General features: G+C 41.7%; 1 protein-coding gene across 1 annotated transcript; it reads left to right on the top strand.

Annotated features, from left to right (window-relative positions):
• Positions 1-17,844: 17,844 nt before the first annotated feature.
• LOC129248798 (uncharacterized) lies at positions 17,845-39,642 on the top strand. Its single transcript, XM_054888414.1, has 2 exons — positions 17,845-18,408; positions 39,406-39,642. Exons 1-2 carry the CDS (start codon positions 17,845-17,847, stop codon positions 39,640-39,642), a joined length of 801 nt encoding a protein of 266 aa, XP_054744389.1.
• The last annotated feature ends 21,306 nt before the right edge of the window (positions 39,643-60,948 follow it).

The following is a 60,948-nucleotide window of genomic DNA, read 5'->3' as shown; positions in this document are numbered from 1 at the left end:
AAAAATCGAGCTAACTTTTAAAAACACAGCGAGGGTTTTGCTATTGAATAGGTATATTTTCAGAAAAAAAAGGTCCGGTGTGGTTTGATTTTGATGACCCCAAAATTGTCGCACAGTGTTATGGATCTTGTGCTAACATTGTTGAACGCTGCCCCAATGTCGAGAAAAGCGACTAGTGAGTATTGTTTGTATTCTATGCTCTTCTCAATCGTACTTATAACCTCATGAAGAGCTGTGTCTGTGGATTTTTCTTTCAGGTAGGCATGTTGAAATGGTGAAATCGTTGTGTCTGTAATTTTCTCTCTGAGATACACATCCAACAATCGCTCGAGAGTTTTGAGAATAAAGGAGGATAAGCTAATGGGCCTGAAGTCTTTCGCTGACCGTGTCTACCAGCTTTGGGAATAAAAATCACCTTAAGGTGTTTTTAGGAATATGCCCTAGCATAAGGCTTTTTCTGAAAAAGACCTCCAGCCAAGGAATCGTCGTTTCTCGTGTGTTCCACAGCATGGCTGGGAATATCCCATCTGGGCCGGCTGCATTGTATGGTAAACAAGTTTTTAAACGCCCATAGTATTCTATCTTGGGATGCGATGTAATTGATTGTATTGGAAGACAAGTTGGATGTTTAAACACTGTTACTATTGTTCTCAATGTATTCTGTGTTACCTGGGAAATGTAGGATATTCAAGAGTGCCGGCCGAGGATTTTGTCCATTCTCCGTTATCTTTCTTCAAGAAGGAAGGGCTGGCCGTATCTTTGGTCGATTTGATGGAACTACAAAAATCTCTCCAAGCCTCTGTCCGAGCCTCTTTCATTGCTTTCTTGTATTCCCTAAGGCAATCTTTGTAGGGTTTGAAGTACTTGTGTTTGTAGCAGATATTGAACATTTCTCTTGTCATTTTCCTGAGTTGACTTATATCTTCATTCCATCAGGTAGGATAGGTTTTTTTTCCATATGTGACGGGGCATGAAGCTTCAAGCCCTTTCGTCAACGAAGCTTCGAAAGCTACTTTCTCATGTAAGTCTTCATTTGACGTTATGGTTTTATTTATGTGTTGAAGTTTATACTGTGTTACTCTACGGAATATGTGCCAGTTTGTTCTTCTAGGGTTTCTATATGGGGTCGGTTTCTCAAGCTTAAGATTGATATCGAAGATAATCCAACTATGGTCCGAAAAGGATTTCTTGTCGGATACTCTCCAATTTGTGACTTCTTCTTCTCCTTAATTGGCGCTATAACCGCTTACGCGATTTTGGCCGAGTTTAACAAAGCGCGGCAGTCATTTCTTTCTCGTGCTAACCGGCGCCAGTTGGACACACCAAGTGGAGCCAAGTCCTTCTCCACCTGATTTTCCAACGCAGAGGAGGTCTTCCTCTTCCTCTGCTAACACCAGCTGGTACCGCATCAAATACTTTCAGAGCCGGAGCGTTTGTATCCATTCGGACGACATGACCCAGCCAGCGTAGCCGTTGGATCTTTATTCGCTGCGCTATGTCTAGTTCGTCGTAAAGCTCATACAGCTCATCGTTCCATCGTCTGCTATATTCGCCGTTGCCAACGTGCAAAGGTCCAAAAATCTTGCGCAGAATCTTTCTCTCAAACACTCCAAGCGTCGCTTCATTGGATGTTGTCATCGTCCACGCTTCTGCGCCATACGTTAGGACGGACATGATGAGAGTCTTGTAGAGTGTTAGTTTTGTTCGTCGAGAGAGGACTTTACTACGCAGTTGCCTACTTGGTCCAAGGTAGCACTTGTTGACAAGAGAGATTCTATGTTGGATTTCAAGGCTGACATTGTTTTCGGTGTTAATGCTGGTTCCTAAATATACGAAGTCTTTTATAACCTCAAAATTATAACTGTCAACATGGGTGGGTGCCGATACGCGAGTGCGCCGACTGTTTGTTTCATGACAGGAGGTACTTCGTGTTGTCCTCGTTCACACCAGACCTATTCGCTTTGCCTGTTTATCCAGTTTGGAGAAGGCAGAACTAACAGCGCGGTTGTTAATGCCGATGACGTCGATATCATCGGCATACGCCATCAATTGTACGCTCTTATAAAATATTGTGCCTGAGTGATTAAGTTCTGCGGCTCGTACGATGCTCTCCAACATCAAGTTAAAAAAGTCACACGACAGCGAGTCACCCTGTCTGATACCAAATTCAGCCATCACGGCATACAGGAAACTCCTTTTCGTACTGTCGAATGCAGCTTTGAAGTCGACGATTCTACTCTTTGGTCGATGGTAGACTTTCCAGGTTTGAAGCCACACTGATAAGGTCCAGTCAGTTGGTTGACGGTGGGCTTCAGCCTTTCCCACAATACGCTCGCTACAACCTTATAAGCGATATTTAAAAGACTAATCCCGTGGTAATTGGCACAAATTGCAGGATCGCCCTTTTTATGGATTGGGCAGAACACACTTAAATTGCAATCAGCAGGCATGCTTTTATCCGACCATATTTTGCATAGGAGCTGATGCATGCACCTTACCAGTACCTCGTCGCCATGTTTGAATAGCTCAGCCGGCAGTCCGTCGGTGCCCGCAGCTTTGTTGTTCTCTAGCCGCGTTATCGCTATTCTCACCTAGTCATGATCGGGTAGCGAAACGACAATTTCGTCGTCAACGATTGGGGTATCTGGATCTTCACATTCTCGGTGGCATGCGCAGCTGTCACTGCTTAATAGGTTCGAGAAGTGTTCCCTCCATAATTTAAGATTGCTCTGTACGTCAGTCACCAGATCGCCGTCTTTGTTCTTACAGGAAAACGCCCCGGTCTTAAAACCTTCTGTAAGCCGCCGAACTTTCTGGTAGAATTTTCGGGCGTTGTTCCTGCTGGCCAGCTTCTCAAGCTCCTCGCACTCACGTATTTCGGCCTCTCGTTTCTTCTTTCGGTGTTTCGTTGTGCAGGCTGAATTTTCCGACTGTGCGAGCAAAAATTCCCTCCTTGCCCACCCTGGCGTTGAAATCGCCAAGCACGATTTTTAAGTCGGGGCAGGGGAAGCGCTCATAGGAATGATCCAAGCGCTCTTAGAAGGAATCTTTGGTCACATCGTACTTCTCTTCCGTCGGGGCGTGGGCGCAAATGAGCGAGATGTTAAAAAAGCGGGATTTGATGCAGATTATTGGGAGACGCTCGTCCACCGGAGTGAATGACAGTACTTGGCGACGAAGTCTCTCTCCCACACCAGATGCGACACCGAATTTGCGCTCCTTTACATGGCAGCTGTAGTAGACGTCGCAAGGTCATATATTTTTCTTGCCTTGACCCGTCCATCGCATTTTGTGAAGGGCAGTGATGTCATCCTTTACTCTCACGAGGACATCAACCAGCCGGGCAGAGTCACCTTCCCCATTAAGGGACCGGACATTCCAGGTCTATGCCCTCAAATTGTAATCCTTATTTCGTTTGCAGTGGTCGTTGTGAGTTGCTTGAACCATATGCAGAAGAATCGTTCTGGCCATTCCCAAGTGAATGACGATCAGTAACTTTTCCCACTTGCGTGGACTTCTACACATGGAACCATCCTCCACTATTGACTGTTTGGGAGCTATTTTTTGTGCATAGGGTAACGTCTAAGACCTCTTCCCAGCCTGGAAAATTTGCCGAGCTCGAAAATGTGAAGGTTGGGGTGGTCCCTACGTTGCATATGTCCAGGTTGGTATTTAGTTGGAATTCAAAAAGTGGCTCAACTCTTTCATACGTCTCTGAACTGCCCCAGAGCTCGTTTCTGCCGTTTGCGTCGCAGCCATCAGCAGTTTATCTGTGTTGTTTAATATTGATAAGAATCGAACCACTTCGTCTGGCGGCGCCGTCGGGAGTGCTAAAATTAGAACACAGAAAAGCTTTTAAGTGTTTTTTAGTGATTATGCATGATGCATTAGAATATTTTAATGTTGTTGTTGTCTTGGAACTTTTAACCTCATTGTCTCTGACCCAGGGTTCCTGTATAAATCCGATGTCGATGTCCCCTTCCCTGAGGAAGCCATCCAAGTTCTCTGTAGCAGATTTCGAGTGCTGCAGATTCCTGTATGGCTCTAGGCATAGGGTTTGTTGTCGTCTTCAGCTAGGTAGAGCTTTTCTAGCTGTATATTTCTGTCGATCTCATCTAGGTCATCCTCATTTTCATTGCTGTCTGCTTTGAAAATTTTCAGTTTGGCCTTTCTTAGACCGAACCGCATCATGTTGTCAGATTTTTTGAGTATTGGTAGGCACTCATCGTTGATCTGCAGAACGGATGGCATGCTGCTCTTTTGCGGTTTTTCTGCCTTTACGATTGCCCAGTCGCCCATCGGCACCGCAGGGTTGTGTGACTTTAAGTATTTCAGCACATCTGCACCGCTTAAGTCCATCACAGGTAGCCAAATGCGAGCGCGAGGAGGACAAGGTATGTCCCTGGCCGGAATAAGTTTATGCTAAACCTTCCAGTGAGCTGCTGATCTCAGCAACGCACCTTTCTAGGACAACCCTTGACCAGTCATCGTCGCACTTGATTACCCTACAGCCTCTCAGTACGCCTGCGGAATCGAAGGAAGGGAGAGCTCCGCCCTGTGCTCCAACTACATGCTTGTCTGTTGGACAGTTTGGCCTCCACCTGCTCTCACTTCTACAAGACTACTTTGCCGCTGTTAGTGGTTTCGTCTATCAGTGCATAGAGGAGGTTATCCTTAACCACCTCACTGAATGGTTTTTATTTTGTCGTATCTTCGATGCTGTTGGACCCCTTAGGTCTCTTCAGTGCCTGATCGATCACGTCCTGTGACCTGTTCCTCTTCGACGCATCGCCCTTTCTGTTGGTGTCTATTTTAGGTTTCTTGGATAAGAAGTCCTCAACTCCTTGTTCGTCAGGCGGTCCTGCGAGTTCATTCTTAGCAATCTTGCTGAGAATGAACCTCGCCCTCGTATAGCGAGACTTCAAGAGGGCACCCTCCGATTTAGGTTTTTTTGCGGCCTGACTCTCTCTCTGAGTGCCGGCTGCTGCCTTTTGCGTTGTTGTTGGTAGGTCTGTTTGTTGTTGTTGCTTGCTTGGTAAGGGAGTACTGTGGCTGGCCCCTCCCTTACTCCTTGTTGACTCCGTCGTATCTTGGCTGGAAGTCAGCAGGTTATCCTCCTCGGAGGAGGGTATTGTGTCGCAGCGCGGCACGAATTTTTTGTTTTTATCTTTTGTGTTTGCATTCATTCCGTTTCTTACGGTTGCTTCACTTGACTACGTCGAGCTCCACAACCTACGAGTTTCGAGGGGAAGTAATGGGGTCCCTCACGGCAGCGCCCCTGCCACGGTAAGGCCACAGTTACTCTCGAAGTCGGCCAGCTATTCGAGAGGGAAACTCCGTTCGCGATGCACATGTTTCAACTCCCTGCACCATTCAGCCCTCGGCACGATTCCAAGAACACCTTGGCTTGGGAATGTGTTGGTACGGTACTCCCTGATAATTGGACGAACAGCACACGCGCCGTTTCGCGAATGGGTTGTTCGTCAATCCCAATATTCAATACAATAATTCCAACATTCAATACTACTTACTGGACATCAGACTTTAATAAGACTCCAGATCTGATTGATTTCTTTATAGTAATGCAAATTTCACACTACACAACAATTCTAGAAGACGTCTTAGATCTCAACTCCGACCAGTCGCTAATATTCATGACACTTGATGGTAAATCTAGAATCCTGAAAACAATCCATTAAAAGATCGGGAATTTTTTAAGAGCAAACTGGACACCTACACATCAAACAAAGTCAGCAAGTCGACGAAATTGAAGACAAAACAGCTAAGCTGACTACACAGATTCAACAAGCTGCATGGTTGAATGCTCCGTTAACTGAGCGAACAATTAATAAAAGAAAAATCAGAAAAATATGACAGACAATCCTCCCATCTCTTAAAACTTAATTAAACAGCTTGACCAGAGTGGTGAAATGCAAGATACACCAAAATAAATTATAAAACTAGAAACCTTATGTGCGCAGAAAACTTCGTAGTACTCACTCTATGGATTGAATGAAACGACCACAATCCGTTAATCAAACATCTTAAAGGTAAACATGCATGGGCCGAGTTATTCGCACCACACCTTCAAGACAACTTTGAACCATTTGAGAAAGAAAGGTGTTTCTTGCCTCCTCTCATTGTCCAAGAATATTTTGGGATTGGAAAACTTACCATTTATGTCACCGCCAAAGTAATTTCGAACTTAAAGGTAAAGAAAATTACACCTTATTGTAAATAAGGAATTTGGTTTGTGTTGACAGTTTAGAGTTGCGTGTTGATGTTGTACAATGTTGACAAATGGAGGTCCCTCCGCCGGTACCGCTGCTTCAAACATCGAAATCATACAACGCCAACAAAATAAGGTGCTTAGAGCCATGGTCAATACTCTTTGGTATATAAGGAATACCGATCTGCACAACGATCTGTTAGTGGAAAAGATTTTCAACATTATACCTGTATTTGCTGGAAGAACGCATGGGTGGAAGAACATATAAACCCGGAAGTTTCAGTATTTAGAGAAGCCATGTATGATACACAAGAATACTACGAGGAATCAAGCTTCGAGATTAATTTTAACGAAAAATATTATTTGTTAGCTTGGCTAAGTGTAATACTACAAAATGTTAAGCTATTTTTGTGTTACGTTTCAATAAAAATGACAAAAAACTAGGTTGGCAAAAAAGTCTTGCGGTATTTCCGCAAGCTTGTCTTTGCAAGCGCGTAGTTCTAGTTGTATTCATCGCATCGGTTCACGCTAGAGATTTTTCACGCTAGAGCTCTTTTCACGTGCTAACACGTGTTTGATTAATTGTTGTTTGCTTTTAGTCGTTCGTGAGTTATAGCGTCGCAAGCATGGAGCAAAATAAAGAGAAAATACGGATAATTTTACAGTACTACTACGATAAAGGCAAAAATGCATCTCATGCTGCCAATAAAATTTGTGCAGTTTATGGACCCGATACAGTTTCCATTTCCACCGCACAACGATGGTTTCAACGTTTTCGTTCTGGTGCAGAGGTGATCGAAGATGCGCCACGGTCCGGAAGGCCTGTCGTCGAAAATTGCGATAAAATCGCTGAATTGATCGAAAGAGACCGGCATAGTAGCAGCCGTAGCATCGGCCAAGAGCTGGGCATGAGTCATCAAACCGTTATAAACCATTTGAAGAAGCTTGGATTCAAAAAGAAACTCGATGTATGGGTGCCACACGACTTGACGCAAAAAAACATTTTTGCCCATATGGATGCATGCGAATCGCTTCTGAATCGCAACAAAATCGACCCGTTTTTGAAGCGGATGGTGACTGGCGATGAAAAGTGGGTCACTTACGACAACGTGAAGCGCAAACGGTCGTGGTCGAAAAGCGGTGAAGCTGCCCAGACGGTGGCCAAGCCTGGATTGACGGCTAGGAAGGTTCTTCCGTGTGTTTGGTGGGATTGGCAGGGAATCATCCACTATGAGCTGCTCCCCTATGGCCAAACGCTCAATTCGGACCTGTACTGCCAACAACTGGACCGCTTGAATGCAGCACTCATGCAGAAGAGGTCATCTTTGATCAACAGAGGCCGAATTGTTTTCCATCAGGACAACGCCAGGCCACACACTTCTTTGGTGACGCGCCAGAAGCTCCGGGAGCTCGGATGGGAGGTTCTTTTGCATCCACCGTATAGTCCGGATCTCGCACCAAGTGATTACCACCTATTTCTGCCCATAACGAGCTTGGTAGTCGGAAGTTGTCCTCAAGAGAGTCCTGTGAAAATTGGCTCTCCGAGTTTTTTGACAATAGGGAAGCGAGCTTCTATAAGAGGGGCATTATGAAGTTGGCATCTCGTTGGGAACTCGTCATCGAACAAAACGGCGCATATTTGACTTAAATCGCATTATTATAACCAATTTTATGAACAATTGAAAATTCAATAAAAATACCGCAAGACTTTTTTGCCAACCTATATATGCCGGCGTATTTTTGAACGTATTCAATAACCTCATCAATTGACACCATAAGTGAGTAAGAACCCCTTCAAGCGAACAGAACCTTCAATTCGTTGTTCTCACCAGATCCAACTACACGCAATAGATTTGTCTTACGCTTAATCTTTTTACTCTCCCACAGGCAGAATCCGTGGGAGTCAGCGAAGAGTTTGTATGATGAGAAGTAATTAGCCGCGATGATAAATTATTGTTTACATTGTTATAATTAGGCGAGCGAGTATTAAAACCATTAAAAACAATTGGACGACGAGATAACGTAGATCTATTGCGAACAAAAGGCAAAGCAGACTGAGAGGTGTCTCAGAAGCAGAGGCAGCAGCAGCATATGTAACGACAGCAGAGGTGCCACCGACACAGCATTCGATAGTAGCTGATGACGAAGATCAGCAGTATAACTGCCGGAAGCAGAAGAGTTGGCACAGGTGTTATCGTTGATTGAGCAGTGTTATAAGTGCGCGAGATACCAGCAGCATCAGCATGAATATCCAAATTAACAGCCGTAGGGCTTACTGCAGTAATGCAGTTGTTTAATTTATTCTTCAAAGAGTTCAGCTTGAAGGTTTCTAACCATTCCAAGTAGCATTTGTTTATCGTTGTGAGCAGATTCAACTAGAGAAATCACATGAACATTCTCAGAACTAAGCCCAGCCAATTCGTTCAAAACAGCACTTAGAGTAGACTGAAACTCTTCGCCGCTCTGTCACCAATTGTTTTGTTTTTGTGTAACACCAGCGAGCGCGATAGACGGTTAATGCTTCGGCTTGCTTCGTCTTCTGTCTTCTTCGTCTGATCTGCCTTGCGGATAGACCAACACCTGCGTTCGACTCTCCAATAACTTCAGTCTGTTTACTGGTACTTACCTGATTCGCACCAGGTTTAACCGTTGTCAAAGACTTACTCGGTACCAGAGATCCATCTGAGTCTACTGAGAGATTGTCCGCCATCTCCACATCCTCCACAACTTGTTCAGTTTCTTCAGATCGTTTCGACGACGGTGTATCGCTCACACTCACTCGGCTCTCCATTGGCGTAGCCAATGTGCCATGCTTCACCACTAGTAATGCGCTTCCTCCGGAGCCCTGGGTGTCAGTTCCGGCCATAGGGGGGTGTGGGGTTCGGGCCTACACATCCGATGCCCGAGCCGTCGATTGCTCGACGGGAGGATTTCCCGAAAGTGGGTTACCTCGTGCAGAGAGATCCATAGTTAGCCTCCACATTGTAGGAAATGCATTTTATACCTCCTGCCAGGTTGTCGGTACGGTACTCTCCACATAGTACTTGGGTGGCCACCAATTCCGCCGTTCCGCGGATGAGTGGATACCCAATTCTTATATGGAGTTGCCCTCTTAGTTCGTGGTAAATTAATCTCCAAAACATGGGGTTAACTCACCACTAAAGCCTCATCCCCGCGGCAAGGAGACCGACATGACAAGGGTGCAAAGACATAGTCGAAGTAAACACAAAGGAAGAGGTGGATAACGAAGTTAGCTTTGAAGATGTTTGCCCGGCTTTGAAGATGTAGAGTTGGCAGATATGACTGTATTCCAACGGCCACCATCACCCTGCCAGCGAAAAAAAATGTTACAGATTGGCAAAATAAAAATTGGATACGTCGTCTGTCGTCTGACGAACAGCTTCTTCAAAAAAAAAAAAAAAAAAAAAAAATTGTACTGGAAGCTAGCGGGAAATCGCCTTTAATCATAGCGGGTGATTTTACTGCCTGGGCAACCGAATGGGGCAACCGGCGCTCAAATAAAAGAGAAGAAAAGCTTCTTGAAGCATTCTCTCGACTCCACATTACTGTTTCAAATGGCGGGTCAACTTATACCTACCGTAGGATGGAAATAGGGTCAACCATAGATATTACCCTGGCAAATCATTCAAAAGATGAAATGGAGGGTGAGTGAGGTCAACACTCACAGTGACCATCAAGCTATCAAGGCAGTTTGACATTACTGAAAGGAGGCCTAAAGTTGCACCCAAGCTGACAGGCAAAAAGTGGAGGGACGAGAAAATTGATAGCGAAGTTCTTAAATATATAATTGAGCAATTTCAACCCCATGCTGGTTCTGCCGAGAAAAGAATAAAACTCCTAGTAGAAAGACTAAGAGAAGTTTGGGATGCCTCCACGCCCAGGTGAGTAATGTGTCAACACATGTACCATGCCACTGGTGGAATGAAAATATCAAATCACTAAGATCTTAATGCCTCCCTGCTAGACGCTGGCAGTCGCTAAAAATGCCATTAAAACTAGCAATCAAGAAAATTTCAAGAAACTTTGTGAGGAAGCGAATATCAACCCCTGACGCACTGCGTGCCGGGTGGTATTATCCAAAGCGAAAAGCATACACACGCCCGAAACTACTTGCCCAGTAAGGTTAAGCAAAATTGTTACTACCATTTTGCCATTCTGCATACAGGACGAAGCAAGTGACATCCCTCGTGTCATCGAACAAAAACTCCAAGCGCCGTGTAATAAAATAAAGTCGATAGTAAACCAAATAATACCCTGAAATTAGCGATTTCTAGCAGAATTCCAAACCTGCCTTAACGAAGGCACTTTTCTAAAGAGATATAAGAAGCAAACACTTGTGCTTTCACCTAAGGGCAACAAATAGCGTGCCAAGCCCGAGTCTTACCGACCGATATCTGGAGGGGCTCCTCAAGGATAAGTTTTAGGTCCACTGTTATGGAACTTAATGCATGATGGGGTTCTAAAACTGGATATGCTCCCTAGAACTAAGTCATTGGATTCGCGGATGACATCACTGTGGAATGGTAGAAAAACATATCCACGAAATTGACAGGATCGCAGCGAATCAGTAAGCAGGATAAAGGCTTGGTTAATGCCTATGAAGCTGGAATGAGCTGAGCATAAGACCGATGTAGTCCTAATACGCAGCAGAAAGCTACTAGAAACTATGGATGGGACTGTAACTATTAGTTCAACATGAGCTATTCAATACTTAGGAGTGATGATTGACAGTCGTTTACATTTCAAAATGCACCTGGAATTTGGTGTGAAGAAGGCATCGAGGGTGCAGTCCTGTATGTCGCGAATAATGAAAACAACGGCTGCCCCAGCCACACCAAAAGAATACTATATAGCAACTAGTCAGCTCGGTTCTTTTGTATGCCGCACCGATCTGGGCTGATGCACTGAACATACATAAATAGCTACAAAAAAACGGATAACCGTCTATCGGTTAAGCGCTTTGCGGACTATCTGCGGCTTTGGTACAATTTCGGATGATGCTTCCTTCGTTATTGCAGGTCTAGTCCCTGTAGAAATTTTGACGAAAGAAATGCAGGGAGTGTATATAAGGCTATCCGAACACGACGGTAGAGTAAGACGAAAATATATTGCAGAAGAAGCTCACTAGCAAGACCGATGGAACAAAAGATCACCGAAAGGCAGACGGACGCACAGGCTAATACGCATTCTTACGACGTGGTTAGAAAGGAACCACGGGAAAACGAACTTCCATCTAACCCAATTTCTTTCAGGGCACGGGGAATGTCAAAAATACTTCCATAAATTCGGCCAAGACAGTTCCCCAAATTGCTAATCTGCGCGGAGAGGGAAGAAGACACTATGCTCCCAAAACCTGTAGCATATTACATAGAGAAAAATTATAGATTTTATGCTGAAATCAGGTGATAACTGGAAGCGAATTTGTGCGCATGCAAAATATAGTTCCGCGGGGAGAGTGGTAGATTGTGGAGAGGTGTTTAGTACGTAGGTGAAGCTGGGAGTAATAAGTATGCGCCGTTGTCTGTATACATACATATGTGCGCATATACAAGTATGTATGTAAGTGGTAGCGTGCGTATAGCAAAGCGAAGGAAAGCTATAACGCTACCATCAGGTGATGAGTCAGAGATGTCGTGGGATGCTCAACAGGGGTCACACCTGGTGACATGTCCCAGTTTGAAACAGTAGGTAAAAATATGAAATTTAATGGCCACGTCCAATATACAAGGTGGCGCAAAAGTAACCTTGCGATGTTTTTTGACTGTAATTTAAAAAAAAATTAAAAACTTTGATTCTTCTCGTTGATTATTTTTATTTGGTCTTTTAATTTTTTTACATCAAGTCAAGAATATGATGTCATGTAAATGGCCGCCGCCACAGTTGATTGCCATTTGAGCCCTTTTTATGTCATTTTCCATCACTTTGGCCAAAACTTCCGGCGATAGGTCCTCACATTCTTGACGGATATTGTCTTTAAGAGCTGCAAGAGTCTGAGGCTTGTTGACATAAACCCGCGACTTCAAAAAGCCCCACAAAAAGAAGTCTGGAGCGGTCAAATCAGGCGATCTTGCTGGCCAGTGCAAATCGCCAAAACGGGAGATTAGGCGCCCGGGAAATGCATCCTTCAGCATATCGGTTGTTGCACGTGCAGTGTATTCCGTTGCACCGTCCTGTTGGAACCACATGTTTTCCAATCCCAATTCATCAAGTTGCGGCAAAAAGAACTCGTTGATCATTGCTCTGTAGCGCTCACCATTCACAGTAACCGTTTGGCCCGCGACGTCTTCGAAGAAAAAAGGTCCGATGCCTCCTCCAGCGAAAACAGCACACCATACAGTGACTTTGAGCGGGTGTAATGGCTCTTCGTGGGTTACACGCGGATTTTCAGTGCCCCAGAAGCATAAATTTTGCTTATTTACGTACCCGCTAAGGTGGAAATGGGCCTCATCACTCATGATTATTTTTGATGAAAAATCATCTTCCTCTTGGTGGTGATTAGGGATGGCTTGAGCGTGTGTTAGACGCGATTGGCTGTCAGCAGCTAACAGTTGATGCACCGTCTGGACTTTGTATGGAAACATCTTCAAATCTTGTACCACAATTCGCTGTAAAGACCGTCGACTGATACCCATTTGCGTGGCACGTCGTCTGATCGATGTCGACGGCGCTTCCATGACATCCTCGGCTACAGCATCAATATTCTCTGCAGAACGGCTACTTCGGGGCAGCATCTCGTGTTGTGCCAGTCTCTTCGAGGCGAGCGGCTAAACATCGCAGTGTTTCACCAGTAGGCGTTGGACGGCGAGGAAATCTGCGACGAAATTCACGTTGTGCCAAAGTCACCGACCGATTATTGGTCAAATAAATAGTCAGCAATATTCCGCGCTCTGGAGCAGTGTAGCGTAGCATTGTTTATTAACGTGTATTTCGCATGTGTTTACTACATAAATGTCAAAACAGAACTGACATTAGGGGTCAATCGCAAAATTTATAGCATTTTCTGCTAGGAGGATTACTTTAGCGCTACCTGTTATATGCAGAAAGTTGGAAACAAGTTTGGTTTTCTTACAAGGATACAAAGTAAAATTGACACAATAACTGTAATAAATATTTATAATATTATATTAAGCCACTTCTTGTAACCAAACACAACTCAATAGATTACAAAAATTGCAAAATAAAAAATAAAAAAGGCCTGCCGCACTGTGTGCGCATATTTGAAGTGAAACTTCTTAATTTCTGTATTAAATTTAAATATTTTAATGGGGATTGAAATGATTTTTTATAAAATTACATACAAAAATAGTGGATAATAGGTTAGGTTAGGTAGTGATGGTTGCCCAGAGAGTAGGGCCCACTTGGACGAAAAAAAGTTTGTGATACCATTGAGTGGAAAAGGAGGTGAGGGAAAAAGGGGAGAAAGGGAAGGGATGGGGAATGTTGAGTGTTTGTGGACTACGAACGGTGACTAGTCTGCGGTTGTGTTAACCTCTTTATGCTGCTGATGAGGTACATCGGATTTTTGTTATCAACACCTGCTATATCAGCAGGCGCAGAAAAGAAGTGAGCACCAAGATGCCTGAATCTTAGTCCCGCGAAAGCTGTGCAGCTAAGAGCAGGTGTTGAGATGATTCCATCTCATCCTCCATACAGCTGACGCAAAAAGGACTCAAAGTAATTCCTTGTCTCACGGGATGTACACCTCGCGGACAGTGCCCCATGAGGATGTCCACGAAATTTGAGAGATGAGATTTTGTCATCCCCAGGATATCCCTCGAACGTCTCCTATACAAACGTGGGCAGAAGGACATCGCGACCCTACACGTTCGTGTACTTGCCCAGCGCTCGCTGAGTTGGTGCAAAGCCCATCCTTCCAGGAGTAGAGCGCAGGTTGTCAAGGGGATCCCGATCCTCTCCTTTCGCGGGCACATTACCTCACAGGTCCCTTGTCTGGCCAGCTTGTCGGCTTCGCAGTTTCCTGCAATGTCACTGTGACCAGGTACCCAAATTATCTTTATGTCGAAGAATTCTGATGCAATCGAGAGGGAGACCAGGCATTCCCTGACCAGTTTCGAATGCACCATAATAGAGTCTTGGGCCCTAATAGCCGCTTGACTATCGGAGTAAATATTTACCTTCTTAACAGTTATTACGCAAGTAAGTAGCCAGTCAGCTGCTTCTTTAATTGCGGCCACCTCTGCTTGGAACACAATGCAGTGATCCGGTAGACGGAATTTGAGTTTGCTGGGGAGCTCTTTGCAGAATACTCCTCCTCCAACCCTACCGTCCAGCTTCTAGCCATCCGTGAACAGGTTAGTAAGGCCCTGTCCCCAAGTGTTGCTCCCGGTCCACTCCTCTCTTGGTGCAATATGGGTGGAGAAAGTTCCGCTTGGACTAAGCGAAGGTACACACTGATCCGTCGACGAGGGGATGAACTCAAAGTTTCTGAGGATGCTTGAGTGTCCATATGTTAGATTGAGCTAATAGCTCAAGCCCCTCAGTCTGATTGCGGTACGTGCAGCAGCAATTCTGCCTGCGATGTCTATAGGTACCACATTTAATATTACATTAAGCGCCAGAGTAGGAGTAGTTCGAAGCGCCCCACTGATTCCAATGAGTTCAGACATCTAGACTCTCTCTAGCTTTTTAACTGATGTCGTGTTCTCCAGTGAGTTCCACCAGACAATGACTCCATATAACAAGATTGGCTTTATTTTGGTATTATAGAGCCAAAATACAACTCTAGGCGAGAGGCCCATACAAGGCGATTGTTGCCTTCCTTACTCTCTCCTCAATGTTGGGCTTCCACGTTAGCTGACTGTCAAGGATTAGACCTAGGTACTTCATCTTGTCAGAAAGTACCAGCGGAGCGCCCCCCATCGAGGGGAGTTGAGCTCTGGGTATTTTATATTTGCTCGTGAAAAGGACGCGCTCCGTCTTAAGAGGATTCACCGATAAGCCGCAGTCTGCTGCCCATCGAACAACTACGTTCAGATATCCCTGCATTAAATCCTACAGGGTATCTATAAACTTTCCTCTCACAATTAATGCCACATCATCCGCGTAGGCAATCACTCTGCAGCCACTTTTCACCAGCTCCTCCAGCAAGTCATTGATATTAATGATCCAGAGAAATGGTGAAAGAACCCCGCCTTCCGGCGTGCCCCTGCTCACCTGCTGGCAGAGAGAGACACCGCCCCACTCTGTCACGACCGTTCTGTCGCTGAGTATTCTGTAGATAAACCTGGAAAGGTCGGCCTACCAAGACCTTTAGTGATTGCCTCCGTGAGAACGTTATTGAAAGCCCCCTCAATGTCGGGGAAGGCGCCAACTGCGAGTTCTTTCTGATATAGGGATTCCTCAATATCTTTAACAATTGTGTGCACAGCAGATTCCACTGATCTGCCTTTACAAAAGGGGTATGCGACAAACGCCCCCGAGGAATTTCGCTTCGGTATGTGTAGGTCAATCAGCCTCTCAAGGGTTTTCATCAAGAAATATAAGAGACTGAATGGCCTAAAATCCTTAGGGGAGACATGTGAGCTCTTGCTAGCCTTGGGTATGAACACAACCCTCACAGCCCTCCAAGATCCTGGTATACCTATAGCTCCTGGCTAAGCAGGACCTCTGCAGATTTTTGCAGTTGGGCAGGTATGACTTGAAGGGCCTGAAGGAGCCAATGGCCCAGGCCAAGCGGTGGATAATATTAAATTATTCATTTATTTCTGAAATTTGAAATGAAAATCAAAAATTGTTTGCAGGTGATTCCGGTTACCCTTTGGATCCTCGGCTGATGACTCCTCTAACAAACCATCCAGAAGAAAACCCGAAATTGCTATATAATGAGGCATTGTGCAAAGGTGGCAACTCAGTTGAGAGACTTCTTGGCGTTCTTAAGGGAACTTGGCAGTGCTTATCTCAACAAAGGACCCATTTATATGAACCAGGATTTACTGGACAAGTAGTTAACGCGTTTATATGAACACATTATATGAACACTCGAATATAAAACTAAAAAAATTTCATATTTAGTGTTAAAACCTTTTACAAAATAATATTATATACTTATACAGATAAAATAACAATAATTAAATTTAAGTTCACATTCAGTTTACATACATTTTTAGGTTTCAGGTATGTAATTATGGTATATTTATATAAACATAATAAATTCCAATATAATAATTTTGTGGAAATTAACAATTTCAGGTAAAAAAAAGAATTTCAGGTACTAAGAAAAACACATAAAAAGATAGAACTAATAGCTAATCTACATACGATAGACTGCATTCGTTCGATTTTTGAGGGCTTCCGCGGTAGCCTTTAAACCATCTCCCTATATGGCTATTGCTTCCGCCATCATTGACTTTGAATAAATGGGATTCCCAGAATTGGTAACGACCCTTCCGAGCTATTTCATACCAAACAAGGCTTTAGATAGGGTGATTATCTGTCGAGTGATTTTCTAAACCGGATGCTGCAAGAGACTGTGTGAGCTGCAGAGCTTAATTGCTCAGGCAACATTTATTATAAGAGCGCACAATTATTGGCGTATGTCGACAATATATTCTAAGTTGGATAAAGAAGCAACGGGAATGGGTCGGGCGGTGAAACAGGTCAAGACAAGGTACCTCCAGTTATCAAACAAACAGTCGGCGGTCTAGCGGATCAGCACCCACCTCATTATGAAGTAGTAAAGTTGGATTGAAATCCAACCAAGAATCTTTTTTGCCAACAACTGAGTAGTATAGTTCTCTCTCGAGGAGCAAAACGATCACTTTATAAGCCTCTTATCATACCCGTACTATTTTATGGCACAGAAATTTAGTCGTTGACAGTATCGGGTGAGACATCCCTTGAAGTGTTTAAGAGAAAGATTATGAGTAAGATTTTTGCACGTTTGCAAGTTGGCGACGGCAACATTAACATACATATAGTACGTTGACATTAATTGAGCGGCTTCGCGGGATGGTCATGCCATTCGAATAAATACAGATGCTCTGCCTAAAAGTTTTAGATGCAATACCAGATGGTAGTAGCAAAGAGAGTCCACTAGCAATCATCACAAGGGAGGAGATAGTATCCCATGGTGGTGGAGATGGCAACCTCTCCTAATCTGTGACATTCCACAAAATGCGGTTTTCTCTCTAATATTCAGCAACCTTCCAGATAGCGAGAAGTAAATCTATTTTGTCATTATTTGTCAACTCATGCTTCCTGGCCGCAAAGTGCTTCTACTAAAAGCTAGCGTTGTCAAAAGTCTCCTCAATATCAGCTTGTGCTTCGAGCCCCGCTTCGATCTATGACACAAAGTCATGTAGAACCAAGGCGAATTGAGTATCTATTGAGTATGGCTGAACACGCAAAACGCTTGTCTTATTTATGCCTCTCACAAACAAACTAAACATGGTATATTGCTGAAATCGTTAATACGAGGGTGGATTGATAAGTCTTTAGAATTGCGACATCTATCGGTCATTAATTTACTTACTTATTGTGATCGTTAAAAGTGAACTGTCAAAAGCGAGCTGTCATAACATATGGTACTTTTTTGAGAATTATTTTTGCAAAACACTATTGTATTTTTATTAAAAATGGAAAAAAGTGAACTTCGTGCTGTTATAAAGTACTTTCATTTGAAAGGTTTAAACCAGAAACAAATTATTGAGGAGTTTCAGACAGTATTAAGGGAACATGCACCCTCAAATGCAACAGTTTACAATTGGGTAAACGAGTTTAAACGTGGTCGGATAATCACCAAAGATGAGCCACGCTCTGGGAGGCTAAAAGAGGTAAAGACTCCAGAAACGGTGGAAAAAGTGTACAAAATTGTCACACAAGATCGAAGAATTAAATTGAGAGAGATTGCTGACATTGTGAACATTAGTTATGAACGTATGCATAACATAATACATGATGAATTGGGTATGAAAAAGCTTTCAGCAAGATGGGTGCCGCGTTTGCTAACTCCTCTGCAAAAAATGAACCGAATGTCGACTTCAAAAGTTGGTTTAGACATGTTTAACAGAAATCCATCGGAATTTTTGCGTCGTTTCATAACGATGGATGAAACGTGGATCCACCACTATACACCAGAGTCTGAAGAACAGTCCAAACATTGGGTAGAACGGGGCTCAAGTGCTCCAAAGAACGCAAAGGTCGTTGCATCAGCTAGTAAAGTTATGGCATCTATTTTTATGGGATGCGCAAGGTATAATTTTCATAGATTATCTTGAAAAGGGCACAACCATTACAGCTGAATATTATTCATCTTTGTTGGATACATTGGACCAAAATATTAAGCAAAAACGGCCACATTTGAAGAAGATGAAAATCCACTTTCATCATGATAACGCTCCTTCACATCCATCTTGGAAAACGAAACTGAAGAAAAATTATTATTATTATTATTATTATTTTTTATTTAATATCTCGAATAATAATAAAAAATAATAATAATAATAAATTAAATAATTACATTCCCTCTTTAACATTGTTAACATCATATTTTAATACAGAATTTTGTAATACAAAATTTTGAAAGCAGAATTTTAGAAAGCAGAATTTTAAAAAAGCAGAATTTTAAAAAGCAGAATTTTGTTTTTAGAATTTTGTACATACAGAATTTCGACACCAACCCGAATTGCTCCCTCATCCGCCATATTCGCCAGATTTAGCTCCCAGTGACTTTTTCCTTTTTCCAAATATGAAAAAATGGCTCGGCGGAAAAAGATTTGTGTCAAATAGTGAAGTTATAGCTGAAACAAATGATTATTTTGAAGGTTTTGAAAAAACTTATTTTAGAGAAGGAATAAATATGTTAGAAAAGCGTTGGAAAAAATGTATTGACTTAAAAGGAGATTATGTTGAAAAATAAATCAATTTTTTGTTAAAAAACCAATGTCTAGTTTTTCATTCTAAAGACTTATCAATCCACCCTCGTATATCTTCGAGACGAATGTACTAACATAAAAATAATAATAATCGAAAGTCGAATGCACGTAGCCCGCGACATTTTTAAAATTCACCTTATTTTTTGAACACACCTCGTATATATACATAAACACATATATAAATTTTACGGCAAATTAATTTTTATTAAATCTAATTATTAATATTGAAAATTTTGAATAAAAAATCGCGCGAACTCTAAAAAAGTTCGTTTAGGTTTCTCTTCCAAATTATTACCATGGGTTTTTATATGCAAAAATAAAATACATACGTCGAAAAAAGTGGATATGTGTATATACTATGTATGTACGTATTATATTTGTCCGTGTCACCCGAGTCTGGCACACTGTATTGAAACAATTTGTCCACCACCTACTGTCGGTTTGGCATTAACATATCCATGTACGTACTATATTTTGTAAATTTCTTTCGTATCCAAGTTTCCTTATCACAATAAGCCAGAACATCTATCTTAATTACGCTCTTCACCAAGAGATGGCACTGTCCAGTAGCACTTGTCCGATAGATGTGCCCAATACAAGTAGATGAAATCAAAGAACGTAAATACTGTACGCTCTCTTTTTATCCGAACTATATTAAGCGATTTTGAATTTGTGCGGTTTGTATTGGATGCAATAATTATTTATATAGGATTGTTCAGGAAGTCTTCAAAAATTCTGGAGCTCACACACTTTGTTCCACTCACATATACACTTTGTGGATATAAAGGACAGCTAGATCTACCTTAACTCTTCACATTCAAATCTCAGTGATTTGTTTTAGAGTGAGCTTTAATACATGATAAGTCGCTATTATATCATTCTGAGTTTCGCACGGAAAGGTATAAACTACTTGTTTTGAAATTAAATTTTATTTTAGTTGTGTTTTGTTTGTTTTTATAATAAGTAACGAGTTCCAAATTTGCTGATTTCAAGTCGCAGTAATAAGCAGCTCATTTTAATAGCGTCTGAAACGTCTAAAGTGAGTGTCGTAAAGTTTTATTTTCATTAGAAGAGGTTTTTGCTTTCTCAATATCGTAAGTCTAAATTTTTCTAATTTCTTTTCTAAGATTTTATTTGGCTGAATGGAGAAAAAAAACATCAGAGACAATAAATTTCGATGGAAACGAAAATTGCAATTTTATATCGCTTAGCAAAAGGAAAAGGCGATTGGAAAATTGGAATACGTATTCTTACTTTTTCAAGGCAAGTAAAGTCTTTTAATGCGAATTTTTATATGCGCTTTTCTATAGAACGTATCCACCACATAAAATGAGACCTTACACTGTTATAGTACTTTATCGTAAACTGCACTTAATCAGTTTTGTAAGTAAACATGTTTGACGTGACAAAAAGCCTTTGCGAATGTAAGAAATACTTGTTTATTATTCGTGTTTGGCGGTGTGAATAAGTTTTTGACACGTTGTGAAGAGTACAGATGGTGGCGCCATCCGAAAACCGCTACTTTTTTTTTGGCGAATTTGACAATTGAGCCACGATAGTATAGAAACTAGACAAACCTTTGTGTGCAAATGTATGCACCCGAAGATATACATATACGTATGTGCACGATTTTTCCTCTTTTTTGTTTGCTTATTTTCTATACTGTCTAATTCACTGTACTAACTTCTTTTTAGCTTAACAAAGTTGTCATGAAATGTGCATACGTATGTTTACATGCATAGATACAAACATATTTATGTACATTTATTTTGAATAAATATGCCCAAAGTTAAAACGTAAACATTCAAGATAGATGGAAAGAGATTGCGCCCATCAGAGAGTAAGTACGTGACGTCACATTAGTCTAGTTGTGCAGTGTACCCAACTCTTTGCTCTTTGCAATAAATTTAGTACTTTGTGATGCTACTGATGCTAATTCAATAAAAATTTGGAGTTTTCTTTTCTCTAAATGGGTATTGTGGTAATTTTTTATATCCTAAACTAGGCAGCACTGCAGTTGCGAGTGAGAAATTTGGCTGCTCAAAAGTATTTGCTGCGTGGGCGCAAATGAGCGAGAGGTTGAAAAATCTCGCTTTGATGCGGATTATTGCGAGATGCTCGTCCGCCGGAGTGAATAACAGTACTTGGCGACCAAGCCTTTCCCCACTATAAATCCAACACTGAATTTGCGCTCCTTTACATGACAGCTGTGGTAGACGTCGCACCCGGACATTCCAGCTGCATGCCCTCAAATCATAGCCATTAGTTCGTTTGCAGGGGTCGTCATCAGAATAATTAGTTCTCATCCGAGACTTTGTTTTGTTTTATGTAATATAACCAAGATTAAAATCCCCAAGATAAAGTACTTCATCGGCGTAATTAGCACTGTCATCATCTCTGAAAATTAAATTATATCTTAAATGTAATGATATAACACCACTAGAGAGAGATCAGCTCTTGTGGTAAGGATGCTAGAAGTCGTCGAAAAACTCAGACGAATATAAATTATTATTCAACCAAGTTTCAGTAATGGCTATAAAAGGGGAGTTATGGAGTAATAGTGTTAATGCGACGCATAAGGGAGTTGTTTGAAAAAAAAATACTAATTTACTAACTGTTACGATGACATTGGAATTGGTTAGTTGCAATTGCCGGAGTTTTTGAAAATTAATATTAGTTTTTAATTGAACTTTATTTATGTAATTATAATGACTCGAATCCGCCGAGTTAGCTCATGGGGTCTATGAAGTGATAGAATTGTGAGTAAATCTAGCTTAGAAAATGCAAAAAAGACGTACTAATAAATACTACATATGTCGGTACATAATAAGATCTAATTGTTATATTCTATGAGTTCAATAATTTGGTGATCGAACCATGGTTAATTGGTTAAACATACCTAGTTCCGAGCATAAAGCTTTATTACACGGATGAGATGTAATGAAGTTCCTTGATTTACCAAAAGGTAATATTTTCTGAGCTCGTTGTTTGTTTAACTATTTATTTTAACGTGTTTTGTCAGGTTTATTGTTTAAAAAGCCTTAAAATGTTCACACAAAAACTTTACCCAGGGATTCCTATTTAAGTATTAAGCAGTACACTGTTGAAAATAAAGAAACGTGGAACTTTTTGAACCAATTATAAGTTCCTCCTCTGAGGATTTAAGTTTAGAAGCTTATACATAACACAAAATGAAAATTTCATCAATTTTATTTTTCGGTATTCGCAACTCGTTAAATCTTGTGTGCAACTTACATTCTGTCAAAAAAGTAAGTAGGAATTGTTCAATAAAACGCGAAATAATTGTTTAATCATCAAAATTTATTTTGCCTTCAAAATAGGGTCCATTCGATGCAATACACATGTGCCAACGATTAGTCCTTTTGAACGCATTTGAAGAGATCTTCTTCAGCGCCTTTAGCGAATTCTCCTTAATGGTCTCTATCGACTCAAAGCGGCGTTCACGAAGTAGCAATTTAAGTTTTGGGAAAAGGAAAATGTCACAGGAGGCTAAATCCGGTGAATAAGGTGGTTGTTTGATGATATTCGTCCAGTTTTTGGTCAAAAAAGTGTTCACAATATGAGCCTTGTGAGCCGGTGCGTTATCATGGGAATCCATGAGTTTTCTTTCCACTAATTGGGCCGTTTCCTACGCACATTCTTTCTCAAACGTCGCATAACTTCCAAATAATATTCCTTATTTACCGTAGAATCAACGAGATCCGAGTGCACAACACCATGATAATCAAAAAAACGAGTAGCATGACTGTTCACTAGACAGGGCTAGTTTACTGGGGCGGCAGCCCTTGGTCGGGAAAAACCCGAGTCATTCCGGTAACGTAGAACCGGCTGCCATGGGAATGTCCACTCTCATCATCCCTGACAAGTGGAAAGCAGGGAGAAACCTGGGAAACCCGCCAACCAAGGGGAATCTTATCATCCGATAACTCTCCTTTTCCCAGTAGTGAAGACACTTGAAGCCCTCCTACTCCCACTCTTCATAAAACACCTGGCTCCAGCCCCACATCAGCAAGGTTTCCGACGAGTGCATAAACCGCGGGCTTAACCAAAACAGCCCCTGCGAGATGACTGTCCTAGTAGCGTTGGACCTGAAAAAAGCTTTTGATACAGTCAGCCACGCTACTATATGATATTTATCCGTCGACACTCCCGCCAGGGCTGAAGAGGTGGTCCGCAAACTACCTGAGCGGTCGTCACTCGGCAGTGATCTTTCGAGATCAAACATCAAAACAGAGGAAGATTAAGCAAGGTGTACCGCAGGGTGGTGTCCTTTCACCCTTGCTGTTCAACTTCTATATTTCGAAGCCCCCCCCCCAACCACCAGAGGGAGTCTCCCGACGGGAAATGACATCGATGGTCTGTGCTCCAAAGTGAACAGCTACCTCACCGACTTTTCTCGATTTTTCACTGCGGGGAATCTTCAACTTTCCCCCGCTCAATCCACGGCGACCCTCTTTACCACCTAGACAAAGGAGGTAAAACTGTCCCTCAGGGTAAAAGTCGATGACACACTAATTCCGAGGGTAAACAATCCCAAAGTTTTGGGTGTGACCTTTGACAGTTTGCTCTCCTTCTCAGTGCATACAACCGCAATTGCCACTAAGATCCAAAATCGCAAGAAGGTCCTCAAGTCGCTTGCCGGCAGCACTTGGGGTAAAGACAAAGAACTGTTGCTATAGGCATTTAAGCCGATTGGTCGGCCGGTTCTAAGATATGCTGCGCCTGTCTGGTCGCCTGAAACTAGTGACACGCAGTGGATAAAGCTACAGACTTGCCAAAATACTGCCATTCGGACAGCGACCGGTTGCCTCCTGATGTCCCCTATTCAGCACCTTCACAACGAGGTACACTTGCTCCCTGTAATGGAACACAATAAACAGCTCAGCAAACAGTTCCTGCTGGGGTGCTGCGAGATCCAGGACAAAACAGACAGAAATCTACTCGACCAGACAGTATTTAGACAGTCAATAAACGACATTCACCGGGAGACCGTCATCACCTTCTTAAGCTCCCGCCCTGTGAATGCGGCAATCAGAGACCAACCACCACCTATTGCAGATGAAGAGCTCCAGCTTCCCCCTGAGACACGCGTAACATTGGCACAACTACGTTCTGGATACAGTAGCAGGTTAAACTCCTCTTAACCAGAATTGACCCCGACCTACCAAACATATGTCCGGCATGTGAAGATACTCCGCTCGACACGAACCCCCTCTTCACATGCCCCCTTAAACCTACTCGTCTAACACCCTTCTCCCTCTGCACCCAACCCGTCGAAACAGCATGTTTCCTGGGCCTATCCGTAGATGATCCAGACGAAGACGACCGGTGATAAACCCTACTCTGACGGGGTTTCTATTACTATTAAAACAACAACAACAAATTAGCATGACTTTCACTTTTAACCGACTTTGACGTGGTTTTTGGGTTTCAGTTGTGGGGTTTGGGTTGTGGATAGCGCCATTCAGCCGCCTGTTGACTTGTTTGTATGTTTAAATCATATACCCACGTCTCATGACCTGTTATGATGCGCTGGATAAACGTTGGGTCCGAATTCACTTGCTCAAGCATGTCTTCAGCCACTTTCTTCCCATGCATTTTTTGAAAGAAACGTTTCAACATCTCCTGCCCAACTAATGGTGTAAAATGTTGCGAATTGAGATGCGCTAAGGTCACGAGCTACCTCGCTCAAACTTAACGGATGGTTTTCCCCCACCATTTCCTTGACTTTGTCGACGTTTTCATCCGTTGAAGACGTTGATGGACGACCAGGTCGGGGCAAATCTTGCGCGACTTCTTTGTCCTCTGCAAAATTCTTATACCACTCGTAGACCGGTGTTTTTGATATAGTCGTCTAGCCATAGGCTTTCTGAAACATTTTCAATGATTCGGCATATGACATCCCCTTTAAAACACAAAATTTAAGACAAATTCTTTGTTCGATATTTTTATCCATAGTGAAAATCGCAGAGCACACCTGCGGCTGACTGATATAATTGAATGCCAAAAACAAGCTAATTGACAGATCACGCTCAAACTCTGCGACACTGTAGATGACAGTGGTACCAACATTCCAGCAAAAAAAAAATTAGATACGTGTAACGCGCGCGTTTTAAATGAACAATTCCCGATATTTTTTTGACAGAATGTAGTCCAAGCATTATAAATACATAATATTATAATACAGCATTTTTTCCTACACGTAGCATATTTGTACAAGATTGGAGCGAAATTAGTATGTACATTTTTACCGAGTTTTACTTTTTACTATTTTGCTGTTTTTTGTTATGTTCATTATTTTTATATTAAGGCGATTTTATACAAAAATTAGAAAATTTCGACCAACATCATTAGTTTTATTTAGAAATTATAAAAATGACAATTTTATAGCTTATTAAGTTTTAGTATAACAAAGGGCGGTCGCCTTAGCCGAATGGATTGGTGCGTGACTACCATTCGGAATTCACAGAGAGAACGTAAGTTCGAATCTCGGTGAAACACCAAAATGAAGAAAAAAGTTTTTTTCTAATAGCGTTCGCCCCTCGGCAGGCAATGGCAAACCTCCGAATGTATTTCTACCATGAAAAAGCTCCTCATAAAAAATATCTGCGGTACGGAGCCGGCTTGAAACTGTAGGTCCCTCCATTTGTGCAAGAACATCAAGACGCACCCCACAAATAGCAGGAGGAGCCCGGCCAAACAGCCCAAAAAGGATGTACGCGCCAATTATATATGTACATATATATAACAAAGGGCAAGTTTGATGTTTAAAAAAAATACTGTTAATTGGTTATGATTGTTTTCCTTGAATAGCTAGAGTTGTTTCGCGAAATGTTATAAAATGCTAGACCTCAGTACGAACCAATCAGAATTGGATGAAGTTTTTCCCATTGGTCATTCAAAAATTAAATGATGTCAATTTAAAAGTAAAGATCAGCCAGAAAAATTTACAATAATGCAAAAAACCTGTTTGTGTGGAATACAAATGAAATGTAATAATTTATTTGTATTATTATTTATAATACAATATTTTTACTCTTATATACTAGTTATTTATATGTTTATGACTTGCAAGTTAAACTTAGTATCAATTTTCCTAAAATATTGTAATATTTAAAAAAATAGTGCTAGGATTAGGTGAAAAACAAAAAAAAATCCCAAAAAAAATACAAAAAAAAAATATTAAAAATTTGCTTGCTTTCTTATATCCAGAGGGAACACCAATTTGGTCTTTAGACTGAATCAAAACTCATGTTTTCCTTAGTGGCTTACCCTGGTCGATATTGAAAGTTGGCATGATGTGCAATATTGTCACTAAAGCGTTTGCATTAATTTAAATTTTTCGACGAGTTATTTGTAATAAATTTGTATGGACCTTTTATAAAGAGTTTTTTAATAAGAGGTGTTATTTTGATATTCAAAGAAAAATTTTATTTTTTAATATAAATGATCAGATGTTTATTTCATTATAAAGAAAAAGGTATGCCGTTAATAGTGGAAAATAACGTCAGGCAAATGACAACCACGACCACGCTTACAGGACAATATCCTTTTCATAAAATTTTTCATAACCGAATTGCAAAGTGGCTGCCCTATGTCCTCGATAACCTCATCAATTCCATGTTTGAGGTCTTGAATCGACCCTGGGCTGTTGGCGCATACCTTCTCTTTCACGTGGCCCCAAAGAAAAAAGTCCAAGGTGTTAAATCACAAAATCTTGGTGGCCAATTGTAATCACCTCTTGCTTGTGTGGTACATAGCGCCGTTTTGATGAAAATAAACGTTGTCCAGATCGATACGAGGGGTGCCTTTTATATGTCGGGATTTGGCAACCCTGGTGTTGCAATCTGGCAACTGACAGCTGTATCGCAAAGTTTGACATTTTGGAATTAAATCGTGAACATTTTCGTGCGATTATTTTTTACAACTTTCGACGTGGATTAACTCAGCAACATTGCATGGACGAATTTAATTCATTTTTTGGCGATGAAGCTCCATCAAGGGCCAGTGTTTATCGATGATATGGTGAATTCAATCGTGGTCGTACGTAAAAAACAAACTAAGAGGTCAACGTTTTTCGACACCTGAAGAAGCGGTTGCGGCATTCAGAATGCATGTTTTGGAGGTACCTCATTCAGAGTGGCAAAAGTGCTTCGACAATTGGTTCAAACGCATGCAAAAGTGTATAGATCTTCATGGAAAATATTTTGAAAAACAATAAAGTGATTTTCGATGATTCAAATTTGTTTTTGTTCTCTAATCCCGACATATTAAAGGCACCCTCGTACCATCCAATTCCGGCCATAGGAAATCGTTAATCATCTCTCGATAGCGCAATGCCATCACTCATAACATCTGTTATTGGAAAACCCTTTACTTTTTGCAATATTTCAGCAACAATTCATGTTCGAGTGCTTACAAATAAATGCAATTTTCGGCAGCTCTTTTCAGTGCTACTGACATATGTATGTATGTTTACTTATACAGTTGCTTCAATTATTCGCCACTCACTAACACATGGCGAATCAAAGGCGCCTATAGTTATATAATCATATTTTACAGAATTTTAAAGTTATAGAAAGGATCTCGACTAAAACTTGTTTTCAAATGACTTGTAATACGCTTCGGTTTCGTCAAAGTCATCGGCCGTTTTTAGCAGATTCTCTGTACTTTTTATCACTTTATTCTTAGAATATTACAACTTTTGACAGCTGAAAACAGAAAAGAACTCGGCTAAGTTTTTGACATCATGTCATAACATGTAATTAAATTAATCAGAAATTACCCAAATAATAATGCTCTTCAGTATCTTCTTGGTAACCCTGTATAGTAGGCCGGGTCGATTTGTGGGGAGGCAAAAAAGTCGCCCATTGGTCTGTGAAAATCATATTCTAAGGATCAAAATAAGAAACTTTGCCGAAGGAACCATACCTCTAAAACGAATTATGATGTCCCCCAATTTGGGTCGAACCTTTTAGTTTCTTTTCTCATGTAAAGACCAAAAATGGTGATATTTTGAAATGATTGTATGGGGAACCCCACAGGGGAGTTCCAGGGAGTGTGCCATTGGCATGGGTGGATCGGCCGTCTAAAGTTAGTGGGGGTCGGTCATACATTTGGACTCGATTGGAGCACTCTAAATGGGTCAAAGTGGGATTTTTCGTTCGACCCAAATTGGGGGACATCAGAATTCGTTTTAGAGGTATGGTTCCTTCGGCAAAGTTTCTTAGTTTGATCCCTAGAATACGATTTTCACAGAGCAATGAGCGATTTTTAAATCGACCCGCCCTACTGTATAGTGCTTGCACCTTTGTGTTTGCTTAATAACTGAATTTTCTGTTCACATTACCATAATTCTTAACATCAATCTTTTAATAATGAACTATTTATTTTATATTGAAAATAAAACATACTATGGTACAAAGTTTTGTAATACAATGTTTAAGTGATAACCTTTTTTCAACACATTTTTAGGTATGTACATGAAGAAGTGAAAATATTATTGAATGTTTTATTTCTTTTATGCTTTACAATATTATTTAGTTATGTGTATATAATGCTGAGACATGGGCGAAAAATTGGGAATCGGCCGGAATCTAATATATTATATGTATGTATATGCACATAGTTGTTTCTCGTCAATTGATTTGGTTAGATGATGTTATCTATTTCTTTATTAATGGGACGATTTTACTTTATATAATTAAGTCTAACTCTTATATATTTTTATATATACATATAAACTACATAAGTTAAACATTTTTTTCCCACAAAACCTAATAAGAACCAAATTTATTTGATGTGAATCTAGCGACTAATACTTAGTATGGTATGTGCAAGTACACACGCGATATTGTACATATTACAAAAAATATCAGATGAAAACTATCACACAATTTTACTACTCGACAATTTTCGGCTTAAAATATCATTAATATCGAGAATCACACGTAATAAACACAAGAAATTTATAAGCAGACAGAGAAAATAAAAAGATGATGTTATTAAAAAGCAGAGAGAAAGCAATGTAGTTACAAAACGATATATGTTGCAAACATGCATGTATGTATGTATGTACATTCAAACCATCGGCTGGCCTTTGAGATATTTATATAACTAGGCGCCTATAAGAGTTTCATGCTCATTAATAATAATATATAGTACAAGTAAATTTCTATATAGAATACGTATGTACGAGTATTTACGCATATACAGTATACTTGTGTGCTAAAAAAAAATTTAATAAAAAGCCATCTGCCGTCCGGAGGCGATATAGGAGGGTTCTGGATTTATAAAACAACATTAAGATGTGCACAGCAAATAGGAGGAAAAGCTCCCCCTAAGCCATTTAAATTTGTATGTGTCACACCAATATTTTTTAATTGTCTGGTGTTTTTTCCGATTTTACTCCAAGGGTATGTTAATTTTTAAAATCCATCAATTAAATTTAAACCCAGCAACAGTTAAAAATGTCTGCGTGATAAAGTTTTGAATTAACTTTGTATGGAAAATTTCTGCAAATTATTTAAAAAACAAGTATGTATGTATATAGGAGGACGGTTCCATATGTAGAAGTCCACGCAAGTGGGGAAAGTTACTGATCGCCATTCACTTGGGAGTGGCCAGGACGATTCTTCTGCATATGGTTCAAGCAGCTCACAACTTCCGGTATTAGCCTGGGTAGCTGGGTAGCTTCCGAACACGAAGCATCCCAGGATAGCTGGTTGTGCGCTGGGTTCGGGACCCGCTACTTAAAAATCCCTATCAATGAAAAGATATGAGAACTTCCTCTACCGATGACGACCCCTGCAAACGAAATAAAGACTACGATTTCGGGGCATGCACCTGGAATGTCCGGTTCCTTAATGGAGAAGGTGCCTCTGCCCGGCTGGTTGATGTCTTCGTGAGAGTAAAAGCTGACATCACTGCCAATTCAAGAAATGCGATGGACGGGGCAAGGCAAGAAAAACATAGGACCTTGCGCCTTCTACTACAGCTGCCATGTAAAAGGGCGCAACTTCGGTGCCGGATTTGTTGCGGAAGAGAGACTTCGTCGCCAGGTAGTTTTAACATCTCGCTCATTTGCGCCCACGCCCCGATGGAAGGGAAGGACGATGCGACTAAAGATTCTTTCTATGAGTGCCTGGAACGTTCCTATGAGCGCTGCCTCCGCCACGACATAAAAATCGTGCTTGGCGACCTCAACGCCAAGGTGGCAAGGAGGGAATTTTTGGTCCCACCGTCAGAAAATTCAGCCTACACAACGAAACATCCGGAAACGGACAGAGGCTGATCGAATTCGCCGAGGCTCGAAACATGGTAGTCTGCAGCACCAGATTCCAACATAGTAAGATACATCAAGCTACCTGGCTGTCTCCTGATCGAAAAACGTGAAACCAGATTGATCATGTTGTGACAGATGGAAGACACATTTCTAGTGTATTAAACATACCTACGATCCGAGGACACCACATCGACTTCGTTGCAGCCAAACTGCACACACGCCTCTGTGCAGCAACATCGAAAAGCTGCAATCACAAACACCCAGAAGATTCGCCATTCGACTCTCACTCCTGCTCTTAGAGAGTACCAACAAACCAGCAAGCACGAGCAATGGAGCAACAGTTCTCGTTCTCTACGTACCGCCGCCGAAGAAGAAATCGGATTCCGGCAAGCCCGAAAAAAAATTGGTACGGCGCGGAGTGTCATGCTGCCATCGAAAGAAAAGATGCTGCCTATAGAGCCACGCTGCGATCGGGCGCAGCGCGAGCCATGTGGGATCGCTACCGAGAGCTAAGAAAGGAAGAGAGACGTATTATCAGTAAGAAGAAACGAGAGGCCAAAATACGTGAGTGCGACGAGCTTGAGATGCTGACCAATAGGAACAACGCCCGAAAATTCTACCAGATACTTCTGAGGCTTACAGAAGGTTTCAAGACCGGGGCGTTTTCCTGTAAGAACAAAAAGACCGACCTGGTGACAGACATCCAGAGCATACTTAAATTATGGAAGGAACACTTCTCGAACCTGTTAACTAGTGATAGCTGCGCATGTCACAGAGAATGTGAAGATCCCGGAATTGTCGTTCCGCTACCCGACCATGACGAGGTGAGAACAGCGATAACGTGACTAAGGAACAACAAAGCCGCAGGCGCCGATGAACTGCCGGCTGAGCTAATTAAACAAGGCGGCGAGTAATTGGTAAGTTGCATGCATGAGCTTCTATGCAAAATATGGTCGGATGAAAGCGTGCCTGCCGATTAGAATTTAAGTGTGCCCTGCCCGATCCATAAGAAGGATGATCCTGCAATCTGTGCCAATTATCGCAGGATTTGTCTTTTAAATATCGCCTATAAGGTTCTAGCGAGCGTATTGTGTGAAAGGCTGAAGCCCACCATCAACCAACTGATTAGATCTTAAGAATGTGGCTTTAGACCTGGAAAACTCACAACCCATATTCACAATACGCCAAATCTTGGAAAAATCCATCAGAAGAGAATCGGCACCCAACACCTTTTTGTCGATTTTAAAGCTGAATTTGACGGTGCGAAAAGGAGTTACTTATATGCCGCGATGTTTGAATTTGGGATCCCTGCAAAACTAATACGACTATGCAGTACCAGCAGCGCCATCAGAATTGGGATGGACCTCTGCGAGCCGTTTGATACCAAACGAGGTTTTGGACAGGGTGACTCGCTGTCGTGTGACTTCTTTAACCTGATGTTAGAAAGGATCGTATGAGCCGCAGAACGTAATCGCTCAGGTATAACTCTCAAGTCTGACTTGTTGCTGCTTTGGTGGGAGATCATGCGCCTGTTGGATCTTGTAAGGCTTGACTTTGAGATCATTTTTCAGTATGCGGCGGATGCTGCGGCCAGATACTTTCAGTTCTTTCGCTTGATTGGCACTTCGTCGGGGATTTCGGTCAAGTCCCTTCTTCACTTTTAGAACCATTTCACATGACGTTGCAGTCTTTTGATGACCTCCTGCATGACGTTTCGCGAAGCTACAAGTATCATTCTAACTTTATTTTCTTTAAGGTGCTGGAGCTCATAAACAATCGCTGGTTGTGATTTTCCAGTCAAATATAATGCCATCATACTATTACGTTTGTAATCTACTACTGATTTTATTTCGCGTTTACTCTCGGCAAAATGCTTCCGCGCTTATAAGCAATACTCTGGACTGTAATTCAGCCAACTAACAGACTGTTGATGCCCGTGCATCAGCTGTGTAAGTGGTTTGAACTTGGTTACACTCCGAGTGCCGGACCCTGTATATTCCCTCCATTTTTACCCACGTAAATCCTTTTTCAGCTCTTTGGTTGGGCATATATCCACCAAACGATAATATTTCCGCCTTACTGGTTTCATCTGCGGTCCAGTTATGCGAATCTGTGTTTTTGTATTGCTCCGACAGAATAGCCGCATCTAGTTTGAGCTCAGCACTCGTTGCACTTGCAGTGATTGAGACTCAATTGCGCCTCCTGGAAATGTGGGCACCTTAAACTTCCTGCTGCCTGAGTTCCTTCACTTCGTTTTATTAGCGAAAGAGGCAGCCATATGACCAGATACCCCTCACTTTCTGCACAGCCTGGTTCGGTCTGTTTCTGTACACCGTATGGCCATGTGGCCGTATTCACATCAACGGAAACAACACTTGGGCCACGAGATTGCGCGTAGGCGACATGATACCCAACCTATTTTGATCCTCTGCTACTCGAGTACCTTTTTGGCATCCCCGGCTGGAAGGCTGATGAAAGCTGTTTGTGTAGCATTGTAGGCCGATTTCCTGTTACTTGCTGCTTCCGGCTCTCAGCTACGATAAATCGTAGACTGGAAACCCGTCCTTTCTGGCTCCCTCCATTCATTCACTTCCATCACATTCACATCCGAATGATATATGTATACAGTGAAGAGTTACCATATGCGTTTTTGTTACTACGGTTGCCGTTTCTTTCGGCACTTCTGCCACTGCTGCCTAGGATTCACTAGAGCTGTTATCCATTCGCTTCTTAAGCTCAAGAAGTAGTTCGCCTGTGCCCGTTCTTCGGATCTTTTTTAACGGCTTCCCCTAAAGCCTTCAACGCGTCGCTAGACATAACGGTACGGAGGATTTCTGGATACAATTTGCCCTTCTTGGTTGTGGTAATGACAATCGCATCTGACTTAGGACTAATGGTCGTCCTTCGCTTGTTTTAGTTGCTTTTGACAAGCTCCACGGTTCTTGTTTTCTTGGGGTTTGTGTATTTTTGTGTGTATGTCACATGTTTTTCGCCTGGCGGTGCACTAAGGGCTGCGAAATGCCTCCCCTCGTCAGCACTCGCCCTTGGTCTTTCCGCTGATTGAGGTGCATTTTTTTTTTGCCGCTAGCCGCGGTCCTGAACCGTCTTGTTTGGGGTGATGTGCCTTTGTCGACTCCGCATCCGTGCTGCTGATGGTCTGCGTAGCTTGTGTTCGCAATTACGCTTTTCGCTGCTCTTTTGCTCAAGCATCTTCGCCTTCGTATGTATTTGCTTTATGTTCGAGGCCAAATTTTTGATGGCGAGGAGCACGTTCAGCTTATCCTTTCAAAACTCTAACATCGCATTAATATTTACCCCTAGCTCTTTCATTTTTTCTTGCAGCGTCGGCTTGCATAGTTGGTACGTCGGAGTTTTGTCAATAATGGTCAAGGAGTTGGGCTGCTACTTTATTCACTCGGCGCTGAGATATTGCGCTACTGGTGGTGTCAATAGCCCTTGGTATATTTTCGGATGATCGGGAAAACGTGTTCCCTGCGAATGGGCTGCTGATCACCCTCTCCGCTCCATCTACTGTTGTTGCTGCTATTGGTGCTGATGTGGAACTGGAGCCAGATGTTTCGTGGGGAGTGGGAGTAGGAGGGCTTCAAGAGTCTTCACTACTAGAGAAAGGAGAGTTATCGGCCGATAATATCCCCCTTTGTTGGCGGGTTTCCCAGGTTTCAGTAGTTGGAGCACTCTCCAATGAGAGTGGCCATAGATGGTTGGTGTGATACCCGACTCCTAATGGACCCAGGGTTTTCAGCATCAGCGTGTTAAGTTCGTCAGGGTCAATAGTTTTTGATGCTTGTTTGTTGATGGCCCCCTGAACCTCATCACAGGAAAAAGCAAATGACGCTCTGTTATTCGGTAGTTTGTGCAGCCATTTGGTAGCACGATGGATCTGATAATTATCGTATAGGTAAGTATTTCTCTTCTATGTTCTGTCTTATAATTTATTACCCTTTGCCTTCAAAATTCACATTTGTACATACTATATATATTTTATATCATATTACATACACCAATATCATACATATACCTAGATAAGTAGTACAATGTAAAGCCGAAGGCCACAGTTGCCAGTGCTTTAGCTATAAAGTACAGGGTGCGCCATCTTTTATGTCGGTTTCAAGATTCAACGGCTTTGTTGGTGTGGTCATATCATCCGAATGGATACAAATGCCCCAACTCTGAAAGTATTCGATGCGGTACCACTAGGTTACGGTGGCCGCCTTGTAAACTTATATATGTGTGTATAAGTAAGCATGTATGTACGTGCATATCCATACATACATACATATGTATATCGTTCCGTATTTTGGGAACTTTCTCAGGTTATAGGTTTTACAAGCTGATTTATATAGTTACGTACACATACATACGTGTACATATGTATGTATATGTACAATGTAAATACGCGTACCCCATTTTTTCACCACGAATCTGTGAGTACATACAGATGTGTGTTTGTATTGTTGTGTACAGAACAGGTAAAAGCTGTTGAATTCTGAACTATGTGGGTCATTGCTTTTGTAAAATTTAATGCTAATGTTAGAAAAATTAAAATAATACAGTTAATAAATAAGGTTCATTATGCCCCTTCATTTACTCGTCAGAAAAGGATTATTTTCACAACAAAAGGTATCTTTACATAGGTCGTGCATTAACGTGAGTATGTGTGTTTTAAAATTGTAAATGCTAAATATTTGTTAAAGGAAAAGCTATTTGTTTAGAGCTGAAGTCCTGTACAAATAGAAAATGTACATATATGGCAGAAAAGTAAATATTGGACGCAATGCACAAATGTGGATATGTACGTACATATGTCAGTTGCACCTTAGAAAAAAGGAATGTGAATGGAAACGGTCTACACATACATATGTATATGCATATATAAATGTAGGAAACAAACATATCGTATTGTCTATAACATACTTGCACATAAATATATACTCGTACACGTGCAATAATCATATACATGTACATATGTATATAAACGTTTGTAAATGTATCATAAACGCAAAATTCGCAAATTCAGTTTGGCATGTTTACTTTTCTATAATATATACACACATATGTAAGTACAAAGGTGAGGACATAGGTGAGGCAATTTAGCAAATAGAACATTTGCCATGTCCTTGTACACGTGGGCATACACACATATGTATGTATGTAGGTATGTATTTCAAGACGTAAGTTAATTATAACAACTTACTGTCGTTTTCAGCATTCAATACTTTTATTATTGATCGAATTCCACTAAAAACTTTAGTTGAGTCAGTAGTCAGTCAGCGTAAGGCGATGGTTCGTCATCAAAAAATACGTTGGCGCGTAACCCACTCCCCGTCACTAATTTTTTAGCTTGTTTTCATGTATTAAAACTACTACTACACACAATTGTTTGTAAAGTGGGCCAAAAACATGCAACAACACAGTATGTTCAATAAATAACAGAACTTTTTATTTAAATCATGGAACACGTAGAGCTATCTATTAAACTTTGATCACATTGAAAAGGTACAAGCGGCAGCTTTCAACCTCAGCCAACTTCATGTAAATCATTTGACAGGTTAAAAAATTACGCGCCTTTTATTGACAGTATGTTTCGTGCTTGTGTCGTAAAAATACAATGGCAATATTAAATTCTGTGTTAAACTTGGAAAAACATTTAGTGAGACGTACGAATTGATGCAAAAAGTTTATGGTGATGATTTTTTAGCTCGTTGAAATGTATATAATTGGTTTAAATGATTTAAAAATGGTCGTGAAGATTTGAATGATGATGAAAGACCTGGTCGTCCAGAAGCAAGTAATTGTGCTGAATTGGTGGAAAAAGTCTGCGAAATCATTGCTGTTGACGGAAATTTCACTGTAAGAATGTTAGCTGAAGAATTAAATTCATCTACTGGTACTATTTGGAAAATTTAAACTGACGATTTGGGTAAAAGAAAGGTTTGTGCGCGCTTTGTTCCACACCAATTAAATGAAGATCAAAAAATCGCTCGTGTAGAGCTTTGTAAAGACATCATTTCAACAGCTGAAAACGATCCAGATTTTCTTGATTCGATCATAACTGGTGAAGAAATATGGTGCTTCAAATATGACCCTGAAACTAAGCGTCAATCTGCAGAATGGAAGACGAAAGGGGAGCCAAAAGCAAAGAAATTGCATTTTCAGAAGTCAAGAATCAAAACAATGTTGATCACGTTCTACGATTCCAAGGGTATTGTACACAAGGAATTTGTTGCAGAAGGTCAAACTATTAATGGAGAATACTATTTACAAGATTTACATCGTTTGTGGTCAAGAATTGTTCGTGTAAGACCTGAATATCCAGCTGTTTTTATTGCATGATAATGCACCACCTCACAAAACCAAAAGTGTTCGTGAATTTTTGAAGCAAAAATATATAAAAAACATATATGTGTCATCGACCACCCTCCGTATTCTCCTGATCTATCACCATGCGACTATTTTCAGTTCCCTAAATTGAAAACTGCCATGAAAGGTGCGTTTAATGATGATATTCCAGCCATTCAAGCAGCCGTGACACAGGTGTTAAAGAACATTCCCTTAGATGACATAAAAAAGTCCATGCAGAAATTGGTTGAGCGTTCTGAACGTTGTATCGAGTTAAATGGAGACCATTTTGAATAAAAAATAACTTTCAAACACAGTACGATACGTGTTTTATTCTACATCTGAAAAGTTATGTTATTTATTGAACATACTGTGTATCACAACAATCGGTTGAAACTCATTTGACCACATACGTGAATGTACTTATTATAGAGATGTCTCAATGACAGAAACGCATGGTATTTTGAGGGGCACTCCACACCACAGACATATATTAATTTTTCATTAAAAGTTAAGAGCAATATACTCAACTGGTCAAATTAAACAGCAGTTTCGGAAAATTCGTTTGTAATCAGGCAAGCTACAGACATTTTTTAATATGACCATAATATTATATTTGAACTTTTTCTATTTACTTCTCATTCCATTTATAAATCTTTCTTTTTAAATTATTTCACACTTCGTTACTTATTCAATAAAATATAAAAATATCATTCCAAAACAAGTATGCTAAATTCAATAGTGGCTTAGAAAGAGCAAATCATTCAAAATTATATAGACATACATACATGTATGTTGTTGCATTTAGAATACATATGATATAATATACATACATATGTATATTGGTTCAGACATATACAAGGTGGCGCAAAAGTAAACTTGCGATGTTTTTTGGCTGTAATTTAAAAAAAAAATTAAAAACTTTGATTCTTCTTGTGGATTATATTTATTTGGTCTTTTAATTTTTTTACATCAAGTCGAGAATACGATGTCATGTAAATGGCGCCGCCACAGTTGATTGCCATTTGAGCACTTTTTATGGCATTTTCCATCACTTTGGCCAAAACTTCCGGCGATAGGTCCTCACATTCTTGACGGATATTGTCTTTAAGAGCTGCAAGAGTCGGAGGCTTGTTGAGATAAACCCGCGACTTCAAAAAGCCCCACAAAAAGAAGTCTGGAGCGGGAGATTAGGCGCCCGGGAAATGCATCCTTCAGCATATTGGTTGTGGCACGTGCAGTGTGTTCCGTTGCACCGTCCTGTTGGAACCACATGTTTTCCAATCCCAATTCATCAAGTTGCGGCAAAAAGAACTCGTTGATCATTGCTCTGTAGCGCTCACCATTCACAGTAACCGTTTGGCCCGCGACGTCTGCGAAGAAAAAAGGTCCGATGACTCCTCCAGCGAAAACAGCACACCACACAGTGACTTTGAGCGGGTGTAATGGCTCTTCGTGGGTTACACGCGGATTTTCAGTGCCCCAGAAGCGTAAATTTTGCTTATTTACGTACCCGCTAAGATGGAAATGGGCCTCATCACTCATGATTATTTTTGATGAAAAATCATCTTCCTCTTGGTGGTGATTAAGGATGGCTTGAGCGTATGTTAGACGCGATTGGCGGTCAGCAGCTAACAGCTGATGCACCGTCTGGACTTTGTACGGAAACATCTTCAAATCTTGTACCAAAATTCGCTGTAAATACCGTCGACTCATACCCATTTGCGTGGCACGTCGTCTAGTCGATGTCGATGGCGCTTCCATGACATCCTCGGCTACAGCAGCAATATTCTCTGCATAACGGCTACTCCGTGGTCTGCCACGCCTGGCAGCATCTCGTGTTGTGCCAGTTTCTTCGAGGCGAGCGGCTAAACGTCGCAGTGTTTCACCAGTAGGCGTTGGACGGCGAGGAAATCTGCGACGAAATTCACGTTGTGCCAAAGTCACCGACCGATTATTGGTCAAATAAGTAGTCAGTAATATTCCGCGTTCTGGAGCAGTGTAGCGTAACATTGTTTATTAACGTGTATTTCGCACGTGTTTACTACACAAATGTCAAAACAGAACTGACATTAGGGGCCAGTCGCAAAATTTATAGCATTTTCTGATAGGAGGATTACTTTAGCGCCACCTGTTACATATGTATACGGAGCCGCGGCCATTCTACACTGTTGCGGAGACCCGCTTATTTAATTACGCAGTCTACTTATTTAAGTTATTTGTCGTTATGTTTTGTTCTTGTAAATTTGCTGGTTCTTATTTCTCCAGTTTATACATAAAACTACCGTTTTGTAAACCGAGATGCGTTTCTCCACTTTTCTGGCTGCGTATATTAATCATATTATTATATTTATAATATGTACATACATATGTACTTGTTAATTTAATTTTTTATAAATAAACGGAATCAAGCGGACTTGTGTATAGATTGGATCTTGTTAAATTCGGGCTACTAGATCGGCGACAATTCTTTTTTTCGCGGTATAAATTGAAACCAGGTTACGGGAGATCTGTACATTTTTTATAAACTTTATTGCGCAAAAATTGTTTGTTTCAAATTTAAACTTTTTTCTTTTTTATACTGAATTTATGGCCAGGTCACCCCGACGCTCAGTGTTCCTGTGCCGAATACGACTTCGTCAGGATCCAGCCGTGGTAGCGAAGCGCCAGCCACCTCCGTCACGGCCAGTGATGCACAGACCGCCCCCAGTGTCACCGGAGCCACTACTAGAGCAGCAGCAGGTGTCGTTTCACGCCAAGACAATACGGTTGTGGCTCTACAGAAGAGCATAGCCATGCTGGAGAGCAGCACTTGTAGTAATAAGGGAGCATAAATTGCGTCAACGAGGATGCGCCAATATCGCCGCCGGGACTTCAGTCTCACATGTAGGAAGACCAACAACTACACAGCCTGGAACTGTACAACTGTCAGAGTACCAGTCGTCATCGTTAACTAACTGCACAGTGCCGCTGCAGCGGATTACCGACACCCGTTATTCGCCGACGTTATTTGTAACAAGTACCGGCGTTGTCAATATGCTAGTACGGCTCGACGACACCAGCAAGCAATGCTGCTTCAGTCAGCTCAGTCCCAATGCTTGCGCTATGCTTCTCCAGCACAGATTCTGCAACCACATGCCAGTCGAGCTACCCAGGAAAATGCAAAATTTGCCGGATTTCTGTGCAAAGCCGGAATATTGGCAAATATTTTTTACAGCTTTCACAGAATCCACGGTAATGTATGGGTACACCAATTTCGAAAATAACCAGCGGCTACAGAAGTGCTGGAAAAGAAATGCGCGTGAAGCAGTTAAGTCACTACTCATCCACCATAACAACGTCGGTAATATCATCGAACAATTAAAATTCAGATTTGGTCGTGCTGAACAATTGATTCGTAGCCGGCTGTCGCAGGTGACGGAAATTGCACCCATTTCGATAGTGAAGCTCATACCGTTTGCAATAAAGGTTAGTAATATTTATGTGTTTTTGCAATCTGCCGATGGTGGTGAGTTACACTTGATGAATCCTCGCAGCTCGATGAGTTTGTTTCGAAATTACCCATGAGCAAATGTATTGAATGGGCAAGATTTGCAGCGTTAATGCAGCCATATGCCACGGCGAAGCATTTTAGTAATAGGCTCACTAAATTAGCCAACGTTATTTGTACCGTCTGCATTGAATACCGACAAAGAGAGTCGAAATCCCGCACTGTTTTGCACACAGTCGAGCCGCAACGATCGTCGAGGTGCCCAATTTGCGGGGGCAACATAAGCGCGTAGGTTGAGCGAGCTTCCTGGAATATTCCGTCCCAAGCAGATGAGCCGAAGCGAAAAGGTATCGTTTATGTTTTACTTGTCTCAATTTAGGCCGCAGTACACGCGATTGACAACGACGCAAGCCATGCGGTGTTGGGGGATGCCGAAGTGTGCATCACAAGCTTTTACACGAAACAGGGGACAACAGCAGCAATTTGTCAAGACAGTCTACATCGCCCCATGCATATAATAGGCCAACTTATAGCATCAATGCACGTTCCCTGTACTGGCTTACAACAACGCAGCATTCACCTCATAACAAGCAGCCGTCATAAGATTCGGAACCAGCAGTTCCAAGATGCAGTTCCGTCAACAGCAAGCTTCTCTTCCGTATCCTGCAAGTTACGCTATATGCGAGCCAAAGGCGCGTCGACACCTACGCACTTCTAGAATAAGGATCAATCACCATGGTTGACAACGCTCTTATTCGAGATTTAGATATGCAAGGGTGCGAGGGGAATTTAAACTTACAGCAGTTTGAAGGGCTGCGCAGCAGCCACCGGTGGTGGTCGATTAACCTATCTGCGGTGGCGGTATTGAAAAAGAACACAAACTTCGCAGCGCGTACGCGGTGTCAAACTTGCAGCTTCCTTTGCAAAGCTTGAGCAGATACATTTTGAACTGTGGTGCTAAGCATATACGATCGTTGCCAGTTCAGTGTTACACAGTCGATTACCATGAACATGAAGAACAGTGGTCCTTTTGTTGCGTATACGGAATCGGGTGGGTGGTGTTTGGCCCAACATCTACTAATATACATTACCATCGGCGCCCTGGAGTTTATTTTTGAACTGCCAACCGATCAGTCATTGCATAATAAGGTAGCTGAGTTCTTCGAAATTGAGAATTTTGGGGTGAGAGCTGCACGCCCCATAGAGAGAAGGGAATGGAATTGCTCGTAATAGCACGCTGATACAACTTTTGCCGTACGTGAACGCGGAGGGCATTCTCCGTGTGAACGGACGCATCGACGCTGTCAGCTGGCTTCTAATTGGCACGCGACACCCCATTATTTTGCCGCCTAGACATGCCTTTACAAAACTCCTGGTACTGCACTATCATACCATCATGTGCCACCAGAACTTGGAAGCAACGATTTGTAGCATTCGCCGCAGTTTTTGGGTGCCTGTTGTGCAGCGTAATCGCCAGTGCCGAGTGAACAAGGCAACACCAGTAGCTCCATCAATTGGTTCACTTCCTATGGATATGCTCACACAATACGTGCCGCCGTTTAGCTAGGGACTCGATTATTTCGGCCCAGTAACCGTGATTGTCCGGCGCAGCACTGAGAAGAGAAGCGATACCCCTTTTTACCTGCTGGGCTGTGCGAGCTGTGCACCTGAAGTTGACTCATAGCTTAAGAACTGATTCATGCATTATCGCTATACGCAATTTCATAAACCGACGTGGTGTGCCCAAACGTATTAGATTTGACAATGGAAGGAATTTCGTGGGTACCGACTGAGAGGAATCTTTGAATCGCTACGAAGTGTTTGATTGTGTTCGTCTGCAAAATTAATTATCGCAGAAGGATGTCGAAAGGGTGTTTAACTCGCCATTTAATCCAGCGGAAGGTTGTCCGTGGAAGAGAATGGTGCAGTGCGTCAAGCATGTGCTCCATTATACTTTGAAAGAAGTTGCGCCAAAGGAGCATACTATGAACAGTTTCTTTATTGAAACAGAAAACGTCGTCAATTATCGGCCACCGATCAACGCTGATAATGAGAATCCGCTAAGACCTAATGGGACAACAAGTCCTGCACAGACTTATATTATAGACAACGATGAAAAGAAACCTTTTGTTCTGCGACAGCAGCGCCCGTCAATTCAGGGACCATTTCTGGAGAAGGTTAAGGGAGTTCCTCCCCACGTTGACTCGCTGTATGAAGTGGTGCCAAGGAACGAAGTCGTGCAAGAAAGGGACCTAGTATTGATATGTGCACGTCGCGCGAGTGTACCCTGGGGATGATGGTGAAGTGCGGCGTGCAGATATATGAACCTCAGGTGGTGTGAAACGACGTGCGGTTTCAAAGCTAGCAGTGTTAGACGTTGATAGTGGTAGTGATAGACGCTGATACCCGCTTATTCAGTTACGCAGTCTACTTATGTATGTACATATTCAAATTATTCGTCGTTATGTTTTGTACTTGTAAATTTGCTATTTCTTATTTCTCTAGTTTATGTATATAACAACCGTTTTTGTAAACCGGGATACGTTTGCCCGCTTTTCTGGCTGCTTATATTAATGTACGATAAATGTGATTTGTGAAACCTGCCACTTGAAATTGTATATAAACAGGACGAAAAAATATTTGAAGCAGTCGCCAATCACCCAGTAGGTTAGGTTAGGTTTAACAGCCGCATCGCACATAGAGACAACGATGCCACTTAGACCACGGAATGGGTTCGTTGTGAGCCGCGGGGGCTGGGCTACATTTCCCTTTCCATATTGACCCATCCTGAGCTTTTAACAAAGCGTAAAAGGTTGTTGATACCTAAAGTGTATAGATTATCTATATTCGTTAAGAAGTAGGATCTTCAATATCGGTTCCTGCTTCTGGCTAGAGCTGGGTATGTGCAAAACAGGTGTTGAATTGTTTCCAACTCCTCCTCATCTCTGCAGCTACGAAAGAAATCATGCGTGTAAACGCCTAATCTCCTTGCCTGATTTCCTATGAGACAGTGTCCTATGAGGCCCCCTACTAAGATCCTAATTTGAAGTCTCCTCAATTTTATAATACTCTTAGACAGACGTAGATTTGCCATTAGATGGCCATGCTTGCCTAGCAATTCCAAAGGTGTTACCGCTAAACCATCTTTGATTTGCAGAACTGATTAGTGCGCCCTTAATAAGAAGCTTACAAGTTGCGAGAGGTACCTCCATAAAATTACTTATGATTGGCATACAGGTATCTTCTCTTGCAAGTTGGTCTGTCCTACAGTTCCCTGGTATATCTCTGCGGCCTGGAACCCAGCATAAGATTATACGATATTGATTGGTCATCTCATTTGGCGACAACGTAAGACACTCCTTGATGTTCTGTTTATCTCTAACTATTTTAAGGCTTCATGAATATCCTTTATTTCCACTTGCAAAACACTACAGTGATCCGGTAGTTTATAGGGTTCACTGATAGAAAGCTATTCGCCATATAACCCTGACCCTACACCGGTGTACATTTAAGATCCGTCCGTGTAAATCTTAACGTGTGTGTTGGCTGATGCACCTTCTTCAAGCCATTCCATTCTAGAAGGGATTTTCATTAAGAAATTCCTTTCGAGGCAGAGAATGGGGGGTGATAATCACAATCGCTGGGTATATCCGTATAGGAGTCTAAGATGGTTGAATTTCTATTGTGACAGTCTTCCATTGTGCGCTCGCTCTGAGTCTTAGAGCGGGACAGGCCGCTGAGTATTTGCAGAAGAGATATAGGGGTGGCAAATGTAATATGACATCCAAAGCCATGGATGGCGTGGTTTTCATGACGCCACATATTTCTAATTCCGCTGATCTCTGCACCTTATTCAACAAATTATAATAGGTTTTTTGTAAGACAAGACAAACCTGCCAGACAACATTTCCATATAGGAGAATGGGCCTGCCGACAGTAGTATAAAGCCAATGAGCAACCTTAGGTTTATTTCCCCAGGTATTACCTAAAGCTCTCTTACAGGCATAAAAAACTAGGTTCGCTTTCCTAACTCTTTCTAAGATGTTTGACTTCCAAGTTAATTTCCTATCTATGTTTAGTCCCAAGTAAATGGTTTCTTCCGAAAGCATAAGAGCTTCCTCTTGGAGCATAGTTGGACTTAGCTGAGGGATTCTGTCTTTCCTAATGAACAATATGAATTGTGCCTGGGTTGCCTGGGTTGACTCCTAGACCACACTTTTCTGCCCACCTAGAAAGTATATCTAGAGCATGTATTAGGTCTCTTAATGTAGATACAAATTTACCAGAGTCAGCAATAACAACATCATCGGCGTACTGCGTTCCATAAAAACGGTTAGAGGACTCCACGTTGCGGTGTACTTCTACTCACCAATCTCCTGAGCACCGATTCTTCTAGATCCGCTTCAATGATTCTGCTATTTAGTATTTTGTCAATGAGCCTACCAAGCCCGGTTCTACCCTAAGATCAGTGAATGCTGCAGTGATTGCCTCCCCTTTAACATTGTTAAAGGCTCCTTCAATATCAAGAAAACCAGCTAAAGTAAATTCCAGTTTGTGCAGTCAACCAGTGCCGTGTAAATAAGGTTATGTAGAGCTGTCTCTACCGACTTCCCTTTCGTGTAGGATGTTGTGACGTAGAGATAAGAGTTTTATCTATAGTTAGGCTTAAATGAAATTCTATGAACCTCTCCAGAGTTTTCAGTAGGAAAGAAGAAAGACATATCGGTCTTAAGTCTTTTGGGTGGGTATGTGAGTTTCTACCAGCTTTTGGAATGAAAACAAGTTTGACTTGTGTGTATACCGTAAAGAAAGCAACCTCTGAAGATTGTTAGTAGCCAGTGTGTTAGATATCCAGCGACTTTCTGCAGTTCCACTGGATAAATACCATCTGGACCCGGTGAGTAAAAGGTTTGAAACTTTCAATTGCCAAGAGTCGATCCTCAGATATAGCGTCTATTCTGACTTCACGACAGTGTACTGTATCTTCCATGTCATGCCCAATAAGTGGTTGTAGTGAATGTACCACCACTTTTCTATATCAGTTCTCAATTTTGAGGACTTCTAATATTTGTTGTAGTCATTTTCCCCCTAGTCATCACTAAAACTTTAGATGTACAAATCCTGTATAAGCCATTGCTGAAGAAGCCAAAACTCAAGAGATCGCCCCCAAATCGCCACATCGGATGCAGGAAATCCACATTTATTTCAGGCGCTGGCCCTCTAGCGTTTAAAGGAAAAGAGTTAACTCGCGTTTAAAAGGAGAAGAGTTAAGGCTGCTAAGGTTAACACTGCTTAAATTCAAAGTTTCCACAATATCCAAGTCAGCCCACATAACACCAAGAAACCCGAAACCCTGCCTGCCGGGTGAATACGCCCAAGCTAAACTAAGCTGAGAGCGCACCTACACTTCCCGCGGTAACGCCTTCGGACGCATTCACAGCAGTTACAACGTGACAGAGGCCGCCGTGTTAGTTACTTTTTAGTCAATAAAGTGAACATTGTGTTCGTTAACATGGTAAGAAAATTCTTTTTAAAGTACATTTCAATCTTAGTGAGTGTAGGGGAAATAATTTCTTTTTATCTCCGTGGCCTCAAAACAAGTCCAAAGCTATTTCCGAGGAAAATAAAAAAACAACGTTCAAAAGGGAATTTATTTCTTTATAAGTAAAGATACAAATCTTGGATCATACGGACTATCAAAAAAAATGAAAAGTGCAGCTGCTGCTGGATCATTGACATCCGCAAAACATGCACCTCGCATCCGGGCGTCAGTAATTGAGAAAATAGAAAAGGCACTCATCATTTGCATTTTGCATTGATGATTGCTGTAAAAATAAATTCCATTAGATGACAATATCAACAAACAAAAAGTACTAAAAATTTACAAACATCTTAAAGAACAGGAAGAATCCTCTGTCAACCCAGATTTTATGGCAAGTAAAGGTTGGTCCCAAAAGTTTAAAAATCATATCATAAGAATCGAAGGAGAATATGCTTCGGCTGATCATGAAGCCACTAGGATGTACCCAGAAAAATTAAAAACATTATAGCAGAGCAAGGATCAACTTTTTAATGCCAACGAAGAATGACCAGTAGAACGTTTATATCGAGAAAAGAAAAAACAGCACCCGGATTTAAGGTATCTAAAGATCGTCTAACGCTCCTTTTCTACAGTAATACCACGGGGGACAAAACCCTTACTAGTTCATAGATCTTTAAATCCAGGACAGATGAGAGGCTGATGGCAAATGTGGTTACATCACCGGCGGCGGACACGAGTGTGCAGCTCACGACTAATTCGAGGTTAGAGACGATATCACCGATTCTCCAACCAACCAATCCAACGGCGCATCGGGTGCAAGCCGCTGAACATATTACGTCTGCTGAAGGGTACGCACAACTAGGGGCATGCACGAGGCATTATGTTGATGGTTTGGCGCATCAAGGCACATCTCACGCATTATGTGCTACATCAGAGGACGGGTACGCACTGCCGAGTATAAATTTGGGCAGCATAATCTCAACTTGGTTGTTTTCCTCGTGCTAGCGGAAATCATGGGCGATCGCAGTCTAATTTGACTTCTGTTTACGGAATGGAGGCACAATTTCGTAATAGCGTTGTACCGTTTTACCCTCCAGCACCATTTAGTGGCAACACACATTTTACACCAGGGCGTAACAATCTTCCATCTACAGTACTTGGTCGGTTAGAAGCAGAACAATCCCAGCGGGCCCAGCTGCACTCAACCTCTTGGCAGCATGCTTAGTACTCTCATAGAAATATGCATACAGTTTATGGTGAGGCTGCGCCGGGTACGGGTAGCACTCCACCAGCCAATTCGTTTTGACTAGCGCCCAGTCAGAGTGCCTAATAGCTGCGACGCTTATCGACAGTGTCCACAGGTATCTATCGGTCATACTCCTAACGCGACATCTGGAATGAGGTTATGCTCTACGCAAATAGCATCAAGCAAGTCGTAAATAAAGATCTTCCGACGTTCTCCGGCAAGCCAGAAGCCGTTTTTTATCACCAGCTGCGAAAAATCAACTGAGCAGTGCCATTTTACGGATTCCGAGAATCTTATTCGGCAACAGCAATGTCTGAAGGGGGTAGCACTAGAGGCAGACAGGAGTAAATTAAGGGCGTCCTCAACCGTATAACAGACAATTGAAACTTTACGGATGCTACATGGGCGTTCAGACGTCATGTGTCACTCACTGCAACGCAAGCTACGTCAGGAGTCATTGGTAAGGTATGACAATCTGGTAACCTTAATTCAGTTTGCGCTTGCGGTACAAAATTACTGTGGTACTCTGAATGATCCGATGCTACTTTCTGAGCTACTTTGCAAATTACCAAGCGATTTGAAATTAGAGTGGGGCAGATATAGGATTTCACTGCTCCATGCTGACATTAACGAGTTCGACTATTGGCTTTTCAAATTGGCGATGTGCGCTAGTCAAGTCGTCTCCGTAAATAGTCCCGGCGATGACGTTAAAGTTAATAACAATCAATTTAAGGAAAGGGTGCTCGTGCACGGCGTACTTCTCACCGACAACACCACAAGCTCTCAACCTTATTGTGTTCAATGCAGTGGTGATCATCGACACGATAAATGCAAACAGGGTTGCGATTTGTCTACCAACTACAGGTGGTGCTTTATTCGCGACAATAAACTATTCATCAGTTGCTTCTGGAAACATTTCCTGAAGAACTGCCCATTGCATATCCGTTGTGGTATTGATGGTTGCACAAAGCCTCATCATGTTCTGCTCCATGCAAATTATTCGGCCACTCCAAACCATAAAGCATATGTGATGTTACATAAGGAAGAGCACGCGGCGAAGGCGTTGCTGCGTTACGTTCCAGCAATACTCTATGGAAAATCCAAGGAGTCTACATGTACACTCTTAGAGAAACACATTGCTGAAGAGCTTGGTTTAGATGGTCCATCAGATGAGCTGTGTCTCAGGTGGACGGGTGATATAACACAGGTAGAGTCTAAATCAAAAAATGTTGCCATCGGGCTCTCTTCTACACATGAAACGTCGCCTCGGTTTAATCTTCGGAACATACGCATAGTAGCAGATCTTGATCTTCCAAAGCGTCGCATCGTCATTTGCACAATTTGCCTATCAAACCATATGCTGGGGTGCGCGCTACACTGCTTCTTGGCATCGACAATGCAAAGCTCGGTGTTCCCCTTAAAGTGATGGAAGTAGAAGGACATCAGCTCAACGTAACTAACCAACTGGTTGGTCAGTATATGGCCCCGGTGAGGAAGCTAATGCCTTTTCGAATAGAATGATGCACATCTGCTCCTGTGTGTCAACTGAACGTATGGATGAAATGTTAAAGGCTAATTACGCGTTGTAGGCAGTTAGTATTAGCATGAAAGATGAACCGCTGAAATCCAAAGTAGATGAACGGGTTCTCGACATTATGCAATCGACTACAAAATACCTGGAAAATGAAAAGCAGGTTTATTGTGGATATTCGGTCAAATTGATTAACCAAATTCGTATTTCATGGCGTTGTGACGCCTCAGTTGTTTGGAAAAACGCATAACACTGGACCCACTCTTACGGAATTTTCTCAACAAATAAATTCGTGAGTATGAAGATAAATGATATATTCGGAATTTAACAAAATATGAGATATCTCACGGAAAAAGGTCATGGCTCATTCCAATTTTTACCGTAACGAATAAAAATAAAAACAAGACCAGGCTCGTTTGGGATGCCGCTCCCACCGTCGACGGTGTCGCTCTCAACCCCTGTTTGATGAAAGAGCCTGAACTTCTGGCGTCTCTGGTTAGAATACTTATACGATTTCGCGAGCGACCTTATGCCATCAAATTCGAGTGCGCAGAGAAGACCAAACCGCACAACAGTTTTTGTGGCGACATGGAAATCGCTCTAGAGATCCTGATACTTACGTAATGACGGTGATGATCTTTGGTGCTGCTTGTTGTCCATCATTGGCAAATTTCATTAAAAACAAAAATGCCTCGCATTTCGTCAACGAAAACCCAAGTGCGGTTGGGCTAATTCATCGGAACATGTACGTAGACGATTTGCTGCAAATCGTAGACACGGAGAAAGAATTGATCGACTTGGCGTTGCAAGTCAAGCATATACACGGCGAGGGTGGCTTTGAGATGCGCAACTGGCTGTCAAACTCTACCAATGCGCTGCATGCAATTTCCTGGACGACAAAGCAATCGGGTAAGCTCCTCCAAGATCCTTCTATGATATACGAAAAGGTTCTGGGTATATGGTGGCTGCCCTGGTCGGACGAGCTAACTTTCTTCGCAAAATTTGATAAGTCCGTTTTCGATAACAACTCATCTGTCACAAAAAGGAGCGTTCTTCGGGTAATTATGTCTGTTTATGATCCCCTTGGCTTAATTGGATTTTTTATGAGTCAAAGCCAGTGGTAAAGTGGAATGTTGTTTAATGGCCTCGAAGTCGCGAGTGGTGCCACTGAAACCAGTTTCTATACCGCGGTTAGAGCTGATGGGTGCCATTTTGGGTTGCGATTCGCAAAATTTATTAGAAATGAATGAACCTTGCCTATCAGCGAGGAGGTGTACTGGACCGATTCAAAGAATGTTCTTCACTGGATCCGATCAGACACTCGAAAGTTAAGTCAATTTGTTGGCGTACGAGTCGGAGAAATTTTTAGTCATCTCGTATCAATAACCAGAGATAGGTGCTTCAGCCGACAACGTTGTCGACGACGCCACAAAATGACAATGATGATGTCGAAGGACGTGAAGCTAAGTGTTGTATTAAGCTTGATGTGATGAACTAACTCAGGTTCTGCAGAGTTGACTAAAATCGTCTCTGGCCACTACAAAGAAAGCAAAGTTAAGAATTGAGGACCTTGGAACCAACTCAATTCTCCATACAACTTCGTAGTGGTCGAAGTTGTACCTCATGTGTCGAGGTTCAGTAATTTGGAGAAGCTGCGTGGTTCAATAAGATACGCTTTGTGCTTCCTTCGGTTAATAATCAAGAGACCAACTAAATTAGAGTTCATTCAGACGATGTTGCAGGACACCACAGTTAACATCGCCGAAATTTTAATTGTTCTTATAAGCCAGAGTGAGACCTTCGGAGATGAAATTAAATGTCTACATCAAGGCCAACTGGTAAGTAGAAAAAGTTATATTTTAAAATGCTCGGATTGCTCAGAATCAAAGGTTGAATCGATTCGATAGAGGGAGTCCCTATTAGCGTGAAAATACCCAATTATCGATTTTCTCCATCGTAAATACCACCATCATCACAATGAAGTCGTAGTCAACGAAATCCGTCAAAAATACTGGGTGAGTGGATTAAGAGCGTTGGTAGGTAGCGTCGGAAGGAAGTGGCAAGTTTGCCGAATCCGCAAGGCAGTACCACAGCCTCCTCAAATGGGTTCTCTGCCACCTGAACGACTCGCGTTGAACATGCGCCCCTTTATAAGCACTAGGGTAGATTTCTTTGGACCAATAGACGTCGTTGTTGGTAGATACCATGAGAAACGCTGGGGTGTATTATTCACTTGCCTCACTGTTCGCGCAGTGCATATTGAAATTACCCACTCTCTATCCACATATGCATTTTTCTGCATTTCATTATTCTGAAGCAGTTTATCTGCCGTCGTGATGCGTCTAGGCGAAGTATTTCAGACAATGCCACAAGCTTTAGGTGCGCAAGTCGTGTTCTACAAGCCGAGTTAGAGAGAAGTTCGTCTGATGAGCTATAGCAAAATTACCCAGAGGTGGAGTGGCGTTTTATACCCCCGGTCGCACCGCATATGGGCGCAGCATGGAGAGGATGATTCGCTCCGTCAAATCTTTTTTGTCAGACATACTTCGCGCGAACATCATACACGAGCACATACTTCGAGCAGCACTAGCAGATGTCTAAAACATCTTCAATTCCAGACCACTGACATACGTACCTCTGGCTACAGCAAATGATGAGGCACTCACTCCGAATCATTATTTGGTTGGTAGGTGTCAAGCGGACTACGAGAACAAAGCATTGAAGACAGCAGCGGTGCCTCACTCGTCGTGCAAAATGGTATACCCCTACACCTGAACCTGTCGACAATGGTAACGTGGTAATCATCGTCGATGAAACAAGGGAACGCAACACCTGGATCAAAGGAATTGTAATTGAAATTTTACGAGCAAAGGATGACCAAACCCGCAGCGCTATCGTGAAAACCATACATGGCTTGATAACCCGACCTAGGGGAATGTTACAACGCGTTCTAAGCACTAAAAAATGCACTATTGCCCTGCACTTCACGGATTCGGTCCAAAGTAAAGCGCATGAAGAAAACTCGTTCTTTTACTTTGGAGCCATCGCCGTATGCAGTATGAGCGCGTTAGATCACAAATGTAAGTATACGAGTATATGTACACGTATATATTTATGTATATAAATACATGTACGTATAATATGTATATATAAATAACTATAAATAATATTGTCAAATAAAATGGATTGTAAAATATTTCTTTTGTAAATAAAAATTGTAGATTTTCGCAGGTATAAGCGTAAAATATTGAAAAAAAAAATCGCAACAGCCGACGTTTCAACAGTAATGGAAGCTTGGAAGAAATTTTCAATCAAGCACTATATCGACGTCATATCTTTCTCGCTGAAAGAACTAAAAACATCAACATTAAATGCGTGTTATAAGAAAATATGAACTTGGTGGCATATTAGAACTTGCTAAATCAATCGGAGGCGAAGGTTTTGTGAATATGGCTCCATAGTCTTCAATAAGACGTTCAAGACTTATTGGTGGAAGGTGAAGTTGACGAAGCGGATTTGATGGAAATGGACACTAGCACTGATGAAGATTATGCAGTGAATAATTTAACATTAAAAAAAACTAAAAGAAGGCCCAAGCTTAGCTGAAAATCTCGACACAATTTTCTCGAATGCAGACTCTTCGACTGAAAGAAGCTGAAAATTCAAAACGGAACATCAAAATTGTCTAGCTCCATACCGAGAAACTTAAAATGATGTGGTAAGAACCGGAAACCAAATTAAAATTACTTATTTTTTTAGAGGGAAGATGATACAAGAACTTTAAATGATATCATTCCACCGAAAAAATGTTCTTGGTTGATTATACAGTGACGACGAAGAAATTTATAAAATTAGGGTTGTGTTAAAGTAAAATAATATTTTGTTTTTTGTTTTTTTGTTTTGTGTTGAAAATATATCTTCTTCTTCTTCTTAATTGGCGCGATAACCGCTTACGCGATTTTGGCCGAGTCTAATAAGTCAAGTCCTTTTACACCTGATCTTCCCAACAGCGCGGTTGTAAAGCCGTTTATACCAATATCATCGGCATACGCCAACAATTGTACGCTCTTATAAAATGTTGTGCCTGAGCGATTAAGTTCTGCGGCTCGTACGATCCTTTCAAACATTAGGTTAAAGAAGTCACCCTGTCTGAATTCTCGTTTGGTATCAAATGGCTCAGGGCGGTCCTTCCACATTCTGACGGCGCTGCTGGTATTGAGCAACGGCATCTTGAATTGCCGTATTAGTTTTGCGGGTAGACTTTCAAGTTCTAAAGCCACACTGATAAGGTCCAATCAATTGGTTGATGGTGGGCTTCAGCTTTTCGCACAATACGCTCGCTAGAACCTTATAGGCGATATTTAGAAAACTAATCCCGCGGTAATTGGCGCAGATTGCAGGATCACCCTTCCGTTGGATTGGGCAGAGAACATTTAAATTCCAATCGGTAGGCATGATTTCATCCGATCATATTTTTCCTAGAAGCTGATGCATGCACCTTGTTTAAATAGTTCAGTCGGTAGTCCGTCGGCGCTCGCGGCCTTGTTGTTCTTTAGCCACGTTATCGCTTTTCTCACCTTGACATGGTTGGGTAGCGGAACGACAATTCCGTCGTCAACGATTGGGGTATCGTGATCTTCACATTTTCTGTGACATGCACAGCTATCACTATTTAACAGGTTCGAGAAGTGTTCCCTTCATAAGTTAAGTATGCTCTGTCAGTCACCCGGTTGTTGTTGTTACAGGAAAACGCCCCGGGCTTAAAACCTTCTGTAGGCCGCGGAACTTCTAGATAAAGAAGCAAAACGAATGGGTCTGGTGGTAAACGATGAACAGTTTTTCTCGCACTTGCGTATCGGCAACCACGTCTCTGTTGACAGTTATGATTTCGAGGTTATGGGAGACTTAACACCAATAACAATACCAGCCTTGAAATTCAGAGGAGAATATCTCTTTCCAACAAGTGCTAATTTGGAATACGTGGGCGATTGAGTAGTAAAGTCCTCTCTCGACGAACAAAATTGACATTGTATAAAGCTCTCTTCATGCCCGTCCAGAAGCTTGGACGATGACAACATCCTATGAGGCGGTCCTTGGAGTGAAATTGAAATTTGAAAAGGTCGAGCCAAGGAGCACCAGGAGATTTGGTGGCTCCTAAAATACTCGGGCTGAAGAGCCCATTGTATTTAAAGCTCTGGAAAGAGGGTAGATAGTCAAGGAGGGAAGGAGAAACCTATCAGAGGAAGAGATAGGAAAGAATACAGACAGAGATAGAGATAGTTAGTCCTGTGAGAATTTTCCAGATTCTTTGGAAATCTGTAAATATCCTTCAGTTTTAGAGAACGAATGTTACTCATTCTTATGACATCGGAACCCAATACTCGTAGCCGTGCTCTAGCAAAGGCAGGACACTCACAGAGAAAGTGCTCAATGCTATCCGCCTCCTCCAAGCATGACAGGCCTCGATGATTCCAATGGTGGCCATATGCTGACCCCATGGGTTGTGTCCTGTAATGATGCCGACCATCAACCGAATGTCTTTCCTTCTAAGTTTTAGTAGAAAGTTTGACAGTTTTCTGTTCGGACTTGTCACAAAACACTTTGCAGTTCTGCAGCGTTCTAGACCGGACCATCGCTCTTTATGTAGATTGCCTACATAATCGCTGATCAAATTCTTGATTCCTGTGGAACTGATTCCGATTATTGGCTCTGGCCCCTGTGGGGGCACCGCTGTTCCACGGTTGGCCAATTCGTCGGCAATTTCGTTTCCTCGAACACCGGAGTATCCCGGAACCCATATAAGTACAAGCCTGTTTTGTCTTGCGACAGAATTGAGCTTTTTCTTCACTCTTGAACAATCTTTGAGGTTTGCTGCGCGTTCTCCAGGGCCTTCAGTGCAGCCTACCTGTTACTGAAAACTCCAATCTGTTTCCCGCTCCGTCTCCTCTCGATTATCCATTCGGCTACTTTCAGGATGGCAAAAACTTCTGTCTGTAAACAGTTGCCATTTCCCCCATAGCATAGTGATACTTATAACTATCATTTAAGTACTATACGGCTCCAGACCTTATTTCATTCGTGGACCCATCGGTAAAGAAAATATCCGTCAAACCTCTCTGCATGCATTCTGGATTGCTCCATTGTTCACGCAATGGAAATCTGACATCAAATTTTCTTCCAAATGAAACAGTGGGTATCAGGTCGTCTTTAGGTACCAAAAACAGAGGACACTGCTCAGATAGCAACTTAAAGACGTTTCTGTGTCCCGAAGTTCCGTCTTCGTGCCAGAAACCATATTTATGGAGTCTACACATTGCTTTTAATGCTTCCTGTTGTATCTTAAGATCCAGGGGGAGTAAATCAAGCATAGCATTTAGGGCATCACCAGAGGTTGTACTCATGGCACCCGTGATGCATAAACATTCACTTCTTTGTAGCCTTTCGTGCAAAGTCTCCTTAAGGATTTATCCGATGTTAGCGCACAGACATCGTCCGCATATGCTTGAACATAAAATCTAGTTCCTGCATCTCCGCTAGTAGAGAGTCTACGACGGAGCACCACAGCAGCGGAGAAAGAACACCCCCTTGGGGACATCCTTGCTTCGCCATGACTGTGATTTGTTCGTCACTGCTCCCACCATCGGTTAACAGCCTCTCAGAGAGCATGGAATATATCCATTTTATAATGGTTTGATTAACTCCGTGTCGTTCGGCAGAAGAACATATCGCGCCGAAAGTGGCATTATCAAAAGCCCCCTCAATGTCCATGAACACGCCCATTGTGTATTCGTCAGCTTCCAGCCCGGCTTCAATCTTGCTAACAAGATGGTGTAAGGCTGATTCACATGATTTTCCACTCTGGTAAGCGTGTTGATTTCTATTAAGTGGACTTCTCGGCAATACCCCTACTCGAATATGATTCTCCACCATTTGTTCTAGACTTTTCAACACGAACGATGTCAAACTGATTCGGAATAAATACTACTCTTACGCGTCGCCATTGGGATGGTATATAAGTAACCAAGTGCAAGGTAGACTGTGAAGATCCTATTCAGGGCCTCAATCAGCCTGCCATTCCGCCAGGTCCAGGGGATTTAAAGTTCTCAAAGAAAGACAATGAAAACCTTATCGATTCCTTTATCAATATCCGACTAGCAATATACCAGCTGTACCTAGAAGTTCCACCGTTGCTACCGTTATTGTTCATGCCACTCTCTTCTTCAGAGAGAGTTTTACTATCCGGAAAATGGGTTTCGAGTAGAGCATTAAACGTTTCCGATTTGGAAATGGTGTATGAACCATCAGGGTTTCGCATTGAATCCAGCCTTACTGAGCGGTCTAGATGGAGGACCTTACAAAGTCTCGCTGTTTCCCTCATTTCTTCGACGTTACTGCGGAAATTTCTATAGGATTCAAGTTTGGCTTTCTGTACTTTTTTCTTATATTCTCTCTGTGTACGTCGATGATTAGCCCAGTCCTCTTCTGTTTGTGTCTTTAAGGCCTTATTAAGAAGTTTTCTGAACCGTAAACGAAGCTTCGACAGTTCAGGGTTCCACCAAGGAACCGCCTTCCCCTGAGTGGGCACAGTTCCTCAAAGCATTTGATTAAAGTACCGCAATCATTTCTATTGATTTGAGTTTTTTCAGGTTTGGTAATCGCTCTGTTACAAGCTCACCATACCTGTTCTAGTCCACATTTCGAGGATTCCTACCGGAAGGTATTGATATTGTATCAATTCCCTGTCGGAATTCGATAAGACGATGATCAGAAAGAGAGTCCTCTTCCAAAACTCGCCATCGGTTGATTGGATTTCCAACTGACCTATTGGTAAGTGTTAAATCAATCATCTCTTCTCTCCTTCTGGTCACAAAAGTTAATTTGTTACCAGTGTTTTGTATGACAAAATCGGATGACAGGATAAAATACAGTAACTTGAGACCTGTGTGGTTGCATTTGCTGCTCTCCCATACAATGTTCTGTGAATTTGCATCAAAGCCCACTATTAGCCCCTGATTATTGGATTCTGCATACTTGACCACTTCCCTTAGCTCCCTCGAAGGAGGTGGCTGTAAAGAGTAGGCCGAAACTATGATAGCTTCGACACTGTTCCCACTCTTCCAGTACTTTGTTTTTAGGAACAATGATATCTCCGGAGCATAGTTCCTTTGACATCGTGTGTTCGATCAACCTCGGCATGATAATACATGCTCGCGGTCTCACATTCCCTTCTCAATGAAGTATTTGTCCCCACGACATAGCACCTAGACCACAGATACGCTTGTGACATACCCATGGTTCTTGTATTAGTATTATGAGTGGTTTTGCTTGCAGACGCTTTGCTATGCTGCATATTTATCTGTGTAAATATTACTTCAGTCATGAGACTGAGTATACTTACGCTTTGTGCTCCACCTTTTCCTGGACACCGAAATGGATTCGCCCCAGATGTAGGTGAGGACGGCACCCGTACGTCGACTTCAGAACTTTGAGGGACCCAAGATCGATACCCAGTGCCAGGTGGGATCCCACCTCCGAAGTGGTAGCGGATTTATGCCTGGTGCACGAGTATACTTTCCAGAGAGTTGTGTCAAGATCTTTGTACTGAACACGGATTTGTGTGAGGAGTTCTGCTGAACTACAGGAAGGACCCGGAATCCAGACACTCGCTCGTACCAGCCTTTCTTTGCTACTCTCAACAAGAATGAACTTGCTGTTTTCGCAGGCTGGAATTTTTGCTATCTCTTTTCCTGCCATTCTCGGGAAAAAGCATTGGCAAAAGCGTCTTTCGACTCACCGATAGCTTTCCAAAGATAGCTATCAAGATAGTCTTGTTGGCCTTTGGACAGTAGACCGTCTTATTTGTCGGTATGCATCTGCACTCCGATGCCCGAGCCATCAATTGCTCGACGGGAGGACTTGCCGAAAGTGGGTTACCTCGTGCAGAATGATCTATCGTTAACCTCCACATTGTAGAAAAAGAAAGCATTTTATACCTACTGCCAGGTTGTCGGTACGGTACTCTCCACATAGTACTTGCGTAGCCACCAATTCCGCTGTTCCGCGGATGGGTGGATACCCATCCTATATGGAGCTGCCCTCTTAGTTCGTGGTAAGTTAGTCTGCATAACATGGGGTTAAATCTCCACTTAAGCCTCATCCCCGCGGCAAGGAGACCGACATGGCAAGGAATTACCAGTTTAGTTGTAATACTGTCGTTGGAATGGTTTAAAGAGCAAATAATATTATAAGCTTTCAATGAGTAGGTGTATGCAGTCTTAAGACAATTAGTATTGCCAACTTTTGAATTTTAATAAGCGCCAACACTTAAAAAAAGCGTTTTAACGTAGTAAAAAAATTACAGTTTTTGTTTACAAAAGTACAAAGTATAATGTATATAATGAGACACAGTTCAGTAACACAAAATTTAGTAGTTCATAACGATTCTGTAAACAAAATGAGGCAACCAGTCGTCCAACCGTGGTTTTACTCCATCTATTATTTAGCCCGTATGTACAAATTATTGGGTAGTCGAAAAAGTCTTTTCGTATTTCTAATCAAACTTCAACTCATTTTTTTTTATATTTATAATGAACTTTATTAAACCAAATATGTACCATTTTGGTCGACCACCTTTTGTCATTTTTCTTCTAGAGACATTATTCTATCAGTGTAAAACTTTTGTGGTTTCTCGGCGAAAAACTGTGACAAGTAATTTTCACAGGCTTCTCTTGAAGCCAACTTTACTCCATAAGGGAGTTCTGCATTGACCGAAACAAATGGTAGTCCGATGGTGCAAGGTCAGGGCTATATGGTGGGCGCATCAAAACTTCACAGCCAAGCTCTCCCAGTTTTTGCCGAGTCATCAAAAATGTGTGTAGCATAGCGTTGTCCCTTTCTGCTGATCAGTTCTGGCCGTTTTTTTCGATTGCTTGCTTCAATTTCATCAGTTGTTGACAGTAAAGTGTAGAATCAATCGTTCGAGCAGGCTGGAGCAGCTCATATTGGATGATTCCTTTGCAATCCCACCAAACACACAGCATAACCTTTCGAGGCGTCAATCCTGGCTTTGCGACCATTTGTTGAGCTTCACCACCCTTGCACCATGATCTTTTTCGCACATTATTGTCGTATTTGATCCACTTTTACACAGACAATTCATGTGGTATCCAAACATCGAGCTTCATTTTGTAACCAGCCTATTTCAAAACTGTTTGATGATGAATGTTTAGTGCCTTGGCCATGTCATGGCAGCTTATGTGACGGTCCTGGTCAAAATTTTCCATAATTTCATCGACTTTTTCAACGATAGGTCGACCGGAGCGAGGTGCATCTTTCACATCGAAATATCCAGAACGGAAGGGAGCGAACCATTGTTGTGCTACACGAACTGATACAGCATCGTCTCCGTAAACTTCACAAATTTCATTGGTCGGTTGCATGGAATTCTTCCCTTTTTTATACAAAAATTTCAAAATATAGCGAATTTCTTCATTATTTTCACTCATTTTTGAACAGCTATAACTTTTTTGCAACTTCTCCGAATTTAATTTTTTTTTGTTAAATGAAGCCTAAAATGTCACCTTTCTAACACCATATCATATGACACAATGTGATTGGTAGCACTGGAGATAGATGACTCCAACGACATCTATTGACAAAATACGAAAAGACTTTTTCGACTACCCAATATATAGGGTGGGCCATGTAAAATATGCTTTTTGAATCGGCTATAAAAAAAAAGTAATCAATATTTTTTTAAACTTTTTTTTTATTTTGATGTGTGTAGAAGACAATTTCCTCAAGATATTATAGCGAATGGCTGCCAAATGTTCTTCCTGAATATCTTCATCAGATCATCAGACACGAAGCTAGATGAAAAGAAATCGGCAAATAATTCGCTTCATCACTGCCAGAGCAGGCAGTTACGACCCTATAAAAACAGTATTAGGAATACAAGAAACCTTTTTAATCGATTTAATATAATATATCGCCGAAAATTCACGGATTACTTTTTTTTAGCTCAAATTTGTGGAAGATAAAGAATCATAAAAGCGGATTTCGTTAGTTCACATGAACTTCTTTAATAACTTATTTCTCAAAATTTTATGACGTTTGAGTTCTTTCGAGCACCAAGGAATTTTATAATTTACACGCTTAAAAATTGGAACAAGTTTAGAACATAGACCTAGCACTAAAATTACGATTAAATAAACAATAAATAAAACAACTCTAAGAACTTCTTGAAAAAGAACGAAACGTTCAATCTGAAAGCCATATCAGTAACCCCGATGACTCTTCATCCTCTGAATACTCCTTAGGAAAACTGCAAGAAAAAATCAAAAGACCAATTTTAACACAGTCTGCCATCAAAATGGAAAATAATAAGTGGGCTAAATCGGATCTTGAAATAGCTCATGCATTTGCTCGTCACTTATCCCGAGTATTTACACCCCATTGAACCAAACCCAATCGAAGTATTAAAAAAAAAAACGAAGTAAAAATAGCGATAAAAAGGCCCCAATCAAAGAAAGCTTCCGGATATGATCTCATCACAGGAGAACTACTCCAGCATCTGCCCGATAAAAGAATCTCTTTTCTCGGACTAAGTGGTTTTGATTCTTCCCAATGAAAAGTCTCACAAATACAAATGAGCCTTAAACCCGGAAAAGCGCAGAAAAAGTGCAATCTTATCGTCCCATTAGCTTATTGCCCATTCCCTCTAAAGTTATGGAAACCCCTTTTTCTCAAATGAATTATGATTATAATTGAAGTCCGGCTTTAGAAAAACACACGGTTCCATCAAACAAGTACAGAGACTCGAAAGTATTCTCAAAGCTTTTGAGCAGCATAAGTATTGCGTAGCCGCACTGCTCGACATACATATGTACATATCTCAAGCCTTCGACCGCATTTGGCATGACGGTTTAGTGCCCATTTACACAGGGAAACATTTGGAAGGGAAACATTTCGTGGGAGAAGGACCGACGCGGAAGAGAGAGGGGATTTTGTCTCACGTACTGGTGACACGCTTTGCGCTTCTTATTCGTATTTCCCATCTTTAAGCAATTTTAGACAGTTGGTTCATTCGTTTTCTTCTTTTGTGGGAGACAGTTCTGAGTTTTGTGTTGACTTTCAATCAAACGGAAGAAATCAACTGAAGAATGCTGTTTGAAAAATTCAGGATTATTTTTGCTAGTAAAGTTAAAAGGTATAATTTAAAAAACTTGGGGCATGTTTATGTTGAATTCTAATTTTTTTCCCCCATTTCTAGATACTCAAGCTAATTTTAAGTTAATTATTTATAAATGAAATATTTTTAAATTATTATTTT

This window comes from Anastrepha obliqua, chromosome 5, assembly GCF_027943255.1.
Source record: "Anastrepha obliqua isolate idAnaObli1 chromosome 5, idAnaObli1_1.0, whole genome shotgun sequence".
Lineage (NCBI taxonomy): Eukaryota > Metazoa > Arthropoda > Insecta > Diptera > Tephritidae > Anastrepha > Anastrepha obliqua.
Note: the sequence above shows the minus strand (reverse complement) of the source record. Positions and strands in the feature narration are given on the sequence as shown.

Bases quoted from the DNA above. Each gene is read 5' to 3' on its own strand.
- LOC129248798 (XM_054888414.1), top strand. From the start codon at position 17,845: ATGGAAAAAAGTGAACTTCGTGCTGTTATAAAGTACTTTCATTTGAAA. The intron at 18,409-39,405 runs GTCGTTGCATCA...ATTTATGGCCAG, and splicing joins GTGCTCCAAAGAACGCAAAG to GTCACCCCGACGCTCAGTGT.